At 44.5% G+C, this 72,089-nt stretch overlaps 1 long non-coding RNA gene across 1 annotated transcript; it reads left to right on the forward strand.

Annotated features, from left to right (window-relative positions):
* The first annotated feature begins 18,149 nt into the window (after positions 1-18,149).
* On the forward strand, positions 18,150-33,629 carry LOC131399380 (uncharacterized). The gene is made up of 4 exons (XR_009217122.1): positions 18,150-18,732; positions 28,535-28,606; positions 29,370-29,435; positions 33,408-33,629. It is a non-coding gene; the product is annotated as an uncharacterized LOC131399380 (long non-coding RNA).
* The last annotated feature ends 38,460 nt before the right edge of the window (positions 33,630-72,089 follow it).

The following is a 72,089-nucleotide window of genomic DNA, read 5'->3' on the forward strand; positions in this document are numbered from 1 at the left end:
CCAGTTAAATTAATCCACACAAAATAAAACTGATTATGGTTAAAATGGTACGTGGTAAAATTTATCATTAACTAAATATTGATGGAACAAGAAATACGTCTGAACACACTTTGATATGAACAATGAGAGTAGGGAAAGTTGACTTGGTAGAAATAACAACACCTAAACAAAACCTAAAATAGTGGAATCTGTAGCCAGTAACTTATGATGCGAATAAAACAATCCAGCCATTTGCATGAAAAATAATTGATTCTGATAAAAAATATTTTCAGTGAGGGGCCGGCCCGGTGGCACATGCAGTTAAGCGCAGGTGCTCCGCTTCAGCGGCCCCGGGGTTCACAGGTTCAGATCCCGGGTGCGCACTGACGCACTGCTTGTCAAGCCATGCTGTGGTGGCAGCCCATGTAAAGCAGAGGAAGATGGGCACAGATGTTAGCCCAGGGCCAATCTTCCTCAGCAAAAAAAAAAAAAAAGAGGAGGATTGGCATTGGATATTAGCTCAGGGTTGATCTTCCTCACACACACACAAAATATTTTAGTCAATTAAAAATAAAAGTGGCTACACTAGAATTGTTTTACTGGGCTATATTTTAAAGAAATCAATCAAGGAATTCATAATACTGTATTGCATACTTGAAAGTTGATAATAGAGGCAATCTTAAAAGTTCTCATCACAAGAAAAAAAAATGTGTACGTATGATGATAGAGGTTAACTAGACTTTTTGTGGTGATCATCTCACAACATATACAAATATCAAATCATTATGTCCCACACCTGAAAGTAATACAAAAAATAAATTAAAACTTAAAAGTCTTACTAAGTTTGCTCTGAAAAATGCATTTCAACACAAAATTTTTATGTGTTTTGTATAATTCTGATTTCAAGGTTTTATTAGGCACAGAATCAAAACATTTGCCCTGATCAAAGCTGTCTCAGGTAAACTGGCTGGGACAAAATATCAGGGTCAAAATGCAAGAGTACAAATGGCAAGACTGAAGTGTCCTCTGCTCATTTCTTTGTATTTGCCCTTTTTTGGTAAAATATATCTTTACTTAGATAAAATACACATAATATAAAATTTACCATCTTAACCATTTTTGCGTGTACATGTCATTAAGAACATTAAGTTCATTAAATACAATTTAAGTGTATAAAACACATTAATATTGCTGAGCAACCATCACCATAATCCATCTTCAGAACTCTTTTCGTCTTGCAAGACTGAAACTCTATACCCATTCATCAGTAACGTCCCATTCCTGCCTCCTCCCAACCCCCGGCAAACACCATTCTACTCTCTGTCTCTCTGAATCTGGCTATTTCAGGTACCTCACAGAAGGGAAATCACAAAAGGTTGTATTTTTGTGACATTTTATTTAGCATAACATTCTGAAGGTTCATCCATGGTGTACCATATCTCAGAATTTCCTTCCTTTTTAATGATGAATAATATGCCATTGTACGGATATACCACATTTGGCTTACCTATTCATCCCTGGACAGACACCAGGGTGGCTTCCATATTTTAGCTATTACAAATAATGATGTTATGAACATGAGTGTTCAAATATGTCTTTGAGAATGTGCTTTCAATTCTTTGACGATGTATAGCCAGAAGCGGAATTGCTGGGTCCTTGGTAACTACAATTTTTTTGAGGAACTGTTATACTGATTTCCATAGCAACTATACCATTTTACATTCCCACCACAGTGCACAAGGGTTCCAATTTCTCCACATCTTTGCCAACACTTGTTCTTTTCTTTTCTTCTTTTTTTTTGATAGATGCCATCCTAATGAATGTGAGGTGGTAACTCACTGTGTTTTTGATTTGCATTTCCCTAATGATTAGTGATGTTGAGCATCTCGCCATATGCTTATTGGTCATTTGCATATCTTCTTTGAGGAAGTATCTATTCAAATTCTTTGTTTAGTTTTGATTTGGGTTGTTTGTTTTATGCTGTTTGAGTTTAGGAATTCTATGTCTATTCTGGATATTAAGCCCTTGTCAGATACATGGTTTGCAAATATGGTCTCCCATCCTGTGGGTTGTGTTTTTTCTCTGTTGACAATGTCTTTTGAGGCACAAAAGTTTTTAATACTCATGAAGTCCAGTGTGTGTACTTTCTTATTTTATTGCTTGCGCCTTGGGTGTCATATCCATGAAATCATTGCCAAATCCTATTTTGTAAAGTTTTCTCTTATGTTTTCTTCTAAGGGTATCACAGTTTTAGCTCTTACAAAGAGCTTTAGCTTTAGGTCTTTGATCCATTGGGAATTAAGTTTTTTTTTTTTTTTTTTAATAATTTTATTTATTTTTTCCCTCAAAGCCCCAGTAGATAGTTGTATGTCATAGCTACACTTCCTTCTAGTTGCTGTATGTGGGACTCAGCCTCAGCATGGCCGGAGAAGCGGTGCATCGGTGCGCGCCCGGGATCCGAACCCGGGCCGCCAGCAGCAGAGCGTGCGCACTTAACCGCTAAGCCACGGGGCCGGCCCGGGAATTAAGTTTTGTATATGGTGTTAGATAAGGGTCCAAGTTCATTCCTCTGCATGTAGATAACCACTTTTTTCCAGCACAACTTGTTGAAAAGACTGTCTTTTCCCCATTGAATAATCCTGGCACCCTTGTCAACATCGTTTGGTCACACAGGTGAGGGTTTATTTCTGGGTTCTTGATTCTGTTCCATTGGTCTACATGTCTGTCTTTATGCCATGACAATGCTGTTTTGATGTTGTAGATTTGTAGTAAGTTTTAAATCAGGAAGAATGAGTCCTCCAACCTAGTAATTCCTTTCAAGATTGTTTTGGGTATCTGGGCTTACTTGAGATTCTGTAAGAATTTAAGATGGGTTGTTTTCTATTTCAGCACAAAACGTCCTTGGGATTTTGAGAAGGACTGCACTGAAACTGTGGCTCTCTTTGGATAATGCTGACATCTTCACAAGAAGGAGTCTTCCAATCCACGGTGATGGGATGTCTTGCATGTCTAGTAGTGCTGGGTGGCTGTTCAGGTTGAGGTGGCAGCACTCTCCCACGTAGTCGTGCAGAAACCACTATTCCTCCACACTGTGCCTTCACCATTTCCGCAGAACTCATCGACATCTGCATCCAGTCAACAGAGGGGAAAATGCAGGGGGGAAGTTTTCAAGGACTGGGTGTGGATGGAGCACACATTTCTTCCACTCCTCTCTACTGCAAGAACTACGGACTGAACCAGCAGACCCTAACACATGGGGACTGCAGCCTGAACCAGCAGACCCCAACAAATGGGAATTGTGGCGTAACCAAGGTCTAGGGACTCAGGTTCCTAGTGGAACCAGCAGCCAGCTCAAGCTGACCTGCTAGGCCTCTGACTGGCACTGTGGACTAACCAAGGGCTAAGACTGATGCTCTGTTAGAGCATCCTGTCAGTCTACACTGGCCCATTAACCCTGGACTGGAAAGCCAGTTAGATCGAGAGCTCAACACAAAGACAGGGGATCTCAGATCCAATAGGAACTTACCCACTGCCCTTGGAAACAGCAAAAAAGATGGAGAACTCAAGGGTTTCACGGGTACCAATGCCTGTGTCTCATCCCTGAAGCCATCAAAGTCTTCTTCGGGTCCCACTGCTGCCACCAAACTGGTACAAAACAAAATTCAACTGAGTAAATTTCAAACATCATATTGGCTTTATTCAACAGTTCATGAATCGGACAGCATCCAACCTAGCAGAGAGAAAGGAGCTCTGAGGAACGGCACAAAATGAAAGACTTTTATAGGCAGAAGGGAGCAGGAACAAGGAAGTTACACTAGACAAAAAGCGGGTTGGTTACTGCAAGGTTACCTTCCTTTAGGGGCTGGCAGGGGTCTGTCAGGCAGATGACCTACCTAGTGCTCATCAGGCGATTCCCAATTGACTGGTTTAAGGTTCTATTCCTGGGAGAGCCAAAAGTCTAATTATGTCTTGGCTTATTGACATGGGGCTTAGCCTAAGTGGCTCCATTTGGGCCTGGTGTCTTGTTTTAAATACATGACTTGTGCTGGTCCCTGATTTCCCCAGTTACACCCCGGCTATCCCTTCACTGACCATTGTTGGTCACACACCCACTGCACCTGCCTCCAGCCCTTCCCCTTCAACACCGTAATCTCACACACAGCTCCTCCCGACACTACCATGACGTCTCCCACCACACGTCGCCTATACCTTCCACACTGCCAGCAAGATACTTCACAAACACCACCACCGTTTATGTCCAATGGGCTGAGAGGGCTGCCCGTGCACTGGGAATCAGGAGTCACGGGGTCTGTCACTTGGCCTCCAATCACCTGTAGCCCAGATTAAGTGCTTACCCTGCTGAGAGACTCAATTGCAGCCAACTCCTTCAAACATCATCTTTGTCCCAAGATTCCCCTCAAAATGTTCCACCCATTTTTGGCCCCAACTGCTCCTTGAGGGATCATTTCGGGGTAATCTTTCAGGCCACCCTGGTGATTTTGTGCCCGGGCACAAACAGCTCTTGGTCTACAAACACTTTAACCATACCCCCTGGAATCATATAACACAGGGAGAAAGTCAACGGGCACAAATTACTGGTTTTACCACCAAGAGCCTAATGAATATTTGACACCAGGAGCATCCACTTTGGGTTTCACTGTGGGCTGATGTCACAAGGCTCTCAGCCAGTGAGCGCCTCTCCCCAGCCCTCTGAGCAGCTTGCTCCAGGCTGCACTCTGCAGTGCACCACTGTCTCTCTCGGCCTGCTTCTAGAGGCACACCCCTCAGGCCCCAGCTGCCCTGAGGTTCCTGCCCTGACTGGCTACCACCAACCCATGGAGACACTGTCGGTCCTATAGCACTGGGTGTTCAGTTCTACTAGGACTGACTGGACTGGGCACAGGTGTGGTGGCCCTACCCACACAAAACGGGTAACTGAGGCAAACCAAGAAGTATTGACAACCTTAACCCAACATGGACAACAACTCCACAAGACCCTAGTCTAGCCCTTGGACAACAATCTCATGAGTCTCTTGCCTAAATGGTTTTAGAAAACGGCCTGGCCCTTGACTATCTATACTGGCCAAGGAAGGAGGGGTCTGTGCCCTCCCAGGGACCACTTGCTGCATGTACATCAACAATGCACAACCAGCTCAAACCTACCTCCACCAGATGGCCCAAGAGGTTAAAATATTGCATAATATTACCTGAATCTTTGAATAGATTCCCAGGGCCCCTGAGATCACTGATCTATTTTCATGACTGGTCTTTTCAAGTTGGGGACAATGGCTACGGACTGGATTTCAGGCTGTTGGTATAATTATATGATTTGTTACTATAGCCCTCATCAGATGTTTACTCTCTTGGCTACAACGTGCTCTATTCCTAATAACTGCATCCATCACCCTAATTAATTTAAAATTAATTAAGATTAATGAATATCCTGATGGATTTAAAATTTTTTAATTTTTATGGAAGAAAACATGCTTAAGATAAAATATGCTGTTTTAAGCATAACTTATACAATTCAGCAGCTTTTAGTACAATGATAATGATGTGTGGCTATCAACATTATCTAATTCCAGAACATTTTCAACACTCCCAAAAGAAACCCACCCTCACTCACGCTCTATTTTCTCCTAACCCAAGCCCATGGAAACAACCCATCTGTTTTCTTTCCCTATGGATTTGCCTCTTCTGGACATTTCATTCTAACGGCATCATACCATCTGTGGCCTCTGCAGATGGCTTTAACGAGGACACAGTTTGTAAGGTTCATCCATGGCCTAGCATGTAGCAGTACTGTATTCCTTTTTATGGCTGTATAATATCCCCTGTTATGAACAGGCCACAGTTGGTTTATGTAGTCATCATTGGATAGGAATTTGGGTTTGTTCCACTTTGGGACCATTGTGAATAAAGCTGCTTTGAATGCCCATGGACAAGTTTTTCTTTGAACATGTTTCCAATGCTCTTTTGGACATACCTAACACGAGACTATCTAGCTCAATGGTACTTCTAGGTTTAAGATTTTAAGAAGTGCCAAGCTATTTTCTGCATGGGCTGCATCATTTTACACTCACACTAGTAATGTATGAGTGTTTCCCTTTCTCCACATCTTTATCAACACTTGTGATTTTCCATTATGTTGAATATAGCCTTCATATTGAGTGTGAAATAGTATTGTGCTGTGGTTTGAATTTGCATTTCCCTAATAATTAATGATATTGAGCATATATCTTGTGCTTATCGGCCATCTGTGTATCTCCTGGAGAAATGTTTGTTCCAATTGTTTGCCCATTTTCATTGACTTCTTTGTTTTTTTATTATTGAGTTCTAAGAGATCTTTATACATTCTCAATATTAGATTGTTAACAGTTATATAAGTTGCAAACAGTAGGAGACTTCAATAACCCACTTTCAAAAATGGATGGAATATCCACGCAGAAAATCAGGAAACAGTGGATGTGAATAACATTAAATACTAAACGGACCTATCAGACACACACAGAACATTTTATGGAACAGCAGCAGAATCCATATTCTTCCCACGGGCACACAGAATATTTTCCAGAATAGATCACATGTTAGGTCAGAAAATAAGACTTAAAACAATTAAGAGGACTTTGAAGAAGACGCAAAGAAGTGGAAAGATATTCCGTGCCCATGGATTGGAAAAATTAACATAGTTAAACTGTCCATACTTCAAAAAGCAATTTCCAGATTCAATGGAATCTCTATTAAAATCTCAATGATGTTTTTGCAGAAATAGAATAACCCATCCCAAAATTCATATGGAATCTCAAGAGACCCGAAATAGCCAAAACAATTCTGAAAAACAAGAACAAAACCAGAAGACTCATACTTCCTGATTTCAAAACTTACTACAAACCTAAAGTAATCAAAACACTGTGGTACTGGCATCAAGACAGACATAGAGACCAATGGCATAGAATAGAGAGCCCAGAAACAAACTGTCACATATATGGTCAAATGATTTTTCACAAAGGTGCCAAGACCACTCAATGGAGAAAGGACAGTCTTCAACAAAGAATGTTGGGAAAACTGGATATCTACATGCAAAAAAATGAAGTTGGACCCTCATCTAACACCATATACAGAAACTAACTCAAAATGGATCGAGGACCTACATGTAAGACCCAAAACAATAGAACTCTTAGAAGAAAACACAGGACAGAAGCTTCCCGACACTGGACTTGGCAATGATTTCTTGGACATGACACCAAAGAAACAGGTAACAAAAGAGAAACACATAGACAAACTGGACTTCATGAAAATTTAAAAAACTGGTACACCAAAAGGCACTATCCACAGAGTAAAAAGGCAACCCACAGAATGGGAGAAAATATTTGCAAATCATATTTCTGACAAGAGATCGACATCCAGAATATATAGAGAACTCCTAAAACTAAACAACAAAGAAACGAGCCGATTCAAAAGTGGGCAGAGGATTTGAATAGACATTTCTCCCAAGAAGACTTACCAATGGCCTATAAGCATATGAAAAGGTGCTCAAAACCACCAACCAATATGGAAAGGCAACTTAAAACTACAATGAGATACCACCTCATACCCATTAAGATGGCTGCTATCAAAAAACAAGAAAACAGTGAGTGTTGGCGAGGATGTGGAATCCTTGTACACTGGATAGGAATGTAAAATGGTGCAGTCACTATGGAAAACAGTATGGAAGTTCCTCAAAAAATTGACATAGAATTACCATATGACCCAGCAATTCCACTTCTGGGTATATAGCCAAAAGAAGTGAAAGCAAGGACTCAAAGAGATATCTGTACACCCATGTTCATAGCAGCATTGTTCACAATAGCTAAAACATGGAAGCAACCCAAGTGTCCATTGACCCATGAATGGGGAAACAAAATGTAGTATATCCATACAACGGAATATTATTCAGCCTTAAAACAGAAGCAAATTCTGCAATACAATACAACACAACATGAATGAACCCTGAGGACATTATGCTAAGTGAAATAAGCCAGCTACAACAAGACAAATACTGTATGATTCCACTTATATGAGGAACTTAGAGTAGTCAAAATCATAGAGACGGAGAGTGGCAGGGTGGCTGCCAAGGGCTGGGGGTACGGGAGAAGGGAGAATTATTTTTTCATAGGTATAGAGATTCAGATTTACAAGAGTTATCGGAATAAACGGTGGTGATGGCTGCACAACAGTGTAAATGTATTTAACACCACTGAAGTGTACACTTGGAACTGGTTAAGATGGGGGCCAGCCCAGCAGTGTAGTGGTTAAATTTCCGTGCTCCGCTTTGGCAGCCCAGGGTTCGCAGGTTCGGGTCCTGGGCGCAGACCTATGCACTGCTCATCAAGCCATGCTGTGGCAGGCGTCCCACACAAAATGGAGGAAGATGGGCACAGATGTTAGCTCAGGGCCAATCTTCCCGAGCAAAAAGAGGAGGATTGGCAACAGATGTTAGCTCAGGGCTGATCTTCCTCACCAAAAGGACCCTTAAGTACTTACTGCTGAGTGAAAAAAGCCAACGGTGACAGACTCTCTTCCACAGGATCCATATATTTGAAGCATATGATATCCTAGAAGGCAAAACTATGGAAACAGTGTAAAGCTCAAGGGCTGCCAGGGATTGGAAGGCAAAGGATGAAGAGGCAGAGCACAGGGATTGTTAGGGCAATCCAACTCTTCCGTAGGATACTGTCATGGTAGATAAACGAGATTATGCATTTGTCAAAATCCAAGTACAAGACAGTAAACCTTAATGCAATCTATGGACTTAGTTACTAATACTGTATCAATATCGGTTCCTCACTTGTAAGGAATGAACTGCACTAACACAGGTGGTCATGCAAGATGTTAACAAAAGGGAAACTGTAGGAGAGGAGGGAGAAATGCTCTGTACTATCTGCTGAATTTCTCTATCCATCTAAAACTTTCCTAAGAATACAATCTATTGATTAAAAAATAATCAGTGGAAGGTAGAGAGTGGGTAGAAACGAGGAAACAAGAATATCAGAATATTGGTAAATGTTGAAGCTGGGGCACAGGGAAATGGGGGGCTATTACTCTTTTCTGTTTAATTTGTATGCGTTCAAGATTTTCCACAATAAAATGTTTTTAAACTCCAGATTAATTCTAGATTATACGTACAATGAATCAAGGAACAAGAGGAAAACAGATATCTTTGAAGCAAGTACTCAAGGGGCACACTGAGGGAAGGTACAATCACACTGGATAGAGAGTGAACGTCCTGCTTCCACCAGGAAGGTTCGGAGCTCAGTGAGCAAGGCAGGCGACAGCAGTCAGGGAAGTGACAGATAATGAACATGGAAAAATGTTCGCCCTCACTGGTCACAGAAATGCCAACGATGGGCCCTGATAGGACTGCCCCAGGATTTACAATGTCGAGACACCCACAGTTAGAGCGGGCTCAGGGACAGAGCACCACGTCCTGTGAGAATGCCAATCAGCACCGGCTTTCTGGAGGGCAAACCTCCCGAACCCCGGAACCTGCAGGCCACTGGCCCAGCTGCTCTGTTGTACAGAATCTGTCCAAAAACAAAGGGATTGGGTCGAGATAATGGAATGAATAAATATGTGTAGAGCCCCTTCGACATAAAATCCCTAAAAAATGACCCAAAGATTCCTTCATTGATGAACAAATTCATAATAGCCCTGGGAACCACCAAGAGAGCTGACATTTTGAGGAAGACATCAAAGAGAGACAGCAGCTGGTGACTGGGGATCCCAGTGGGGGTCTCTGGGTGGGCCACGGAGACCAAGCCAGGGCACCCTCTCTCCCTCCCCCTCCTCCCCCTGCCGCTCAGCTAACACCTCCTGCATCGCCCCTCCACTCCCAGCCACTGCCCACCTCACGCTCCAGGAACACAGGAGCAGAGGCACAGGGCGCCCTTTCCACCACCACTCTGTCCCTTTGCTCTCCGCCCCTCCCTCGGTGGAGCTCAGCCCTGCACCTCCTCAGGGCCGAGCATGCTCCTCCTGTCCCTCAGGCTCCTCCTCTCCATCTGGTCCTCCCTGCAGCACAGAAACCTGCTAGCCCATCTCCACCTTACAAACAAAACTCTCCCTGGGACCCATGCTCCCTTTTGGCTACTGTCCACTTTCCCGACTCCCCTTCATGGCTAAACCTCGAGGCCAAGTGCCTCATCCCTACTGCCCTCCCATGGCCCCCCTTCCCCCACTCTACACCCAGCTCCATTCCCACCCTCTCAAGGAGACTGTGGTCACCAGCGATCCCATGTGGCCGAGTCCAGCCATCTTCTCTCCATTCTGATCAGAGCTGTACCCGACCCAGCTGAGCACCCCTCCTTTCTGCAATGCCCTTTCCCCTCGTGGCTCCTGCGACTCCATGCTCCACCGTTTCAGTCCCCTTTCCTGGACCCTCTTCAGCTGCCCCTCTGCAAACACCGCCCTCTCCTAGGCTGGGCCCTGCTCCCTTCTCCATCTACACAGTTTCTCCAGGAAACCTCATTCAATTCCATGGTTTTAAACATCTCTGACTTGACCCCGATACTGCAGACACACAGATGCACCTTTAAGAGGGTGGCTGCTGGCTCCATTTTGAGAGGTTCGGTGGATTCGATGGGAGACATAAAGAAACTTTCTAACCCAGACGAGTGGACTGAATGTATACTTTATTATATAAGGAAGGGTAAGGGCAAAGGCAGCAAACAGATCCGAATAGGTCAAATAACAAGAGGGAAAAACATCAGATCGATCAAAAAGGGAAACATCACACCGACTGAAGGGAAATAACATCAGATCAATGGAAAAGAAAAACAGCAGATTGACTGAAAAGAGAAAACATCAGATCGGGTACTCACAACCTCCACGCCCTTACACTGGGGAGAGTCCCTTGAATTGACACGGCCAGGCGGGAGTTCCGATTGACAGTGGTCCTGGGCAAGGCGCTCCCCTCACAGGCGAGACTCTCGCCCAAGCAGAATTGTGAGTTGCTTTTATGCATGTTTCTACTTAGAGACCATCTCTATGGGAACTTTTGGTATTTTTCCTTCTCGCTGTTATCACATGTGTATGTGCACTGTAACTCCTGGTACTTATCTTGGACCAGCACAGACGGCTGGTCTGTACCTGTCCTTGACATCCCAGCAGTTTTATAACCTAAATAATTGCAGCTAGTATTGTGAGAGAAGGGCCGGTTCCCAGCACAAGCAGCTGCTCTGCATTCTTTTAGTGTGGCTGGTTTCCCAGGGTCACCAAGCGGACAAACATGGCCATACTTATGTTAAGTCACTCCCCAGCATCAGCACCTAAGGAGTATCTCAAACGTGATTCCTCTCAAAATTTTACTGTCATATGAGTTCCAAAAAAGCATTAAATATTTCCAAAAATGAGGAAAAATTTGGATACAATAAATAGTCGTGACCAAAGTGACCAGTAAAATGTATACTTACCTCCAATCATGGTTGCTTGATGGGGAAAATAAGAACACAGAACTGAGATCAGACAGTCTCGAGCTCGGGAGTGGAAGGTGAGGAGCTGGGAGTGTAGGAAACAGGAACTGATCACCTCTAAGCATTTACAGAAAGAAAGGCAGAAATAGTTGTTCTTAAAAGCTGAAAGACACCCACTAGAAGAACAGAAAAATAATGAGAAAAACTAACAAATTGAAAATTAAATTAAATGGTAAACTCAAACTCTGACTTATCAATAATCACAATTATAAACTGCTCTATAAAAAGACGAAGGCTCTCAAGTTGAGTTAAAATATAGAGATATAATAAGGTTGAAAATAAGGAAATAAAGAAATAAGACTTTAAATGGGACAAAAAAGGGTTTTCTGTGTTGATAACAGTCAGGAACACTAATGTACCTAACAACACAGTCTTGAGACATAAAGCAAAACTGGACAAACAAGACACAGGCACCTCCAGAACCACAGGGAGATGGACCTTCGCTCTCTTAGAAATCCACAGGTCAGGTGATACAGAAAGTTAGGAGACAGATCTGCTGATGAACACAAATAAGCTAGATCCAGCCCCACCTGAAGGAAAACAATGTAAGCAACTAGCAGAGAGGATGCATCTCCTCAAATCACAACGAAACAGTCACCACAATGGACTGTGTGTTAAGCCACAATGAAATTTCTAGAGTCCAAAAAGCAGAAATCTAAAAGTGACCATATTACTGGACCTTAAAGCAATAAAAGTAAAAAATAATTACAAACAAATTGGCTCCCCTCCCCAATCTATCCACTTGAAAATCTGTCCACACCCTTCTAAATCTCTCAGGTTAAAGAGGGAATCCAGACAGACAGGACAAACTCTTTAGAAATGAATGGCAATGAGAGCAGCATGAAGCAAATCCATGGCCTTGGGACAAAGGGACAGAAGAAGGGACACAGCCTCCACTGCAGGTATCAGGGAATATCACCTGTACACGAAGAAGCTGAGCACTTCCCTCCAGGAGCCAGAACACCACCACAATAAAACCAACAACAGCAGAATGAAGTGAGGATTCACGAGGCAGGAACAACAACATAGACATGAGCAATGGAGTCAAGGGCTGGCTGTCTGGAAAGACCTGTAACAGTGAGAAACCTTGCGCAGTCTGACCAAAAGGAACAGACAAGGCACCAAACTGTACCATCAGGTACGAGAAACTACAGAAACAGCCTTAACGTGATAGGAGAACATAGTGGATAACTCTGACCAGGACATCAGTGGTCCTCAACTGGAGCTGTCCTTCCCCCAGGATGCATCTGGAAACACACGGGATGGGTTTTGTTTCTTACTTTGTGTTGTCCTAATGGTTGTCGCCCCAGGGGGTCCAGGAGGTCCTGAACAGCCTGTCACATAGAGCCATTTCCCACCTGAAGTGTTACTGACATCTGGGAAGACAAGCCCTGATCCAGATTAAATGAACAATGTGGTAGGGAAAGGTTTTCCATGCATGTATAACAGGCAAAAGATGGTACCCTCAATATGTAAGGAATATCGAGAAACCAATGTTTACAAGTACTAAACTGTAAAAGAGCGGGAAAACCAAAAACATAGCCAATAAACGCACCAAAAATATCCCACCTATTTATACAGGTGGAGAAATATGTATGTGAAGCACAGAAAATAGTCTGGGAGATTACATACCAAATTTTACTAGCAACAAGGAATAAAAGTTAGGAGGTGGGTGACAAATAGGAATTTTTACCACTTCTTACCTTATATATTTCTGTAGTGTTTTAATTTTTACAAAAGAGAATGTATTCTACTCAAACAGACATTTAAAATTTTAAAGAAATTATTAAAATGTTCAAAATGACTTCACTTCAAGGATATTCACTAAAACATGAATGGAAAGAACCTCCCCGTGACTTTCAGAGTCTCCTATAACTTTTCTAATAGTTTACTATGTTGATTTTTTTTTTTTAAAGATTTTATTTATTTATTTTTCCCCCCAAAGCCCCAGTAGATAGTTGTATGTCATAGCTGCACATCCTTCCAGTTGCCGTATGTGGGACGTGGCCCCAGCATGGCCAGAGAAGCGGTGCGCACCCGGGATCCGAACCCGGGCTGCCAGCAGCGGAGCGCGTGCACTTAACCACTAAGCCACAGGGGCGACCCTACTATGTTGATTTTATTTCACATTTAGATGTGACCTAACTCATTTGAATTTACGTTTGTTTGAGATATGCAATAGAGCTGACTTCCCCCGTTCAAGCGGAAAAGCAACGGTCCAGCACCCTTCATTGGGTAGTTCTGGCTTTCCCAGCTGACCTGAAATGTCCTGTTTCCCACCGGCCAAATCCCCACACCTACAGCTGCCTCTCGAGTGCCCTGGAGCGAGTCGGGTGAGCTCTTTAACCTGGGCTCCCTGTCTACGAGGGACGGCTACTAGCAGAGCCCTCTCCCGAGACAGCAGCAGGCATGCTACACACAGAAGGGCTCAGGGGCCGTCTGCTGTGGAGCAGGAAACCCCTCATGATGAGCAGGCAGTTGGGGAGCACCGGGCCGCGGTACTGACCTCGGCCGGGGGGCAGCAGGCTGCTCAGGGAGGGGAGCCCCCTCTCTTCAGCTCGCCCAGCTCCTCCTGCAGCGTGTGCACCTGGCTGTCAGGCGGCGGCCCCTCTGTGGCAGGGTCTTCAGTTTGCCGTTCTTCTCCGCCTGCTCCCACAGGCAGCACCCCTGCTCTTGTTCTGCCAGGAGAAGCAGCAGGAGTGCAGCGAGTCCATGAGTTTGCAGCCCCTGACGCTGACAGGATGACCTCGCTGAGGGACGTGGGGCTGGCGTTGCTGTCGCTGTGTTCACTCCGCACAGCTTCCACGGCTGGCTTCAGGGAGACATCTGAAGGAGGGGCGGAGGGGCTCTGGGAGGGCCTCTGAGGCGTCGCTGTGAGTCATGAACTCAGGAGGCTCTGGGCGAAGCCCTCATCGGGCCCCAGGCTGGTCACGCTGCAGCCGGCCTCCACATCTCTCTTCAGCCTCCATCACTCCACTGGCTCTCGGGGGATAGATGGCCTCTCTCGAGTGCACTTGGAGGAGAAACTGTAAGAAGGAAGCCAGCCAATAAATCTGCACACCCCACATCCTGGGGGTAAAGTCACCCACGGAAATGCCACTCTTACCTAGCAGGCCCCTGGCAGGGGAGGGGGGACTCATCGCCAGCATCTACAGCAGACGTGTTTGCGTCTCCCTGGCTGCCTGACGCTGTGGAGGCCACTGTCTCCTGCAGTTCCTTCCAGAGACTGCACTCGCTCCTGACTGGTGGCTTCCTGGGCGGCCCTGGGTGCGGGTTCACACCCTGCAGAGCGGCTCGCTTCAGCTTGCGGGACTCTGGCTGGGCCCTCAGGTTTTCCCTTGAGGACGACGATGAACCTGCAGCTCCTTTCCCGTCTGCTTCACTCGAATGTTCCTCAGGCCCCCGTGGCCTTCCTGGTGTTCTTTCTCCTAGGGCCGCCATGGCTTCCAGCTCCCCCTTCTCAGTCAGGTGGAAGATGGAGGGTAGGGCCGTGGGCTTCAGCATGCAGTACAGACCCTCCAGCCTTTTGGAGAAGCTGTTTCTGGTGAAATGTTCACTACAGAGGAAAGAATGCTTAGGGGAGTCCAGTTATCTCTGTGAACAGTTTTTAACCACCAGATCAGACATTTTGAGTCCTTTATGGGGAACCTTTAGGATAAATGACAAGGTAATTAGAAAGAAATAATTAAATGTCTCCCCTTAAAATGATCAACTGTAAAATCAAAACAAGTGCTTTTGTAAACACCCACACCTGTATTGACTTCACCCATTGAAATGTTTAGTAAAGATTTAAGGAACACCTTCTGCTTGCAAGTTATTACTGGAATAGAAAGATGAAAGACCCAGTGCCTACCTTAAGGAGCTGACTGTCTGTAGGGCAGAGAAGGAAGGAAGGTGAGGACTTCCTCCCAGGCTGTGGTAAGTGCCCTGCAGGGACACAGATGCTGGGGCAGATAGCACAGGATGGCATCAAGACAACAGGAAAGGCTTCAGGAAGCCTCAGAAATAGTTCCTAGAAGCTCATGGCTGCCCAACTCTCCTGCTGTCCCTGGGATGCAAGACTTTGGGTGCTAAAATGGGGAGGGTTGGTCCCCCTATTTCAAAGCCAGGCCAGGTGTCGGCCAGCAGAGCCTCCCAGGCACTCAGCAGGGCGCCTGGCCCCAGCTCTGCTCAAGCAGCTGAGGATGCAGGACCGCCACCAAGAGGAGGTCAGCCCCAAGAGCTGTGGATCTGTGTTCCTCCTGTCCTTCCACTACCAGGAGGAAAGCTGCTCCCTGTACAAAGCAACCAGCCCCTGCAAGGTACTGAAAAGACACTTCATAATCTCTTCTCCTTATTAAGGTAAAATCTCTATTTAGACCAACCTGTGCACGTGGGGGGTTGGGGTCGTCTCTCCCGAGGGCTTTCTGCTCCACCTGGGTCATCTAACCCCCCTGAGGCCGCTGTGGACCCGACCAGGTGGATACTAGGTCCTCAGGGAGTTCTAAGCAACATGACGTCCTCAATTTCCAATGCTTTGTGAGCCTGTTTCCCAAAGACCCCCACCTCCTTTGCCCCCAGACCACGTTAGACCACGACACATGCCAACAGCAGCCTTCTCTGCAGTGCTTTGCCTCATTTTCAGAAACAGTAACAAAACTTTTGGGACACAGGCTCTGGAGGAAACCGTCAAGAAAGCATGGTGGCTGACCTCTGAAATAAGCTCCTATTATTAGTTCTTTGGATAAATTGTAACAACTTAAAACTTAGAACAAACCACCGTAAACTTTCAATAAGACTATAGACATCGAGTGTCATTCAGGTCTTTCAAATTTCACTAACACCCTGCAACACGAAACAGAGGGATCTGCTGGACGTTTTTAAAGTAGAGGCTCTTCAGTTCACAGTTTTGGGACCTCCGGTGCCAAGTCCACAGGAAAGGACTCGCTGAAACAGGTGACTTCCAAAAGCCCCCACGAAGGGAGCCAGGCCAGGGGAAAGGCAAACCCCTCACCCGGCTGTGGGAGCCGACGGAAGAAGTGGCCAGAGGAGCCCCTTCCCCAAGTCTGCAGGGTCAGCCTCCCCGTGAGGAGTGGGCCGATGCCTCTCCAGGACTCACCTCCAGCGCAGAGCCACCTTTCCCTGGACTGCGGGACCCTTCTAGTAACAGAGCGTCCGGGAGGCGCGTCCATCCAGGAGGTACAAGCTGCATTTGCTCAGCCGCATGCCTGATCGCAGAGATCAAGGCAGGCTCCCTGCCATCAAAAGAGCAGAAGTCACAGCAAATGCAAGAGAACGCTGACCCAAGGAAGAGTGCTTCCAGAATACACCGTTTCCGGACGTTGTCTAGGCCAACCAGAATCATTAGGAGGCAGGGTGGCCCCGGGGTGCGGGCGAGAGTGGTGGGTGGGCGCGGGTGGCCGTGGTGGCCCGAGGCGCCCGGCTCAGAGACGGCGGCGCGGGCCAAGGTCACACAGCGCCGGGCGCTGACTCACTCCCTGGACCGGCCCCGAGGCCCCGCGCACAAAGTGCCGCCCGCCTCGGGCTGGACCGCGCGGGGGGCTGACCGGGCGGCGGCGGGCGGGGCCGCATCCCTGTGGAAGGAGATGGCGGCTTCTCCCCCTTGCCCGGCCGCTTGGAGCAGTTCGCGGCCGCGCGCAGACCACCCTCCCGGGCCTCGGGTCGTTGCGCCGCTGCCAGGCTCCGGCCGTCGCCCCGCCGCGCCGAGGCCCGAGCACGACCGCCCCGAGAGCAGGACGCGCGGCGACAGGGCAGCGGGACCCGGGAGCCGGTCCCATCGGTTCCGCCGGACGGCAAGACGGCGGCGCCCGCCCGCCCGGTCAGCCCTCGGACTTCGGCGCACCAGGCGCCCCCGGCACCCGACCGGGCGTAGCCCGAGGCTCGCGACGTCGTAGACGGGCCGGGGTCCGCGTCCCGGGGCTCTGTGCACCGACATGGGGTGCAGAGCCCGTCCGTAAAACAAGATGGCCGCGCCCGCAGGCATGGGCGCAAGGCGGGCCGACGGGCCGGCCCTGGGATCCGCTGCCCCGAATGGTCACTGGCGCCGTCCTCGGCGCGAACGACGCAGGACGCAAGGGAGCCGAGGGCGCTGGTCCTGGTCTCCGCAGAGATCCCTGCCGTACGCCAAGATGGCGGCCTGCGCACTTCCGGCCCCGCCCGCGCTGCTCGGTCGGATTGGCCCTGGCGGCGGCCCGTCGCGTCGCGCTGCAGAAGCGTCAGAGCGACGCCGCGCTCGGTCGCCGCCGGAGCGGTGAAGTGGACGCCGTTGCGGGCGTTCACCTGTGGGGGGCGACCCGGGAGGCTCCGTTCATCTGATCCCTCGGCCACCGGCGACTGGCTTGGCGTGACCTGGGCGCGGGGCCGCGCGGCGGAGCGGGCGGGGGCGGCGCGGATCTGACAGTCCCGTATTGGCGGGTCTCGGCGCCTCTCAGTCCGCCTAGGCGACCGTCCTCACAGGCCCGGGGCCGCTGGGACAAGAAGGGTCAGCGGGCGTCCGGGACGGGAGGGAGGGGTGCCAGGCGCTGCTGGGGGGGCTCGGGCGGAGCTGGTTCTAGAAACGGCTTTTGCCCCTACCCCTGCTAGGAGTTAAGAAGTGGAAACTCTTTAACTCTTATAAAAGCATATTCTAGGCTGCAGGGGAGAAACATACTCTGACACCCACAGCACACGCTTGTTTTTAAATTATTATTTCAGTGACCGATAGGTCGTTAGAGCTTCTTTTTCTGTGATTGGAAATAGACAGTGAATGCATCTCGTCACGTCTTAACTTCCTGGGGTCCTAATAGAAAGTGTGTGTGTTGAAAATAAAGGGACTGATGGTTTGGGGCGTAGGAAGGAGAATCAGATTTAGGCCAAAGCTCCCTGATTACAGATGGGCTGCCTGCAGCCCAGAGAGCGGAAGGACCTGGCCCAAGGTCACTTGGAGTCGGAGGCCAGCTGCCCGGAACCCGGGTGGACGGGTTCCCAGGCCAGTGCCCACTCACAGCTGTCTGGCTCAGCGACCCCGCGTAGAGCAAGCGACGTGAGCTGTAGTTCCACTGGCCCTCAGGAAGGAAGTGGCATAGTGCTCGTTCACCGCGCCGTGGCTGCTGTCGGGCCAGAGGGCCGGGGTCTCTGCCAGCCAGGGACCCTCCCAGCAGCTGACCTGTGTTTCTGTTGCAGATCCCATCCCTGCTCCAGGACAATGAGCTCATCCGGTCCGCACAGACCGTCACCCCCCAATTCTCAGGCTGTTGAGAGTTCTGTTCTGTACTGCACTGTCCGTGTACCTTATTAGAGCAGTTTTCCAAATGGTGGCTGGGGTTTGCAGTACTTCAGAGGGCTGAGCTGATGGCTGCTGTTCTGCCTTCAATGTCTTCTCCGTTTTTAATTAGTATTTATTTATTTATTATGTTTTATTGAAGTAACATTGATTTATAACATTATGTAAATTTCAGATGTACATCATTATATTTCACTTCTGTATAGATACTTCGTGTTCAACACCAAAAGTCTAGTTGCCATCCGTCACCATGCACATATACCCCTTTACCCCTTTTGCCCTCCGCTCACCCCCTTCCCCTCTGGTAACCACTAATCTGTTCTCCTTATCTATGTGTTTATCTTCTACATATGAGTGAAATCATACAGTATTTGTCTTTCTCCTTCTGACTTATTTTCTTTGGTATCATACCCTCAAGGTCCATCCATGTTGTTGCAAATGGCAAGATATCACCATTTTCTATGGCCGAGTAGTAGTCTGCTGTATACATATCCCACATCTTCTTTATCTAGTCATCCGTCCATGGGCACTCAGGTTGTTTCCAAGTCTTGGCTATTGTGAATAATGCTGTGTGAACACAGCGGTGCATGTATCTTTTCAAATTAGGGTTTTCAAGTTCTTTGGATGAATACCCAGAAGTCGAATAGCTGGATCGTATGGTAGTTCTATTTTTAATTTTTTGAGGAATCTCCATACTGTTTTCCATAGTGGCTGCAGCAGTATACATTCCCACCAGCAGTGCACAAGGGTTGCCTTTTTTCCACATCTTCCCCAACGCTTGTTATGTCTTGTGTTTTTTTTGTTTGTTTGTTTGTTTATAACTTGTCTCATTTTATTTATTTATTTATTTTATTTTATTTATTTATTTTTTCTCCTAAAGCCCCAGTAGATAGTTGTATGTCATAGCTGCACATCCCTCCAGTTGCTGTATGTGGGACGTGGCCTCAGCATGGCCAGAGAAGTGGTGTATCGGTGCGTGCCCGGGATCCAAACCCCGGGCCACCAGCAGCAGAGCGCGCGCACTTAACCGCTAAGCCACGGGACGGGCCCTTGTGTTTTTAATTATAGCCATTTTGACAGATGTGAGGTGATATCTCATTGGGGTTTTGATTTGCATTTCCCTAATAATTAGTGGTGTTGACCATCTTTTCATGTGCCTATAGGCCATCTGTATATCTTTGGAAAAATGTTCGGCTCCTCTGCTCATTTTTTTTTTTCTTTTTTTGTGAGGAAGATCAGCCCTGAGCTAACATCCATGCCAGTCCTCCTCTTTTTGCTGAGGAAGACGGGCTCTGAGCTAACATCTATTGCTAATCCTCCTCCTTTTTCTTCCCCAAATCCCCAGTAGATAGTTGTATGTCATAGCTGCACATCCTTCTAGTTGCTGTATGTGGGACGCGGCCTCAGCATGGCCAGAGCATCAGTCTGTCAGTGCGCGCCCGGGATCCGAACCCGGGCCGCCAGCAGCGGAGCGTGCGCACTTAACCACTAAGCCATGGGGCCGGCCCTGCCCATTTTTTAACGGGGTTGTTTTTTTGTTGTTGTTAAGTTATATGTGTTCTTTTTATATTTTGGAAATTAATCCCTTATCAGATATATGATTTGCAAATATCTTCTCCCAATTAGTCAGTTGTCTTTTCATTCTGTTGATGATTTCCTTTGCTGTGCAGAAGCTTTTTAGTTTACTGTAGTCCCATTTGTTTATTTTTCTTTTGTTTCCCTTGACTGAGGAGACATATTCAAAAAGATACTGCTGAGACCAATGTCAAAGAGCGTACTGCATGGTGTGTTTTCTTCTAGGAGTTTTATGGTTTCAAGTTTTGTATTCAAGTCTTTAATCCATTTTGAGTTAATTCTTGTGTATGGTGTAATGTAGTGGTCTGCTTTCATTCTTTTGCGTGGCTTTCCAGTTTTCCCATTTTTGAAGAGACTTTGCTTTCCCCATTGTATGTTCTTGGCTCTTTTGTCATAGATTAGCTGTACAGTCCATCACCTTAGTATAATCATCATTAGGATTGTAGTGCACTTCCTTCCATGTTATTTCCCTGCATAGGTTTTAACATAACTGTAATCTTATAGGACAATTCAGTATGTACAGTTCTGAACCTTGCTTTCTTCACCTAATTATTTTACAACCACTTTCCATATTAGGAAGTTTTCATTATTAAAAAAAGACATGCGGGTTAAATAAATTGCACAAGAAAAAGTAGGGGAATGATCTCTCTTGTATCCATCACTCAAACACAGCCAGAATATTTTACCTTTTTTACTAAATATTACATCAAACAATTGTTCCATACTGTTATCTAATCTTTAAAAACTAACAGTTTAAGAAGGAAATCCTGCCCGGTGGCAGCGGTTAAGTGTGCACCCTCCACTGGGCGGCCCAGGGTTCACAGGTTCGGATCCTGTGCACTGACGCACCACTTGTCAAGCCATGCTGTGGCGGCGTCCCATATAAAGTGGAGGAAGATGGGCATGGATGTTAGCCCAGGGCCAGTCTTCCTCAGCAAAAAAGAGGAGGATTGGCATCAGATGTTAGCTCAGGGCTGATCTTCATCACCAAAAAAAAAAAAAAAAAGGAGGAAATCCTGTCATATACTACAGTGTGAATGGACCTTGAAGATGGTATACTGCGTGAAATATACTAGACACAAAAAAGACAAAAACTTTAGGATTCCACTCACGTGAGGGATCTAAAGTAGTCAAACTCTTAGTAACAGAAAGTTCTGTTGAAGATGCATTGAGAGTTTGAATAAAATTGCTTTTAAAATAATAATAGTGATATTTTAAAGTTAACATGTTGTATTATATATCTGTGGACCTAATAAAGTTTACATATTCAACTTGACCAAAATTGTTTTAGGGGATTTTCTGCTTAGGGAGAAAGAGGATCATTTTTATTCATCACTAAATTCAGATATTTATTGTGTTAACCACTGCCCTTTGCTTAAACCAAATGTTAACCCAGGGTAGAGCTTTTCCTCCAATCTTAGTGCAACACAATTTCCAACAATTGCTTTTAGTGGAAATGAGTAGAAGAGCACCTTAGTGGGGACAGTTGCTCCAACACCTCTGCCCTTGTCAGTAGGAGAGGACTCTGCTGGGGGGGGTGGGGGCAGCGTTCGGGCCCAGGTGGGGAGAAATGGAAACTGAGGGCAGGAAACAGTTCGTGTAGCTGGAGCCCTGTGAGGCCCCCCGCCATTCAGAGGATGAAATGGACGTATTAATGTCTTGACAGCCACTGATTCACCATCGCTTCCAATTGTAAAAAGTCACAGTGGGAAGGGACCCTATCAGTCACCTGGTTTAGCCACCTGTTGATTCTTACAATCTGATGGTCTGGCCAAGAGACAATTCATTCTTTTTTTGATACATCCGGTAATAAGAAAGAGACTTTGACCCAAAACAATCACAGATCCAGTTTTTGCACAACAGCCTCTGGAATGTTTGGAATAAATAATTTTTCTAAAGTAGATGACTTTAAGATTTTTCGTTTGTAAAGATACTATTTTTGGCAAATGCCAGGGAGTTTTATTATTTTATTCTATCTAAGGTAGAGAAATATTTTCTAAATTGTATTTATGTTTTGGTTTGAAACATGATTTATGTCAAAACTTGTGTATGTGGTATTTAGAGTGTAACTTGAAATGTTTCATGGTTTTTATATTTTTTACAACAAATAGTTAAAAAAATTCGTACGTGTATCTTATTTAGTGACCTGGAACTAGTTGAAATGTAGGTGCTATAAACCATCTTAACTACTGATATTATCTTGCGTTTGTGAAGCATGAAATAGTTCACTTTATTGACTATGTCACTGGGGAGAAATGAATTTTCACTGTGTTTTATTGCACCTAGTCAGTGAGTTCCACATTAAAATAAATAGTTATGCTGTAATGAGACAAGAGATGGCCTGATGATTTCCCTATGGGAATGGGAGTAAAGAATTCTGGGCTGTGATTCCATCAAAACACCAGACTGACTTGGAGGACAAGATAGGCACTTCACCTCCCTGTGCCTGCATTTTCTCAGATGCAAAATAGATTAAGAAAATTGACTTTTACCAAAGTAGAGTGAGAAACAGTATTTGCCTCATGCTTTGAGACTTAGATAAATGCTGTTATATTTAAAAATCCCACGATATTTACTTATTTATTGAGACTTCTCCATATGGGGGAAGAGGATGCAAAGAGACTATGGGATGTCTGAAGGCACGTGGTAGCCTTGCAGAGGTGGGCCCCTTGTGTGGCAATGAAAGCAGTATGTTTTCTACAGGTCGCTTGCTCCACCATAATTCTCAGGAGGAGGAAGAGTCAAGCATCTCAGGGCCTTGGTCTTCCGGGTGCACATCTGCTGGCACGCTATGAAGATGAATTTACTATAAATGGCCCTTGAAGGCTAAGCTGGGGGATCTTCCTGCAGAGAGGTTTTATTCCCTTTGTGTTCAGAAATGCTGCCTAGGTTACTTTCCTATTATGACCTCCTTTTCAGCACATTAGCCCTCCTCTTAGATGAAGAAAAAAGATGATAACTTACTTTGCCTCATTCATGTTTACAGGAACAGCGTAGGTTTGTTTTGTTTGTTTCTGTCTTTTGAGGAAGAGGGATGCATTTGGTGGCTGTCTGTCACTCTCCCTCTCCTGTCAGTCCAGAGAGGCACGTAGGGAGATAGCAGAGGTGGAGGTGTCACTGCTAATCCACACCGCCTGTCCTCTACGCAGGGTCCAGCGTGCGGGACAAGGAATTAGATATGCCTAGCAGTTTAATACAGTCTCACCTCATTCCACATGGCATTTACAGAGAGGAGGCAGGACCAAACTTCTGTACAAACAGTTAGGTCCATCTGGTGGGTCAAGGAGGACATGTCTGAAATTTCAGCACCAGAGAGTGATTCTTTCAAGAGGAGGTGTCCTTACACAATATAGAACCAGAAGTGTTTACACTATTGGTGGAAAGAATAATAATCATAATAACAGACTCTCAAGGTTCACAAAGCACCTTCATGTCATGTTTCATGTAAGCTTCACAACCACCATGTGAAGAAGATATTACTGTTCTCCCTGTATGACAAATGAGGACTCTAGGGGGTGCATTTTATCCAGAATGTTTTAAACTATCCTTGGTTTAACATGGAGAATATATTGTGTTATTTTTCTAGGAGAAAGGCGATAGCTATTTTTTTTAAAAACTCGATCACTACAGAGGTCAAGTGGATTTTCCCAGTATGACTTTGGTGTAAGTGAAGAAATGGCAATGAATTCTTGGTCTTTTCAAACATGTCTGCTGTAATTCAGGGAATCTCTCTTGAATTCATTTTATTCTAGGTTGGTGACTTGAGTTTTCTCCTGAAGAAAGTAGGTCTGAGCTGCACTGTGTTCTCTGTATCAACTCTAAAATCTGTTCTGAACTGTGACTATTTGCTTTGCTAATCTGCAACTGAGAAGTGTGGGGACTTATGCTTGATGACAGTGATTCAGAGTCTTTGGATTCAAATGTGGCGTATATGTGTGTGGAAGTTTGCTAGACCTGCTGTAACAAAATACCGCAAACAGTGGCTTAAACAACAGAAGTTTATCATCTCACGGTTCTGGAGGTTAGAAGTACAAAATCAAGGTGATGGCAGTGCTGGTGCCTTCTGGTGGCTATGAGGGAAGGATCTGTTCCAGGCCTTTCTCCTTGGTTTGTAGATGGCTGTCTTCATGCTCACGTGGCGTTCTCCCTGTGTGCATGTCTCTGTGTCCAAATTTCCGCTTTTTATCGGACACCAGTCATATTGGGTTAGGGGCCACCCTAATGACTTCACTTTAACTTGATTGCTCGGTAAGTGTCGTCTTTCCAAATAAGTCACATTTGGAGGTACTGGGGTTAGGACTCCCCAACATAGCAATTTTGGGAGAATACAACTCAACCCGTAACTCTCTCTGTATATCCACACTATGTGTGTGTATATATATTGCACATACACACACACACACACACTATAGAGTATGGTTCAGTATTTGATATATTTCTGTTATATTTTAATATGTGGATTTAAATAATCATTGAGCCATCATTGCAAACATTTCCAGAAAGTAGTTTTTTCATCCTTACTTATGGCCTCATAAAGGTAACTAGTTTGTCCAGCACCAGAAATAACAGAACCACCTCTTATCCTCCGCTCTCCCCACCCCTCTTGCCAAATTACCAGAAGTGGAATTCTATCCTACTCTTCTTGTTTCTCTTTTTAATGGAGTCCAAATAAAGCATGGAGTTTAGTGAATAATAATGTATCAATATTGTTCATTAGTTGTGACAAGGAACCAACTCTAGTTGGACCATTGTCATGTAAGGATTAACAACGGGGAAAACTAGTGGGGTTATATGGGAACTCTGTGCTGTCTTTGCAACTTTTCTGTAAATCTCAAACTATTCTAAAATAAAAAGATTATTTAAATATTAAAAAACCTTTTGTAATATAAAATAGTCTCTGGTATATATTAACCAGTTCATCAGTGTTGTATTTAGAATCATCATATAATTGTACTGTTTTTGTGCCATTGCTTAGATATCTTTTTGTACAGAAGAACAGATTAGATGTGGCCTCTAGAGGACAGTGTTGGGTCATAGAAAGATTATCACAATCTGCCCAAGTTGAAGATGGACTTACTTATTTTTCTTCTTACTTTTTTTTTTTGTGAGGAAGATCAGCCCTGAGCTAACATCCGTGCTAATCCTCCTCTTTTTTGCTGAGAAAGACCAGCTCTGATCTAACATCTATTGCCAATCCTCCTCCTTTTTTTTCCCCCAAAGCCCCAGTAGATAGTTGTATGTCATAGCTGCACATCCTTCTAGTTGCTGTCTGTGGGACGCGGCCTCAGCATGGCTGGACAAGCGGTGAGTCGGGGCGCGCCTGGGATCCGAACCTGGGGCGCCAGTAGCGGAGCACGCGCACTTAACTGCTAAGCCACGGGGGCCGGCCCTCTCCTTACTTTTTAACCACAAGACCTCTGTTTATTCGTCATCCCTCTTAAAAAAAAAGTCAAAGAAAATTTATGCCTCTTCTGCTCCCCTGATTAGTCAGAGATCTGCTTTAATTTACTATTTTTGTACGGTTCTGGCTCTACACAGATCTGACAGGCCAGAACAATCTGCAGCTTTCACCCAAGTGTTCAGAGCACCGACGGCTGTGGAAGTTGTGCGGGAGCCGGGGGAGTGTCATGGGGCACATAATCTGTGTTTGTGATTCTCACGTGATGGAGAGAGTGCTGTAGAGTTGAACTCCCTGTGGAAAACTAAAAACAGTTTGTAGATTGATGAGGATGCTCATGAAATAAAGATTGCTTTTGATCTTTCAAGGTTGAGACTCTTTGCTCTATAGTGGTTTATTGGGGGTCAGGGGAAAGGGAAGCAAACCATTGTTCTAGCTTCTGGAGCAAATTTCTGGAGTAATCAGAATAGAAACTCAACACTTTAAAAATTATCCCTCCAGGGCCGGCCCGGTGGCGCAAGCGGTTAAGTGCGCGCGCTCCGCCGCTGCGGCGGCCCGGGGTTCGCTGGTTCGGATCCCGGGCGCGCACCGACGCACTGCTTGGTAAGCCATGCTGTGGCGGCGTCCCATATAAAGTGGAGGAAGATAGGCACAGATGTTAGCCCAGGGCCATCTTCCTCAGCAAAAACGAGGAGGATTGGCGGATGTTAGCTCAGGGCTGATCTCCTCACAAAAAAAAAAAAAAAAAAAAAAAAAAAAAAATTATCCCTCCAGGGCCGGCCCCGTGGCTTAGCGGTTGAGTGTGCGTGCTCCGCTGCTGGCGGCCTGGGTTCGGATCCCGGGCGCGCACTGACACGCTGCTTCTCCGGCCACACTGAGGCCGCATCCCACATACAGCAACTAGAAGGATGTGCAGCTGTGACATACAACTATCTACTGGGGCTTTGGGGGAAAATAAATAAATAAATAAAATTATTTAAAAAAAATATATCCCTCCAAAGGTAGTCTCCTGAGATTGACATTTTATTTTTAGGAGGCCCCTGGCATTGGGAGTTACAGAGTGCTACTCAAGCACATCAGAGCCATATGAACATTAATTTGCAAAATGCTCGCCTTGGACCTAGAGGCAGCTGAAGACAATTGTTCATGTATTGATGGCTCAAAAATTCTGAAACATGTCATTCTGTCATTAGATGGATGACATTTTCTGCTGATACTGGAGTCTGAGGTCTCTACTCATACTAGGTGAGAATCTCCCATAAATATTAAAAAATAGTTGTCATTGGGATGACAGTGTGTTCCACATAGCAGCAACCTGTAGATTTCTTATTTTTTGCTCAAAGAATAAATCTGTTAAAAGCTCGTCTGTTGAATTGGGATCTATGAGCCTTTTAATAGGATTTTTGAAAGGGAGTGGAAAATTTACAGCCTCTGGTAAATAGCCTGACATGAAGTTAAGATCAATGGTGTTGTGTTCAGCCACACCATCCAAGTTGAACCTCTGGGCAGGAGTCTTTCTCATTCTCATCTAATAAGAACCAAAATTCTTATTAAGAGCCAGGAACCAAAAATTCTCTTTCTCAGCTGTAGTGTTCTCTTAATTAGTGGTGGTATAACAAAGTTCCATTGGCCATCTAGGTATTTAATAAATATTACGATGATTTGATATGTACCTCGGTCCTTGGGAGAAAGATTGTTCCCCTAACCTGGTCCCTTATCCAGTGGTCCTTATCTCAGGGAGAAGCATCACTCCATCCCCTCTGTGCAAGTCAGAATCTTGGCAGTTGTCCTGGACTCCTCTCTCTTTTCTCATCTTTGCCCAGAATAGATGCAGCACCAGGTCCTATTGATTTTACTTCTTAAATATCTCTTGAAACCATCCCCCTTTCTCCCTGGCCACCACTCTAACGCAAGCCCTCATGATATCTGCTTAGACCGCTGCAGAAGCCACCTCACCACAGCCAGTGTGATCTTTCAGACACATCTGTAAGACCTCCAGTGATTTCCCACTGGTGTTAGGATAACGACCAAAGGCACTTTCATGGACGATAAGTCCCTGCGTTGTCTGTTCCCTGTCTCTCTCTCTCCAGCCTCATCTGGAAACATTCTCCTCTTTGCTCCCTGTGTTCCAGCCTCCTGGCCTCCGCTGTGTCACACGGAAATTAGTGCCTGTAATTTCCTCCACCTGGAGTCTCTTCCTTGCTGTCTCTGATTACCTTCTCCTCATCCTTTATCCATCAGCTCCGGTGTGATTACCTTATGACTGCCTTTCCTGATCTCCTGGCCTAGATAAGTCTCCTCTCCTCTCTGCTGTAATTGACCCCATGCTCCGCTCCTTCATTGTGCTTTCATAGACTTATTGTTAGACACTCAGCTTTGTTGTTTTTTTTTTTTTTTGTGAGGAATATCAGCCCTGAGCTAACATCCAATGCCAATCCTCCTCTTTTTTTGCTGAGGAAGATCGGCCCTGGGCTAACATCCATGCCCATCTTCCTCTACTTTATATGGGATGCCGCCACAGCATGGCCTGACAAGCAGTACGTAGGTCCACACCTGGGATCCGAACCTGCCAACCCCGGGCCACCACAGCGGAGCATGCGGACTTAACCGCCACGCCACCAGGCTGGCCTTGCTTTGCTGTTTTTTGATCAGTATATGTCTCCACTACAGAATATAAATGCTGTGAGCGGGGCCCTGCCCACATATGCTCATCATCAACTCCCCAACGCTCGGCACAGTGCTTGGAAAGAGTAGCTGCTCAATATATTTGTTGAGTGAATGGCGGCTCTTGTTTATTGAATGTTTAAGTAGCAGAAGAACCACCCACTGGATACATTCAATTCGAAAAATTTCTTCCAGTGATGGAGTACTGCTGGAAAGAAGGTAAGAAAGTCAATGTAATTCTTAAGGTAAAGTAATGGTTAGAATTACCTTAATTTCAAACACTTGGCTTTTTCACTTTGTATATTATCCTCAACCAACATTTATCCTAGGACAGCTTCCTTCTAGCTTCTCACTACACTTCTGAACTGCCACTTGCTATGCGCTTAGAAATAGCAACCACTTTAGTGTTAATCTAATAAGCAAAGGGTAATTAAGGGGCAAATAAGCTACAAAAAGCATAAATCGACAACATTCTTATTCTATTTGGAATTATCGATAATAAGTAAGAATTATCCCTAATTATTTTTCTAGAGAAAGTGTAGCATCAACTTAACATAGTTGGTTTATTGGAGGCATTTTGTTCCCAGATAAATTGATTTCCATAGTGATGAAAAAAAGTAATAGATAACATCAAACATGCCAGTGATTTTAAACTACGTATTTCCTGTGGGTATGGAGTGCTTTCAACTTTCATATCTAGAAATACAAAAAGATTTCAGTGGGGGAAGTATTATTATCGTAGTGTGTTAGTAGCTTTTGTTTCATTTTATGTGGTAATTTGTTATGTAAAGACTGAGCTGCATACTGTGGCATTTACTCCTTTTATTGCATAATTAGATAGAGACCAATTCCAGAAGATACCTTCGATCTTTTGAGGTGTGTAAGCTCCAGATTTTATATAAATTTATATTTATATGAAAAATTCATCATGTGGGATTTATTCACCAAACAAAAAATATATCTGTCTTTTCTTTTCCTGTAGGTCTTAGATCCAGCTAAACATGGGATCCTTTCACCAGAAGAACTGATCAAGATATGACTGAAGAGGGTAAGAGTGATTTATTACTTATCTTATGACAGTGACTTATTTAAGTGATTAATAATTTAACAACAATTATGCAAAAATTCTAAGGAATACTTTAAAGGCAATCATTCTGGTTAAAAAAACTTATTTACTGTTCCTGTTTTGGTTTTAGGGTGGTTTCTGTTTTGTGGGTGGTAAGAGGACAAAGGGTAGGTTAAGGGGAGATGGATGTTGCCTCATGGGATTTTGTAAAGTGTAGTGATACTTCTGTAAACTGAAGTCATCCCATTCACTTAGAGTATTTCCAGAATAAAGGTCTGCCACCTGGAAAATGTGAGCTGTCAATCACTATAAATCAATGCTTGTTACCAGACTGAAGATTTGAATTATATCTAAAAATTCCTTTTTAAAGAATTTTCAATGAGTGAAGTTACAGACAATATAGCCTCAACTGAAGATGAGTTCACACGAGAATTTTTAGTTCTTTTTGCTAATGGAACCATATGTATTTGATTTGAACTTGAACTACACACACACGCGCACACACACACACACACACACACACGCATAATACCTGCACCCTTACATGTGCAAATGTATTTCCTTTAGGAATTCTCTCTGTTTAGGCTGATGTGTACATTTGTTTTCCCTGAATGGCAGGAGCCTAATGGACGTTCTCTTGAAACCATTCTCTCACTGGTCACCTCTACTTCTCCAATGCAAAGTTAGAGTTCTGTCTCTTTTGTTCAGTTTGCTGGTTCACAGATTGAGTCCTGAATGATTCAGAGTTGCTCATCCCTTGGGAAAGAGTCAAAAGTGCAAGTAATTTTGAGTAGGGAAGAGTAAGACTGCGTCTCCATGCACAACTGGTTTGACCATTTAGACCGATCCACCATTGGGTGAGAATACAGGGGATGAGAGTAAGATGACATGCCAGTCACAGCTGCCACCCAAAAACTCTTACGATATTGTTCAGTTCTCTTAGGATTAACTTTGGTGGAAATGTTAGGACTTTCAAAGCATCAGCCTCTTAATCCTAAGGATTAATTTCAGAAAAGTAAATCCTAGATTCTATCAGGCAATATGAATTTAGTCAAAATTTCCAAAACAGTTCAATAACATTAATATGGTGTACCTACTGTGTGTAGGTGAGGGGTACTAAGTGCAGGGAGAGGTAATGGTAAGAAAAGTATAATATCCTTTTCTCAAGGATATTATAGTCTTATTGGGGGGAATAAAACTTATTAAACAATTCACAATATAAGACAATAGAACAAAGTGAGTATCGGAAGATCAGTGTGGGCCGGACCAGCCTGGAAAGATGGTCTGGGAAGACTTAAAGAGAAAGTCGATTTCTTAAGAAGGGAGAACTGCTATGAATGAGTTATTGAGAGCAGCGGTAAAATCTTATGCATTGTAGCACCTCCACACTGAGTGAGTCTCAACAAATGTTTGTTGAATTAATGAATGAATGAGTCGACGAAGGAAGAATGGGTGAAGATGCCGATGAGAGGGAGACATAGATTGATAAAACAGTATGAACAAAAACTGGGAGATGGGAATGAGCACGCCGTTTTGGGGGCCTGTGGGAAGACAGGGCCCAGAGGGTCTTGTTGGCAAACAGTAGGATATGACTCAAGATAGATGTACTGGGACAAGATGGTGGAGGCCTGGGCTCAGGAGTTCAGAATTCATCCTGCGGGCAGTGGAGAAGCATGGTAGGGTTTTGAGCAGATGAGTCACACTGTGCAAGAGGGATTGTGGGACGGTTAATGTGGTGCTGGTAGGTTTGCTAGATGAGTGAGAAAGAGGTTAGACTAGGGAGACCAGTTGGGAGGCTGTGTCAGCATTTTGAGGTACCCTAATAAGGGCCTGATCTGGCAGTGGCAATGGGAATGGAACGAGATTGATCCAACAGGACTGTGTACAGCAGGATCCGTGGGTCGTGATGAGTAACAGAGTGCAGGGGACAGAGATGGGAGCCGAGTCCAGGCAGCAGGCTTTGACCTGGGTGATGGGTGGGATGGTAATGCTACTGACTGAAATGGGGAGATTGGGGACAGGCTGCAGTGGAGGCAGGGACAGTGCAGCTTTTCACACCATCCCCAGAGTGTTCATCAGTCTGAGAATATGCATCCTGAATGCCCAGGATGTCGTATGATGAACATCATACATCGCACGGAATCACGTTCCTACACAATAGGAGTCCACATATGTCCAGGCATGTGTACTGTGTCAGACGGTATTTGGCAGCAGGGAAGACTTCAAAAAAAATTTTTTTAAACAAACACAAGTTGCTGCCAATGTGCCAGGCAATGTTCTAAGTGCTATTTAACTAATAACACTTTAATCCTCATGACAACCCTGTGAGATAGGAGTATTATTATCATCTCCATCTTACAAACAGGGAAACTGAGGCACACAGAGGTTAAGTGATTTGAGCAGGATCTTAAAGCTAATGAGATGGCTTAGCATTGGAACCCAGGCGTCTGACTCCCAAGCTTGTGCTTTTAATCATTAAGCTATTGTCCTCCCATCCTTAATCAAATACTACATACCTCTTCCTTGCCAAAGGAAGCAGTGAGACCAGCTTCTGTATTGTACTGTGAGCAAGGCCTTGTTCTGAGCAGTAGAGTGTGGTCATTGAGTTCATGGACCTTGAGCTGGATGCTGGCGTTCACATCCAGCAATTCCACCCCCTGGCTGGGGCAGGCTGCCTTGTTTCCTTGTGTGCTGGTGTCCTCAGCTGTAAGTGGGGATGACAGTGCTAACTCTCCTGAGGTGTTGGGAGATTAACTTAGTTAATATATGTGAAGCACTTAGATCAGTGCCTGGCACACGGACGTTCTCAATAAGTGTTTGTTTTGAGTATTCTTTTAAGGACTTCCATGGTGCCCATCAAAGTTCATTTGCAGTGGATTTAGTATTTAACAATCAGGTATAAGAAAGATTCAGAATTTGTCTTTCTGGGCATTTTTGGCATTCTTTGTTTTCTTAGGATATAAGCATGATTTCAGAAGAACGTGGCACATTCTCCTTTGACAATGCTATCATCATTGTCATCAACATCCCCACTTGAATGATTTCTGTATTATTAACTGAATTCCAACTTAGAATGCATTGTTTGTAGAGGCAGGAGACTTCAGCTCAGAAGGAAGGTATCCTCAGTCCTTGGTAACTTACTTGTTGGGCCAAGACTCTTTGGGGGAAAGGTGGTGATGTGGATGTTTCCATGTTTTTAATATCAGGACAGAGTTTTATTTCAATAGTCAACGTCTTTCCAACATTCTTCCTGAGTTGGCTTCTCATCTTGGTAAAACCAATATCCAAGATGGCCCTCAGCTGTTACCTGAATCAAACTGAAGCCCACAGATTTTCTATCCAACTTTTGGTTTCATTTGACAGCAACACTGAACCAAACTATAACAAAGAGGACTGTTTTGAAATGGATGATGAATGGCATCTGTCACTGGGTTCAGCTGGCATCACTAAGTTGGCCAGACCTGGTTAGGGAATATTCAGAGATGTAATCATTACAGTTTCAAGTCTCTGTTATCTGCTCTGCAGCAAGTTGGCATAGCAACCATTTAATCCTGTCTTCATATCCTTACAAAATATAATGATTAGACTCCCTATAAAACTGGGACTTTAGGTTAATCCTTTGACAATTTCAATGGTTTTAATGTAAATAAACAACCTTATTCATGATGTCCTTATGTCTTCTAGCTGTTTTGGCTGAAATGATCAATTTTATAGGTTGCTTGAGCTATGATTTTACTGCAAGGTAAAATAAGTCCCAAATCTGCCTGTGTACAACAGCATACTCTTTGACCCTCTGGACTGTCATGATGTACTGGCTCTACAGCCCCAGAGAGAGTAACTAGCGACACAGTGGGGGTTTGTGGAGCTTCATGGCAATTAAGCTAGCTAGTAGAAAGAGAAAGAAAAAAAATCAGAAAATTATAAATGGTGAATTTCCCTTCTTGTCCCTCCAAGGTGAGCCTTTTTCTCTGGAGAAAATGGAAGAAATGTTGTCTGCTGCAATTGATCTGGAATCGAATTCAGTTCATTTCAAGGATTATACAACAATGATAGTGATAGATGAAAATTAAACATTTTAATGACTTAATTTCTAATTGAAAGGATAATTTTAAAAATTGTTCACCGTTGTTAATTTCACATTTTATCTTATAATTCCTACATATGATAATGCCTTGTGACAGCTATTTTAATATATTGTTTTTTAAAGTTGATCATAACAATTTAAAACTATTTAAACGTTTAAAGTATTTAACATTTTAACTATTTAACATATCAACATTTAAGCTATTTAAGACAACTTAATAATTAAAATTTTGTTTAGTATGTCTAGCCTCATGGAATGACAAATTGCTGATTATTTTGAAACTATTCTTAAAACTTTTAACATTATTTATGGATCATTGTTAATTTTCTACAATAAAACTCAGGTTACCTTCAAATTAATTAAGCTGACAAAATGAAGAATAACCCAAGGTTTGACATATCAAGATCTTGGGAGGGGGCAGAATGACCACAAATTGAAAATGAGTAGCAATGTGATGGAAGCTTCTTCTTCTTTTTTTTTTTTTTGTGAGGAAGATTAACCCTGAGTTAACATCCGATGCCAATCCTCCTCTTTTTGCTGAGGAAGATTGGCCCTGAGCTAACATCCGTGCCCATCTTCCTCTACTTTATAAGGGACGCTGCCACAGCATGGCTTGACAAGCAGTGCGTCGGTGCACGCCCGGGATCCGAACCTGCGAACCATGGGCCGCTGAAGCAGATCGCGCACACTTAACTGCTACGCCACCGGGCTGGCCCTATGAAAGCTTCTTTTTTAAACAACAACAGACACTTCAGCAATCTGAATGTGGAAGAAGAGTTATTGAAATGAATATTAATAATTCCTCATGAGTACCAGTTACAAATCTCATCTGAGGTTATAATAACGTAGTGTAAACATTTAAATGTGCTGATCCAGCACGTTACCACGATGGATTAGCTAAAGGAGTTAAGATGATTGAATCTACAGAAGACTGAATGGTAATGTGAGGAAGTGGCATTGTATTCTGGTCTTTAGAATTCTTATCTGTTCAGAATACCTATCATGGGAATATTGTCCTGAATACTGAGTCAGAATTTCAAGAAATGTTATGGTGTGCAGGAGGTACAGCTATTGAGAGAGCAGAGTATAGTTATCTGAGCACAAGGAATCCCAGTGGAAAAAGACACGAGGACTTCAAGCAAAGGGGAAAATAAGGTAAAGGAAACAAATACCTTTCCATCACCTGTGCGTTCTTTCATACACACGTGCACACATGTGCATGCACACACAGTGATCTCTATTTAAAGATGCTTCCCCACTACATGTGTGTATATACATACAAACATTTAATGTTGCTTGTGTGTCTTCCTCCTAGGTAAGCAGTCTTGCCCCCAGAGAGAAGGCTGTTCCCCAAAAGACTGTTAGTCACAGTTCATTCATCATGAAACATGTACTGAGTATCATTAGGTAATGCGCAAAGAACTGGAGTTGCAAGGTGAATCTGTCCTAATTGAGGTTACACTTCAGTGAGGGAGACCTGCAGATCAGTCAGCAGCCCCAGCTCAGACAGGGGCGTGTCTGGGTACTAGGGAAGTGCATAAGAGGGACAGCTAACTCAGCCTGGGAGGAGCTTGCTGAGAGATGAAAGATTCTAGTGAGTGGAGAAGACTTTCCAGAACAGATGACACCTGTCTTAAAGACGAGTAGTTTACTAAGTGGGCCGCAGGACGCAGGCGATTTCAGCAGGGGAGCAGCAAGGACAAAAAACCTAGAGGTGTAATGAAACATGGAACAATTTGGGAATTTAGAGCAGTTTAGTATGTTTGGTGTGTGGGAGATTTGGGGGACATGGTGAGAAGATGGAATTGGATTGGCAAACAGGAGCTGTGTCATTAAGGATATTGAGTTAGGTGTACAGTTTGGGTTTCAGTGTTAGGGTTTGGACTTCTGAAGATCATAGAGAAAGAAAGGTCATTTGTAAATAACATGGAAAATAGACTGGAAGAGTCAAGACTAGAAGGAGGGAGATGAGGTGTTAGGCTATTTGGTTGGTAGGAGGAAATAGACTGGGAAAAGTCGAGCGTGAGTGCCAGGTTTCTGGCTTGGACAATAGGTGAATTATAGCCATTCATTCAAATAAGAAATCCAAGAAGCAAGTCGGGGTTGGTAGGCAAAGTGATGAGCTTGGCTGTGGACATCTTGGAATTGAGGAGCTAATGGGACACCCAGGGGGAGACATCCAATAATCATTTGGGTCAATAGGAGGAAGATGTGGCTAGAGACATGGATTTTGGAGTCCTCAGCATGTAAGTAGTAGTTATGCCTTAGAAACAAAAGAGAAGAGCATCAACAGAACCATGGGGAACATCAGGATTTAAGGGAGAGAAGAGGAAGAGGAGCCCCCAAGAGACTGGGAAGGAGAAGCCTGAGAGGAGGGAAAGCAGGAGAGAAGTATCTTGGAAGCCACGGTAGGAGAGAATCTCAAGAAGGAGGCAGTAACCAAGCATATCAAATGTCAGAGGTGAGGTCAAGTCAAAGAAAATGTCCATTAGTTTTAGCAACAAAGAGTCCATTGATGACCTCTGCAGGAGCAGATTTGGTGAAGTGACAGGGTACAGAGTTCAGAGCGCTGAGGAATGGATGGATATGAGAAAGTAGAGCACGGAGGACAGGTTACGTGGCAGTGAAAAGAAGGAGAGACACAGGGCTGGAGAGAGACAGCAGGTTGAGGGAGTTGCTTGTGGAAGATGGGACCACGCAAGCATGTTTATATTCAAAGGGCTGAGGGCCAGCAGAGAAAAAGTTGAAGACCCTCAGGAGGTTGGAGAGGCCAGGTTCTAGAACAAAAAGGAGGTTGGCTTTGGGGTGGGGTAGAACAATGAATCAACTTATGTTGTCCCTACCTAGTGGCCCCTCTTTCACTTTTGAGTGAGGAGGAAGGTAGTAGGTGACACAGCTTGAGGAGCATGGTAAAATGTGGAAATACTTTTTGTGGGAAATGGGAGACAGAGTTCAGAAAGAGCCTATGTAAGAATTTTCAAGAAATCCTGGAGGATTTTGTTCAGTAACCCAGGCTCAAGAGCAAAAATGGTGGATTGTTGTATTGATTCAGAGTTAGGGTTTTGTCATCTGGGTGAGATGGAAGGATCAGAGGTCAAAGGAGTTGAGGAATCCCCGAGAAGGCAGTTGTAATGATGGTCTGTGAAGTCTAAGTCTAGTCTATAGGATAGGTACAGGTAGGAGGGGCTAACAGATGGAGAGAGAGGGGCCAGGGCCTCAGGACCTCTAAAAGGGCAAACAGCTTGTGTGCTGGGAGCAAGGCATGATCATCTTTCCTGCCGTCCCTGAGTAATAATATGGTCTGCTTGAAATTTGACTTCACTGTGTTCTTCGAGCATCCTTTTATTCACCTATGTTATTCTTATAATTAATAATAATAGCTAACATGTGGACTGTTCACTACGTGCCAGGCACTGTTCTAAGTGTTCTACACATATTAACTCATTTAATCCTCACAACCACCCAGTGATATGGGTACTGTTATGTTAGCCCCATTTCACAGAGGTGGTAACAAAGTTACTCAGCTACAAGGGGTTGTATTCGTCAGTTTTTGCCAGGTTATGTTGTGATAACAAATAACCCCAAACCGTAGTGGCTTACTACAATAAAAGTTATTTTCTGTGCATGTTTTATGTCACCTGGGGTCAGCTGGGCCTCTGCTTCACGTGTCTTCTTCATCAGTTCATCTATACTGTAAGTAGGGTGGACACGTGTCCTGGTTTACCCAGGGCAGTCCCAGCCCACACTTGTCCTAGCAGAATTATTAGTAGATCTCCCTTTCAGAAGTGTCCCAGTTTAGATGATTAATATGTGGTCATCCCGTTTAAAAAATAGTGAATAAAAATGATGGTGAGGAATCATCACTTAGGGAAGGTTTTATGAAAAATAACCACGGAAGTGTAGTAATGGAAGGTATTTCTCCCTTCACTAGGTTCCCAAGGTTATGCCAGGGTCAAATCCAAGTGGAGAACTGAAGTGCCGCTCCCTTAGCCTTGCATGTTAGAATCACCACCCAGAGATGGGTATGAGCCACATGCCCTTAGGCCAGGGCGGAGAAGTATGAGGAAGGGGGCGTGGTGACCCTCAGCATTCACAGACAGGCGGCACACTGCAGCTGGGAAGGAGGGTGGCAGAGACTGAAATACCCTTTAAGGTGGAAGCATACCCAGGGGCATATCATTCGGCAGCAGCGGCCGGCACCAACATGTAGCCTTAGAGTGTGTGCCGGCACCTAATGCATAAACCCAGGCACGGGCTTGTTGGGAGCACACAAGACCGCTCTGAGTGATCTTCTAGAAGCCTGTTACCCTGCATAACCCTGGTCATCCCAAAGAAATGCAGTCTGGTGAATTAGCCCCAGTCTCTTCAGAATCAAATGGTGACATATTCTCTTTCCGCGGAGAGGCTCCCATCACAGAAGGATGCCTCAGGATTGGGCACCCCCACGTCTCACCTTCTAGAATTCATTCAAAAGTTCCGACTGATGTCAGACTTCACACCCTGTCTCAAGGAAGTTCTATCTCTTTAGTAGACATAAGAGTTAACTTTATGGAATACAATTAATTTTTTATCTTTAGCACAAATTTGTCTGTTTTTTTAAGTCCACCAGAAAGCGCAACACAGGCTTCCCACAGAATTCTCATTTTATCTCCTAGTTGCAGAATAAATGTAGCATATTTGCAAAGGGAATGTTTTTCTTTATACTCAAACCATTTCAATTCATATTTTCACTCACCTACTTAGCCCTCAACATCCAGTTTAAATCACAGTGGCGTTTTCTTGGCAAGAAGCAGGCTTGGTCTCTTGTACAGAAAGTGTGCTTATCCTTAGGACTCCAGCTTCTGCAGGGCCTGCCCTACCCACCAGCTCTGCCGGGCCCTGTGAAAGGCAGCTCCTGCTCACCCTCTGGGCTGCCCAGAGTGCAGGCCTGGGAGTCTGGAGACCTTGTGGCTCTGAGCCCTGCTTTGCCTGTGACTCCCTCTGGGCCAGGCGCATCCCTCCTGTGCACCTCTGACTGAAAATAGAGAGCCCCACTCCAGTCCCTCTCCCACCTTCCAGAAGCAGTGCAAATTCAGTCCCCTTTGCATGCACCCAATGTCCACGTGCCAAATGCTAAGAGAAAAAAAACAATGTGCGAGCCAGCAGGCTAGTCGGGATGTTCGCTGGCAGGATTACTCTCCGGAATGGAATGTGTTTAGATCTCTCCTTCCTACCTGCTTTCCTTGCCCTTTTCTACCTGCTTCCAGGGAAGAAAGTCCCTGTGTATACAGCCAATTCCTTGTGGAAGATCAATGTCACTACATTGCTTGATAGAAATGCAGCCTCCTGGGTCCCATTCCAGACCCTCAACAGAATCTCCAGATGTGGGGCCCAGGAAGCCACCTTTTTAACAGACATCGTCAAGGGGGGTCTTATGCACACAGCCGTGTGAGAACCCCCATCTGGGGCAGTATCATATTGTGGAAGCAGGATTTGGAGCTGGGCTCTGCCGCTGGCTGATGAGGTGATTGGCGCAGACATTTCATATTGCTGAGTCTCTGCGTCTTGATTTAATCAAAGTGGAAAGAACACCTACCTTACAGGGCTGGTGTGAAAACTAAATGAGATATTAAAAGTGAAAATTCTTTAAAGGTTATGAGGTATGATATCAATTATTATTTATAGGAAATCAGCTAGGGAGGGAGGGAGAGGAAAAGGGGAAAGGGGCGAGAGAGAGAGAGAGAGAGAGAGAGAGAGAGAGAGAGAGAGAGAGACATGGGGGGGGGGAAGAGACGGGGGGGGGGGGGGGGGGGGGGAGAGAGAGAGAGACAGAGAGACCCGCTGTCTGGGTAGAGACAATCAGTGTGGGGAGGTAAGCAGGTAATAATTTAATTAATCTATGGGATGGGTGTGCTGAGCCATCTGAGGTGCTGGATACCAAGAGATTTGTTATCGTGGTGCAATTAATTATTAACTGTTAAGTTTATTTCTAGAATATGAAATTAGGAGGTGGTTTGTCTTTCTTTTTGAAAAAGTTGTGGTAAAAAAACAGCATAAAATTTACCATCTCAACCATTTTTAAGTGTACAGTTCAATAGTGTTAAGTATATTCACGTGGTTGTGAAATAGATCTGTAGAACTTTTTCGTCTTGCAATTCTGAAAAGCTGTACCCATTCAACAGCTCCCCTTTCCCCCAGCCCCTGGCAACGGCCATTCTACTTTGTTTCTATGAGTCTAACTACTTTAGATAACTCAAAAAAGTGGAATCATACAGCATTTGTCTTTTTGTGACTGGCTTATTTCACTTAGCATAATGTTCTCAAAGTTCATCCATACTGTAGCATGTGACAGGATTTCCTTCCTTCCAAAGGCTGAATATTATTCCATTGTACATACAACCTTATTTCATTTATCTGTTCATCCATCAGTGCACATTTGAGTTGCTTCCACCTCTTGGCTATTGTGAATAATGCTGCTGTGAACATGGGTGTGCAAATTTCTCTTTGAGACCCTGCTTCCAGTTATATACCCAGAAGTGGGATTGCTGGGTCTTTCTTCTGTTTTAAAAATTTCCTATCAGTCATGGTGCTTTTAAAGCAGCATGAATTATTCATCTTACCTACTGGAGAAAACTCTCTTATTCATTTCAGGAAATAGTGTTTTATTTTTCTAAAAAAAAATCACAGAGTTGAAAATTTGGGGCCAACTCTAGTTCTTTGGAGAAGGAGATAAGATACAATAGCACATCCTGAAATTCGGGACGTAGTTGTATATGGTGGCTGCACAAAGTACCACCCATCTCTTGTGCTTCCCTCTTACATCTTCAGCTACTCAGGAAGAAATCTTGAACAAGGCTTCTAACCGTTTATCACTAAGTTTATGACATTTATTAAAGTATGGATTGAGTATCACCTGACTTGAAGTATAGCTAAAAATAAGACAGGGTTTGTTTTTGCGTTCTGATGCTTAGTTTTTAAATGTCTTGCTAGCTGTGCTGCCTCCATTCTAAGCCTGGTTACCAGCTCAAGGCATGATATTCACTTAGGCAAAGGTCATTGTTAGTGACAACAAAGGTATGTCTATTTTCCAACTAGTCTTCTTGAGCATTTACAGTATTTTTTAGTTCCTTCTCATCAAATCGGATGAGACTATCATTGTTTTTACCTTGTAACATGGCCGACAAAGAGCTCACATAAGGAGTAGAATTGTTAGCTCCATCATATTCTTGATGCTCATTTCTGCTTACAGTATTAGTACTGTCTGCAATTCAAGGTGACTTTGTAGGAAACTTTTCAAGCCTCTTATCAGTTTACGCGGGCTAGTTTTGTTAAAACTAGGTAACATCTGTGAATCCTCCACTTAACTGGGCCCCACAGATTTAGTAATGACAGTGCACTAAGCGAAGGGAAAGTGTGCATGCAAGTGAAGGCCCCCACGCTGCCCTTAGCACACTGCCTGCCTTCCTGACACGGGACTGTCTGACACTGGAGCCAGCGAAGATGTTAGTGTCCATCCGTATTGCATATTGGTAAGATCTAATTCTAATTTTGAAGATAACATATAAGTTAAAATACAAATCCTAATTTTCTTCCTGCACCCTAATGAATGATCTTGTGCACACTGCAGGGCACATATCTCACTTTTAAGATGACTATTCTAGAGAATCTCCAGAGAAAGAGTCTTTTGGAAAAACAATGTAAAATGAAAAATATCTAAGAATCATTACAGTATTTCTAAAGCAATACACAGCCACTAAAGAGAAATTGGAAAATACCGGTAAGCAAAAAAGAAGAGAAAGTCCAAGAATATATATCTCTATGTAACTTCTTCAGAATATCACTATGGAATCCATTGGTTGGGGTTCTTGACTGTAAGGACAGACACAAGCCTGCTTAACTGAAGCAGAAGGGAATTCACTGGAAGTGACCTTGTCTGAGGACGGGATGCACACAGAGCCCACAGGAGCCGGGGGCCAGGCTTGGGGCAGACAGGAGCCACACGGGAGGGCTCCCCAGGGCACGGAAGCAGGGAGCAAGACAGAGCAACCATCTCATAACTGGCCCAGCCTGTCAAGGGCGCGGCTACAGAGGCTGCCTCACGCTGGCTCAGGTCAAAGTCCTGGGAGAGACAGCGGGAGCTGAGGAGGCCCAGCTCCTAGATGTCCATTGTGGAAGGCAGGAATCATCCAACCCACAGCTACACCCAACTGGGGGAGAAAACACTGCAGTAAGAATTCAGGGTGCTCTTAGGGAGAAGAAAGAGAGAAACACAACAAATATTTATTAGAGGCTCGTATTACACATGCTGTTATGTAATCTGCACTTTAATTCATCATGAACACTCTTTCCGCGTTAATGTATTTCACCTAAAATATAAATTTAAATCACTGAATAGTATCTACTTGTTGCGATGTACTTTAATTTGTTTAACTAATTCCTTATTCCTGGTCATTTAAATAATTTTTGATTTTTGTTTACTATAACATATTGTAGTGATCATTCAGGTAGTTAAATGTTACTTTAATTATTTGCTTAGAATACATTCCTAGATGCGGAACTGTTGGGTCAACTTTAAAGAGCTGGGGACCTATTTTTCGGCTCATTGTTAATGTGCTTTTAAGCTATCGCAGAGAAAGATTGTTCCCATATCCCAAACCCTCATCAGCATATATTTGTTTTTGATTTTGCCAGTTTGATAGGCAAAAAATAATATCTCATTGATTTTTTAAAATTTGCATTCCATTGATTGCTTGAGCTTTCTAAAGGCCCATGACAATGTGTACTGAAGGTTCAATTGGATGAGCTCCAGGAGGCACCGAATTTGAGCCTCAGAGATTATTTCCTGTCAGACAGAAATGAAAACCCTCTGGCTGCTGTGGAGTGGAGCCCACAAAGCACAACTGACAGGCAGAGTCTGAATTCAAGAAATGCACTTTCGTTCTGAACAGTTCTCACTTGGAGGAGGCGATGAGTGAGAATGAGCCACTGTCCCACAGAACAGTTAGCAGGAAATGCCACAAATATTCAAGCAAAGAAGTAGGAACTGGGGAAATAAACATGCAAATAAGTAGTGAAGAATGCTCACCAAAGCCAGAACGAGGGGCCAACTGGCCATCTGCTCCAGTACCAGCGTCTTGGGATGTGAACATGTCTCCTAATGCAGTTCACTTGCTCATTCAATCAACATTTACTGAATCACCACTGTGTGCCAGACACTGTTCTGGGCACCAGAGACGCCAAAACAAATATGAGACACAATCCTTGTCCTCGAGAGCTTTCAGTCTTACGGGAGAGACAAGGAGACAGTCACACCAAGGAATAGTTGTTCAGCAATGGAAGCAAAGTGCTCTGGGATCATTGCAGAGAGCAGCCAGCTCTGCCTGTGGGATTCACAGAGGACTTCATAGAAGAAGTGACAGGATGAACCACAAATGGATTTTGTGCCCACATTGGCAGTATGGCTGCCATTACTAGGTGGGAGGGAACATTCCAGAATGAGATGGCTTGAGGCTCATGCTACGATGGTTTTATGGGGTGGCTTAGGGGAAAGAATGGACCTGCTTTTGGATGCCAGCTGTTCCAGGTACAGGATGTGTGACCTAGGAAGAGTCATTTGATGTGTCAGTACCTCTGTTGTCCAGCTCTAAAATGGCAGGAATCGTATCTACCTTGTAGTGTTACTCTCAGCATTAAGGGCACCTGCCCAGGACTTGATAAGTGGTATCTATCATTACAAAGCACTCAGTAAATATCTGTTGAATGATGAATATAAATATTATCTCTCTATATAAATCTTTTAAAATTACATTGGGTCCAGATACTTGTAGGGTTTCTGGGAATAAGGAAGGCTGTTTTCCTACGTGAGTGACCTCAAGGACTTCATGGAAAGGGTGTACATGTCATTTTAACTTCATTCATTCAATAAACATTTACTTAGTGATACTGTGTGCTAGAAACTGCTCTAGTAAACAAAACAAAGCTCCTGCCATTAAGGAACTTGAATTCTATGTGGGGAGACAGGCAATAAATCAACAAACATATATGTCATGTAGGGAAAAGCATTGTGAAGACAAAACAAGATGAGGAGTGAGAGGGTAATGGGTGCTGTGCTAGTGAGAGTGAAATGGGAAGTCCTCTCTTGGGGGTGACCTTTGAACAGTGACCTGAAAGAAGTGAGGGAGCATGGGGAAGAGCATGCTCTGCAGAGAGGACATCAAGTACCAAGCATTGGCACCTGAAGGGACAGCAAGGAGGCCACCAAGGCTGTGGTGGCCTGAGTGAAGAGAGAGAAGCAGGAGTTGGGGATGGAGAGCCAGGCAGGGCCCAGAACATGAAGGGCCAGGTGGGCTGGGAAAAGGACTTGGGATACCTGCTAAATGTGCAGAGAAGCCGTTGAATGGGATGGAACCAGTTAGTGGGCTGTCACATGGGAGATGGCATCTCAGTCCAGGGTGATCATGGGGGATGAGGTGAGAAGTGGTTGGATTTGGGATCCATTTGGAAGGTAGAACCAAAAGGATTTCGTGATGGCTTAGATGTGAGTGGAGAAAGAGAAGCATCAAGGAAAACCACAAGGTTTTGGCCGGAGCGAGTAGGTGCCGTTAGTTAAGAGGTTTATGGGAGAGATGGAGAGTATGGTGGAGGACATAAATGTTTGAGAATTTTCTTTATTTATCAATTTTCAAAATAATGATTTGGTTTCTTAGCATTCTTTAACAGTGACTAGTTTTTGTTCGTGTTTTAGTATCATTATAAACATAAATATTTGGTATGTTTCAATCCATTGTAGTTACTATTCTTATGCTCACAGCCTCCCATCTTTGGTTGGTGGAGGCCTCTTCCGGTTGGCTTCTGAGAGCTTCCTGGGTATATGGTATAAGATATTTTAGGTTCATCTTGTACAATATTTAGTTTCTAATGACATGTTGTCAATCTTTGGTGACCTGAAATCAGGGCCAGCTGTGGGTCTTTTCTAATGTTGGGTTATTAGGCAACAAGCAGAGGAAGAAATGTTTGGTTTGTGTTAGAGATTTGCAGGTCCTGTTACCCGCTTTTCCACCACAGTTCTAGGCAGTAGTGCACAGACACAAAACTCACTGGTTAAATGGGGATCAAAGAAATCTCTAGAACAGTGTATGAGCAGCCTAACATCTCCTGATTCTAGAAGTTAGATTGGAGAATGCAGCTGGAACCTGAGGCTAAAGGGTGGGCCTTCTGTTTCTCAAATCCAGACAGGCTTCATCTGTGGAGAAAGCAGTGTATGTGGAACCTCTGAATCCATTGTTATAATCAGTGTAATAAGTGACTTTTACATCCCAGTGGCAGGAGGATCTCTTGGTTGACATAATTTCCCATTTTTTGGTAGAACAAAAAAATGCAGTAGAGGCAGGTCCAGTATGGATTTTTCAGAAAAGTGGTCAAGAGTGGTGAAGGGAAAGCTCAACACACATCCTTCTCTCTGACCAATCTGCTTCGTCTTCCTCGTAAGGGAAGGACCAGGTAAGCAGTTGGAGAGAGCTCGGATTGTTTATTCTAGTCCCCCATGGTGTAAGGGAGAGGAGGATCGCAGTTGGTCCTCTCTGTAGTTAAGAGGGGAGACCAGAGTGAGGATCGCTGTGAACCACTGCTTGGCTCAGAACTCCCTGGTCCCAGGAGCTGGACCCACCCAGGAAAAGGTGGGGACAGGAGGAGTGGCTGTGTGTGGAGTGGGCTGCCACTGGAGGCTGGCAAGATGGTGATTGACGAAGAAGTCACATTCTTGGTCTAAAATCTGTGAATATGGACCTAAGGAGGGAGGGTGGGTTCAGGGCGAGGACAGAGTGAAAAGAGACAGGAGAGGCAGTAGACTGAATACACAGAGCCAGAGACAGTGACCGATTGGCTCAAGGTGTCTTTTGGGGACACTGGAAATAAGAGGGGTGCTTGCTTTGATGGAGAAGGTGGGGACACAAGAGAGAGCCTGTGGGTGGAGCACGACCAAGCTGAAGTTACTTTGGAACTAACTTTGCAAGGCACTGATCACCAGGTTAGGTGATTTTAAAAAAGGACTTTCTACTAAGAAATTTCAGCAAAAAAAGAATTGAATAAATGGACTCCCGTGTATCCATTACTCATTAACATATGGCCAACCTTGCTTTATCTCTTCCGCCTCCACAAACGTTTCCCCTCATCTCCACCCTGACCCCTGCTGGATTATTTCACAACAAATTCCAGACATCCCATCATTTCATCTGTAAGGGCTTTAAGATTATCTTTAACAGATAAGGACCCCCTTCCCTTTTTTCCACACAAACATGAAAGCATTATCCCAACTAAAAAAAATTAACAATGATTCTTTCATATCATCTAATACACAATCATTGTTCAAATTTCCATGATTGTCTCCCAAATGTCTTTTTACTATTGGTTTATTCCAATCAGCATCCCAATAAGGTCCATACATTGCATTTGGTTGATGTGTCTTGTAATCTCTAACACCCTGCCCCCCCTTTTGTTCTTGCCATTTATTTGTTGAAAAGCCTGGTCATTGGTTCTGTAGAATTTTCCACATTTTGGATTTGTCTGATTGCATTCCAGTGATGACATGTCCACTGGAATTTTTTGTCCACTGCATTCCAGTGTTTGACATGTCCCTCTATTCCCTGTATTTCCTGTAGACCAATGGTCCTATCTAGAGGCTGGATCAAATTCAAGATGTTTTATGTTTGTTGTTGCTTTCCTGAAAATCACCTCCATTGGAGGTAGTGTATTCTTATTGCCTTCCCTCGGGACGCAAATAATGTCTGAGTTGTCTCCCTGTTACTCACTTGCTCGGGTTCAGTTGCTCTCAGCCAATATAAAGTTCCCCATCCACCTCTCTCTAATACTTTCCTATAAACATTATTTTACTAGGAGTTGCAAAAAGGTGATTTGAAAAAATTCTATCATTCCTTCTGTGTTTATGTGCTGGAATTCCTCTATTAAGGATAATTTTCCTTCGTGGACTATTTGGGGTTTTTGAAATATAGTTTGTACAGCAGAGGTACAGCAGTTTTCTTGGTTCTTCTTAATTTTTCAAAAGAAATGTTTCTCGATTTCTTTTAAAAACATGCATTTTATTTTTATGGTTGTGTATGTCACAGGTGGGGCTTTCAATTGCCTGTGCCCTCTCAGAAGTGTAAGCTCCCAGGTGGCCTGTGTGGTACCAAAGCTGCACTGGGCACCATTCTTCTTACCTTGTTATTTCCTGGTGATTCACAGTGTTTGCATCAGCAGTGACACTATTTCTGCTATTTCTGTCACAGTGAATCGATGTTTTTTCATGTGGGTGGAAGTGAAGTGTTCGAACTTGACTTGATTTAATAAAGCTGTCGCAAACTGATAACACAGGTTCCAAACATCACAAGGTTATAAGGAAAAAGATGATTTAGAATAACCATTTATGTCAATGATAACAGTACAGCAAGAATTCATAATAATTCTGAACGTAATTCTTCCCCAACTAAACCCATTACATAATCAACTAATATACATGTATATTTTAGTATATTTTGATTTTTAATATACTTAAATTATATATTTAAAATAATGTACATTTTAAAATAAGAAAACTACTCACACAACTTGGATTTGCAACGTGTTATTTCTATATTTCTTCCCTTTTAAATTTGGTCATCAACAACATATTCATTGTCACTGAATTTGGAGTTGTAAGCCAGGTAGAAATTTAGTTAATTTCTGCAGTAATCAGAGTTAACCAGATAATTTCAAAATTCTCTTGATCTAGGGATTGGGAATTCATATGGTATAGGAAATAGAACTATTTTCAAAGAGTTGTAATCTAACTCCAAAGACAGGTTGCATTTCTAAATCCCTGATGGACATTATCTAACATGGCTGATATCATGGGCTGGGTCCTGAGAGCAAGGAAGCAATTGTGAGGTTGAGTGAGCTGGCATCAGCGCTGACTGCAGAAGGAAGTGGAAACCATGGGCCCAAAAGGCAGACACTAGGTGCAATCAATAATGGCTGAAAACCGTGCTGGGAGGAAGGTGACCGGGGAGTTATTCCACCACCTGGGTATGGACACTGTGAAACCTACAGGGCGCCATGCTGAGGAAGGTCAGCGTAGGGAGTTTCACTGGCTTTGTGTGCTTGCATGTTGCAGAAGTGGAGGTGGAGCCAAAGGTCAAGATGTGGAAAAAGGGAAGTGTGCGCAATCAGGTAACATACGTTATGGGGCCAAGTGGGGGCCTGGCTGTTCCCTGGCCCGGGCTCTCTGACACCGCACACCGCCGCCCATCAGGGACTTCCTTTAATACAGGCTGCTCCAGATCTTCACAGTTCTTCCTCAAGTTCCCACCCCACCCTGGGCCTTCTGTCCTGACGGGAGGACATGGCCTCTCATTTGACAGAGAACACAGACAACTCTAGGCTTGCACACTCTCCAGTCTCCCTTGTCAAAGACCAAATGGCACCTTTAAGATCGGGGCCAGGAGTGCAGCTGCAGGGCCCTGACAGAGCCAAGATTGTCCCACAGAGTGTCAGCTCCTCGGATCTGGCACTGGCTCCTGCCTCCACACTGCCCTCTCCTGGTGCTCAGTCCCCCTGAGTTCCCAGGCCTCCGGAGTCTGTCTGCACCCCTTCAGGCCGTGCTCCTGATGCAGCCATTGTCAGAGCTACACTCGAATTCATGGCGCTCTCCATCACCAACCCCACCCCAGCCCAGACTCCCTCTATGTGCAGTTGTGCAGTGTGCAGTCCTCTTCATCTCCAAACTCACCTAGGTTTTCACCCGTCCTTCCCTCCTACCCTCCACCCTCGGAAGTCCCTACACCCTCTTCAAAGCCACCCACCTCCCCGTTGCCTCACGACTGACCTTCCTCTATCAAATGTTCCCTTTGTCCCTTTATCTTGATCTTTACCCTTGTGTTTCTCTCTCTCAGGCCATAATCTTATTCAGGTCTACCCTCTTTTAAAAAACACCTCTCTTCCCTTAGATGCATCCCCCTTTATCTGTGGGCTCTCTCTCCACCCCTTCATCCCCTGCATTTGGAGAGAGTTCTGCACTCTCTGAGCTCCTGTCTGCACCTCCCCTCCCTCTCTCAGGCTGCCCTCTGCCTTCTTCATTCCACTGGAACTGCTGATGTCCACTCACCACCGACATCCCAGTTGCCAATTCCGGTAGCCTCGGTCCAGTCCTTAACCTACTTGAGTTCACTGCAGCATCTGACCTTGTTGGTTACCCTACCGCGCTGAAATTCTTCCTGGGATTCTTTCCAGATTCTCCCCTTTCTTTCTGATGACAACTTCTTACCTCTGACAGGCGCCACTCTCTATTCCCACCTTCAATATGAGTGTCCGCAGGATTCTAGCCTTGGCTCTTCTTCCTTGAATCCTCTCTCCACACGGCCTCATTCATCCCCATGATCCCATCTACCCCTTACAAGCCGAGGATGCCCAGATCTAAACCTCAGGATCCAACATTTCTCTGAGACATCCATCAGCTGAATGTCCTACAAGGCCCTATTACTTGTCCTGCAAAACCTACTCCTCCTCTCCCTCAAATCTCTCGTTTGCCCAACCTAGACCACATGCTTCAGTCACTGAGGACCTGCCTCCGTGTCTCAGGGGTCCGTCTCTTCCATTCTACTCCTATAAACAACATGGTTCCAGCCCTCATCATCTCCTTCCTTGATAATTGCAGTAGTCTCCCAACTCTCTGCCTCTAGCTCTACCCTGTCCAATCCATTCTTTACCTGCTTCTAGAAGTATCTTTCTAGATAGATCTGGTCATGGCTTGTATCTCAGTGTGGGTTTTGCCAGAAGTGGACCCCGAGACAAGGATTCTGGTGTAGTTGATTTATTTGGGAGGTGATCCCAGGAAACAATACTATGGGAGTAGGGAAGTGAGATGAGGAAGGGAAGCCAGCCAGTGAGGGGCCTGTTGTCAAGCCAGTTACCAATGTGAGTAACTGAAGCTGGATCCTCTTGGGGAACCAGTGGAATATACCTCACATTTATCCCACCTGAGGGGTGAGGGAGCTGGGGCATTTATACTGGGGCATTGGTTGGGATGGGGAGAAGCGTCACTTCTGCAGCAGTTCACGCCCTGCCTGCAGTGCTTGGAGGCAGGGCACCTGTGAAGCCATCAGACGTGGAAGTCAGGCTGCAGTTAAAATGAGAATGCCCAGGGGCTGTGGGAGGGGCAGGGTTAGTGTCTGCCTTCTCACCCTTCTGCTTAAAAGCCTTCACAGATCCCCACTGCCCACAGCCTGCCTTTCCAGCCTCCTCCCCTGCACCCCTCCCTGCAAACCTTTCCCTCCACGCACACAGGGCTCTCACCCTTTTCCTGAAGAAGATAAGCGCTCTCGTGCCTCTGTGCCTTTGTATGGGTTGTTCTTGCCTCCTCATCACCTTTCTCTTTTAGGTTAACTGATAACACTGCTTGTGTGTATTGGGCACCTGCTCCAAGCAGGGTCATATTTATATACTGGTTTATTTAATGTAATCCTTACAATAACCCGATAAATTCACCTAAAAAAATTATCATCTGCATTCTACAGGTAAAAAAATGGAGGCTGAGAGATGTTAGGTGATATACCTCTGGCACAAAGCTAGCAAGTGGCAGGGCCATGTTTTGACATCCAGGTCCCTCTGCTCCAAAGCCTGTGTCGCGGGTTAACCACTAAGATGAGGTACCTCATGCTTCTGGACTCAGCTCAGCGGTGAGCTGTCCTCACTCCTTCCAATCCAACTAGTTGCTCTCTCCTCGACCTCCCACAGCATGCTGTACCTTTTCATATGGATGCCTTTTTCCAGCATGTGTCATTCTGTAGCACAATTATTCGTTTATTCATCTGACTCCCTGTTAAACTATGAGCCCCTCCTGTTTCATCTTGAGTGCCTGGCCCATTGCCTCACTTGGACTAAGGCCTTCATTACCTTTTGAAATTAAAACAAAGTTGAATTAATATTAAAATTGGACTTTTGTTTTAATATGCACACCAACGCTGAGGAATGAAACTTCCCAAATAAGACAGGAACCAGGTGTGACTTTTCCGGACATATTTTGCTGGGCAGGAAGGAAATAGGCACATTGACTCTAATGGTGCATGGTTTGGGTCTTCTTGAAAGGCCACCTGAAATATTAGGTAGCTTTCCATCTAGACAGTGTTTCCCTTACTGTCTAGAAGCAAGGGACAGAAGCAAGATCCTTACTCAAATCAAGGGATAGTCTATCTATTGTTTCTTCTCAGTTTATGCACAGAACAAAACATTAAAAAAAATTCCTCACAAGCTCTGAAGGTTCTGTGATTTGAGCATGTTCTTAAAAATTCTGGTGAAAAACAGATAACATGTTTACCATCTTAATCATTTTTAAGTGTACAGCTCAGTAGCGTTAAGTATATTCACATTGTTGTGAAACAGATCTCCAGAACTTTTTTATCTTGCAAAACCGACACTCTATACCCTTTAAACAACAATTCCCCTCCCCCTTGCCCCCAGCCCCTGGTAACCACCATTCTACTTTCTGTTTCTATAAATCTGGTTACTCTAGATACCTCAAATAAGTGGAATCCTGTTTGTCTTTGTCTTTTTGTGACTGGCTCATTTCACTTAGCATAACGTCCTTGAGGTTCATCCATGTTGTAGCATGTGACAGGATTTGCTTCCTTTTTAAGGTTGAATAATATTCCATTGTATGCACATACCACATTTGGTTTCTCCGTTCGTCTGTCAATGGACACTTGGTTGCTTCCACCATTTGTCCATTGTGAATAATGCTGCTATGAACATGGGTGTGTAAATGTTTCTTTGAGATCCTGCTTTCTTTTGGACATATACCCAGAAGTGGGACTATTGGATCACATGGTAGTTCTATTTGTAATTCTTTTGAGGAACTGCTATACTCTTTCCCATAGTGGTTGCATCATTTTACAGTCCCACCAACAGTGCACAAGGGTCCCAATTTTTCCACATCCTTGCCAACACTTGTTATTTTCTGTTTTTTTTGATAGTAGCCATCCTAATCGGTGTATTGATTTGCATTTCTCTGATGATTAGTGACGTTGACCATCTTTTTATACGCTTGTTGGGCACTTGTATACCATCTTTGAGAGAAACATCTATTCAAGTCCTTTGCCCATTTTTAAATTATTTGATTTTTTGTTGCAGAGTTGTAGTTCTTTATATAGTCTTGATATTAACCCCTGGATATCTAATAATAAACCTTATTAGATATAAGACTTGCAAATATTTTCTCCCGTTTCCTAGGTTGTCTTTTCACTCTGCTGATTTTGATGCACAAAAGTTTTTAAGTTCGATGTAGTCCCAGTTGTCTATTTTTGCTTTGTTGCCTGTGCTGGGCATGTTTATAGGACAAGTTTATAGGACTCAAACTTGTCACACAGTCAGTGGCTCGTGGCCACAGAAGGGCAAGAAGAGGAAATATCAGTGGACAACTCGTGCTCTGGAGCCCTGCCATCTTTGTTCCTTAAAAGGCTATTGAATTGACACACAAAAAAGCCAAAGGGGTTTTCTAGTTTTTAGTGTGGACTTATCCACCCTAAAATGGGAGGGAAAATGTTACCGGGAAGAAACTTCCGCCCAGGTCCTCTGTAATAGACCAGCTTACAGAGTGTTGAGAAAAGGATACTTTTCCTCCTTAATAGAAACAACAGAAAATAATTGCATGTTCAAACTTGTAAACACCTGGCTACACAATCAAGGTACTGAACCTGCCAATAAATATATCCCGGAAAGCACAGACCGAAAAATGCATACTTTGCTGCTAAAAATTCATTTTATAATTTACTTTTGGCAGTAGGGGATAAGGAGAAAGAGCAGCAAAGACACAAAAAAGGCGACGGGGAGACAGCCCTCCCTTCTCTCTTCACCCCGGTCCTGGGTGTCTGTCTAGCGCCCCTGTGCACTGAGTTGAGACTGCCAAGTGCATGTGGGCCGGTTGGTGCCAGGAACCAGGGGCCGCCTGCAGAGGACAGCAGCGCCTGGCCTCTGCCTGTCTGCTGACCGCAGGGCGGCGTCTTTATTGCAGAAGAGAAGTGTGGCTGCCTCACCTCTCAATCTCCCACAAGTCATTCGCAGAAAGGATGGAGCCGAGAACAATTTCTTTACAGTGCACTTGGACTTTTCTAGGCTTGTGAAATTAATAGACTAATGAAGGCTACATGAATATCTTTTAGTTTCCTGGTATCTATGGATTTTGGCTCTTTCTTACCTCTTGAAAATATGTCCATTGCCTACTTTCTTTGTCTCTCTTCTCTTTACTTTGATGAAAGACAGCTTTTTCCTTCTGAGTTTGAAATTTCCTCTGTAAACAACATAACACCTTTTGTACCTGAGCCCATCTAAGGGAACACAGCATGAGGGCTGGGGGCTTCTTGAAAACCCTCTGGTCAACGTCAGCTAATCTGAAAGATATCACTACTATTGTTTTATATGAATGATCCTTATTTCTTTAGTTATTTCATTGAAGCTCATCTTTAAGATTATTGGAGTTTAAAAGAAATTTCTATAGCTGAGTGAGAGAAGGGTACTGAAAATTTTACTATAAATGTGTGTTCATACGTTTAGAGAGATGTGTGAAAGCATGTGATTTTTAAACTTCCTTATACTTTTTTTTTATTGTGGTAAAATATACAGAACACAAAATTGACCATTTTAACCAGTTTATGCATACCGTTCAGTAGCATTAAGTACATTTTCATTGTTGTGCAACCATCACCACCATCCATCTGCAGAAGTTTATCGTTCCAAACAGAAGCTCTGTATCCATTAAAGAACAATTCCCTTCCCTCTTTATATTTTTCGAGTGTGATTTTTATAATAAAAGCTTATATTTTGAAAAACAGGATACAGTTTACCTTGATCCTGAATGTTTGCTCATTCTGCTGTGCTTCCAAGATTATTTTTTCTGTGAAGTTTTTTCCCCTGAAAAGCTCATCACAGTGTCTTAAAAGTGAGTCAACTAAATGAGACACAATAGAAATGCCAATTTTATGAGGTTTCCAGGTACTCCTCCGTAAAGATTCTGGAAAGCTATTAAGAATTGATCTAGGGCCGGCCCCGTGGCTTAGTGGTTAAGTGCGCGTGCTCCGCTGCTGAAGCCCGGGTTCGGATCCTGGGCGCGCACCGACGCACTGCTTCTCCGGCCATGCTGAGGCCGCGTCCCACATACAGCAACTAGAAGGATGTGCAGCTATGACATACAACTATCTACTGGGGCTTCGGGGGAAAAAAGGAGGAGGATTGGCAATAGATGTCAGATTGGAGCCGGTCTTCCTCAGCAGGAAAAAAGAGGAGGATTAGCACGGATGTTAGCTCAGGGCTGATCTTCCTCACAAGAAAACAAACAAACAAAAAAAAGAATTGATCTAGAGTTCCTTTCAGTGATCTTAATTAATGTGGAGGTTGTTGACCAGAGATTGTCACCACCATATGGACTATATCCTTGCATTACTCTGTTGTCTTTCCATCTTTTTATATTCCATTTGGTACCATTTTATAAGGCCCATTGTTTACTCAGCACTGTACCAAGCACCATGAGAAATACAAAAGTTGAAAATGTGATTATTGCTTGGAACAATAATGCAGTTTCTAGGGAAAAATGCATAGAAGGAAGACATTCCAGCCCTCCATTTTGAGCTGGCTACAGAAAACATGTTGATTTCCAGTCTAAAATTAATATGCCACTTATGAACATTAACATGTTCAAATATGAAAACAACTGAATTCTGGAACTATAGTAGAGTAATAATAACAATGATGGTGATATTAACACCTAACAGTCATTAAGCATTTACCATGTGCCAAACTACACACTACGCACCTTACTCACATTATCCCCTTTAATCCTCACAAAAACCTACAATTAGTTGCTATTATTATCCCCATTTTACAGTGGAAAAGCTGACACACAAAGAGATTAAGGGCCTATTACTAGGTGTTGACATGGAGATCCCAACTCCGATCTCCCTGACTCCAGGGTCCAGGCTTGACGCTTGCCATTGTTGTCAGGACAACCGCTGGCGCACCATTACATCATTCAGGGTGTCTGGTCTGGAAATGAGCGAGAGTTGATTTTGCACTCTTACATTTTATTTTTTTATTTTTTTTTATTTTTATTGTTTTTCTTTTTCTTTTGTGAGGAAGGTCAGCCCTGAGCTAACATCTGCCAATCCTCCTCTTTTTGCTGAGGAAGACTGGCCCTGGGCTAACATCCGTGCCCATCTTCCTCCACTTTATGCGGGACCCCGCCACAGCATGGCCTGACAAGCGGTGCGTGGGTGCGTGCCCGGGATCCACACCCGGGCCACCAGCAGTGGAGCGCGCGCACTTAACCGCTATGCCATAGGGCCGGCCCCTCCACCATCCTTCATGTCAGGCTGAGGACGTGTTCAAGAGGAAATTCAGTGATGCTTTAAGAGCCTGCCTGATTGTTTTGTAAAATATGGTCAAGTTTTTTATCTCTTAAAAATGTATTAAAGGGAGATGCTATCAATAAACTGGTTTAAATTATTTAAAAAATTTATTGCCCGCTCTTGAGCAATGAGGAAGAAGGAGAATTACATCATGGATCCTCAGTGTGGCTGTCACTCCTGGGAAGGGAGTTCTCACCAGCAATACCAGGGGTGTGCTCTGAAGTCGAGAAGTGCAGTTGGCAGGACCTAGTGACAACTAATTTGTCTTTCCCCAAGTCAGCTGTTTGCCAACTCTGACATGTATGTCTTATTCATTCTTTCACTCACTTACTCATTTATTTGTTCATCAGTGAGTTCCTTCCTTGAGTGAGGCACACCACACCACGTAGCAGGGCTCAAGGATTAATCCACAGACCTGCCCTCACAGGGCTTGCTGTCTAGTGAGGGAGAAAGACAACACAACACCAATGGGTAAATCACAACACCAATGGCCAACACACTGCTGGAGCACAGAAGACAGAGCAACAACCCTGGCCTGGGGAGTCTAGAAATCAGGTGGTGACATCTGAGCTGTGTCTTAAAGCATGAATAGGAAGCCTCCAGACAAATTGTGGAGAGGGAGATCGTTTCAGATATAGGTAGCATCTGCAAGGTCACAAACACTCCAGAGCCAGCTCAGGCCTCATCCAACAGATGCAGGCATCAAAAAAAGAAATCCTCGGGGGGCAAGAAGAAAGTGGCTGCGTTTCTTGTTTCTATTTTGTACCATAAATATAAAATCTTTATTTACATGTTTCTAAAGCTTTCAACCACCTTCGGTATCTAGCTAAAACCTTTCTTTGTCTTCAACGATAGACACAGATTAATGTTGTCAAAGTAGCATAAAAGCTGGTCTTGTCGAAATGTTTCATCAACTAAATACACAGAAGAACTGTAGAAGGAAAGCCTGACTCTTTAGCTCTGTATTGTGTGCCGTGTGGTACAAGGTATTTTGTTTTTGTCTCTCTTCTTGTGGCTAATACTTATAAAGCCAGCAATGATTTTATCTGACATTCAGAAATATCAATGTAAAAGCCTTTAAGCTCTGTAAAGAAAATTGTTATTTTTCTTCATTCTATTTCCCAATATTGTGAAGCTTCCAAAGATATCTGGTGGTCAGCAATTTGCCTTCAGCCTGTTGTTTTTGAATCTGGCTTCCTTCTACGGGTAAATGATAACAGCGAAATAAAGCACATCCACTTAGTTTTAAATATGCCTCAAATGGGAAATAATGACTGCCAGGCAGGGGAATGGTTACCCAAGCAAAAGCCACAGTTATGGTACATGAGAATTATCAAATTTGAATAATTTTGAAACTATGGGATGGGCCTGCCCTGCTCCATATTTATATTATATGGGCAACGGAAAGATCCTGGAGTCAAAAATGTCCACGATCTGCCAGGACGAATAGACGAGAAGGGAATTAAAATGAACTACGGCACCTACGTGCATTTTTTGAGATTGAAACTGCAGACCAGTCTCTTCCAGGCAGCCATTAGTACATCTTGAAGGAAAGAAAAGGGGCTGAGAACAATGTGTGGGCATGTGGGCTGGGCTGGACTGGTGAGGAAGCCAGGTAAGGTGTGAGGTTTCCTGAATGCCCTTGAAGTTCACCCTGCAGCTTCCTCTAGGGAACTGGGAGAACCCTACTTGTCACCTTCTTGGGCTTTTTAGGAACTAATGGAAGCCTTGGCTGGAAGATGCTACATGCTGTAACATAATGATAATAATAGTGGAGTCCTTTGATTTCTAGCAGATATTATATAATGAGAAAATTGTGCCTGCATGGGGAGAGCTGACAAGCTCCTCAGCTAGGGAGAGGGACATGATTCACTCATCGGTGAGGAGCTGGGCTGATATGGTAGAGAAGTGGGTGTTCTCCAGTGACTGATGGCTGAGAGAGGGTGGAAGAGCACAATGCGTGCCTCTGGCTGTTATGTGGGGTGAGAGAATTCTAGTTTGCTAGAACCATTAATATTCCAGTGACCTGCTGGTAACAAGAATAGAAACTATGGGTAGGTTTACAGTTTCTTACAGTAAGTACTTCTAACTAACAAATAGGAAAAATGAATGAATGAATGAGTAAATACATCATGTGAATTCTTGACCAAGGCACAGTCATGATTTTCAGGTAAAATAATTTCTCACTTCTGATGACTTTAGTAAAATAACCAACCACAAATTTAAATGTACTATTATGGGCTTATTAACCCAAATTTCCTTCATTAGATAGCAACATACAAGAAATTGAAGAGTTTATTTCTTGTTCATAAAAGTCACCATTATGAGTAAGGAATTGATTCCACTGTTTATGCTGGGGACTCAGAGAGAGGCTGATGGCCATTTAGTTAAAGAAATATGGATGATCATAACCTGATGAATGTAAAAATCATAAATTATCTAATTTATTTTTTGAATGAATAAAAATGCACTTGGTACAGAACTCAAAATGTGTAAAGGCCCATAGAATACAAATAAAGTCTTCCTTGTAAATTTGTCCCTCAGTCACTCAGTGCCCTCTCCCCTGAGTTCACCAATTCTATGGAGTTCTGTGTAAGCCTGTGGGTGGGTAGCATACTTTATGCATCACACTTTTTTCACTAAGCAACAGATCTTGTATATTCAGTTCATAAATATAAATATCTACCTCATTCATTTCAATGTCTGCATAGTATTCTATTGCATGAAGGTAGCATATTTAATTTAACCAGTTCCCTTTTAAGGAATATTGAAGTTGTTTTCAATCTTTCAGTAATTCTGACTTATAGTGCAGTGAACATTCTGGTCCATATTTAACTTGACCCCAGCTTTTTCCTTATTTTCATTTTGCCTGGTAGGTTTTTGCTCATCCTTTTATTTTCAACATTTTTCAAGCATTTGGTTTTGGGTGCGTCTCTTGCATACTCAAGCAGCGATTGTAACATTTCCAGCAACTGCTATAATTTCCATTTTATCTACAAAGACGCCTGTCACTTAGTATATTACATGAAAAGCTTCTGAGCTAGTTTCTGAGATGGGAAGGCACCTAGCGGTTGATACATGAATAACGTGGACTAATGCAATTTGGGTGGATTACAAGTTAAGGGCAACGTTAGGCTTAGCCCACTTTGACTTGCAGTCCACAAAACTTGAAAACAATATGGCGGCAGGCCTTCTACAAAAACCAAATGGTGGATGTGTTGATAGGTATAGTGGTGTTAATCCAGCTCTAACCTGGGTTTGTCAAGCATAGACTTCTGTTTTTGAAATATTTAGGGCAAATACCAATCAAAATGAATTTTATCAACTACATTTTTCTTTCATTTTGAAACGTTTATAGATTTTTATTAATTATCATGAAACCCATACAAATATTTCATAAGTAGAATTTTCAGGAAGTTTTATGCCCCTTTTTATAAACCTGTAACAAAGAAACAAGTACCACACTAGGGGAATAGTGAGGTGTATTTGCACAGAGTATACGCTCTCAAACATCGCACCTGACTCCAGATGCGATCTGTGTTGGTCCAAGTAACAGAAAGCTCAACCCAGAAAAAGGAATTAATTGGCTCATAGAACAGAACCATCCAACAGCGGCCGTAGCTTTAGACGCAGCTCAATCTAGGGCTCGGATATCATAAGTAGCATCTAAGTCTTGGTTCTGTGTCTTTAGGTTGGCTCTATTTTCAGACAACACTTTCCGTCATATTCTCAAGATGGCTGAAGGCAGTTCCTGGACTTTCCCTTGCAGAGATAGATCACCAGGAAACAGTCTTCCTATCCCCAGTCATGGGACAATAGTCTTGGACTTTATTCTGACTTGACAAACAAAGTCCATCTTGGAACCACCACTGATTAGCTCAGGCCTGAGGCGATGCCCCACCTCTATCACCATAGATGGAGCCCACTTTCCATGAAGTATATGACCTGGGGTGGGGCTGGGGGAGAGGTACACGTCTGAACAAAACGAGAAACTGGAGGCAGGAAAGAAATTAGGAAATATCTCTATAGTCCCCATGCCATTAGCAGAACGAAGACCAGCAAGTCCTGCCTTCTGACGCACCTACCACGAATACCTCCAGGAGCCGCACAGGACGCAGGCTTCTCCTAGTGACTTGATCTAATTTTTTGCTTCCTTACTTCTTGATCTCCTCTCTGCACCTTACCTTGTGTGGTTCACACTCCTCTCCATATCCACCCTTTTCCCTCAATTTGCTTCAAAGTACTCTAGCGGAGGCAGTGTATGTGGCAGTCCTTAATGAAGGCTGGAGCAATGAGAGGGAGTTACTCAGTAGCATGTTACAGCACAGTTTAAATGTTCATATCAGCCCATTAAAAAAAACCCAGCTTTATAGATGTAGTCACATACCATAAAATTCGCCCTTATAAAAGCACACTCACAGAGTTGTTCAGCCATCACTACCATCCTCTTACATACCATTGTCATCATCCCAGAATGAAACTCTATACCCATTAGTGTTCCTCTCCACTTTTCCCTCCCCCATCCCCTGGAAACCGATTATCTGCTTTCTGCCTCTATGGATTTGCCTATTCTGGACATTTCATAGAAATGGAATCATACAATATGTGGCCTTTCGCGTCTGACTCCTTTCACTAAGCATAAGGTTTTCAAGGTTTGCTGTGTTGTAGCAGGTGTCAGCTTCATTCCTTTTATAGCTGAATAATATTCCATTGTGTGGATAGACCACATTTTGTTTCTTCTTCATCAGTTGATGGACATCTGTGTAGCACTCACCTTTTGGCTACTAGAAATAATGCTACTGTGAACACTGGTGATATTAGCCTGTTTTAAAAAGAATCTTCACCACACTCACTGTGGGGGATTTCTCACTGGCTCTGGCTTCTCTTTGTACCCCAGCCACCCCCTGCCCCCCACCCCCACCCCGGATTTCGTACCTATGCAACAGTAATGCTAGAACTGCCATCAGCAGAGATGACGAAGACTGCAGGGGGAGCAGCTGTTGGGATGATCAGCCAGAGTTTGGTATAGGATGTATAGTTTATTGTCTATTACACATCTAAGTGGAGATGTCAAGAAGAGAGTTGGACGTATGGGTCTGGGGTCAGGGAAGAGGTCAGGCTGGAGATATGAATCTGGGGGTCATCAGGAAATGGAGGCTATTCAGAGCCATGGGCCTGGATGAGGCCACCAAGGCAGGGAGAGTAGATGGAGAAGAGGAGAGGACTGGGGATTGAGCCCTGGGTGCCCCATCCATAAGAGGCAGAGAGGAGGGAAGGAGCCATTAAGAGAGAGTGACCGGTGAGGTGGGAGGAGCTGGTTGGAGGGTGGGGCCCTGGGAGGCAAGTGAAGACCTTGTGTCAGGGAGGAAAGGGTGACCAGCCGTGCGAAAACACAACAGCGCCTGGCACCGAGTGAGAGCCCCATAAATATTAGCCCATTCTTGTTTTTATTAATATCATTGTTGTGAGGAGGGAGAGAACAGAGAGTGTGGTGAATAAGAGCTAAAACTGCTTGCATCACAACACAGAGGAAAGAGCCGATGTCTGAAATAGATCAATCAAGAAATGGCAGAAATAGCAGTGTAAGCATATTTAGAAAACGAAGGTAAATGTCTTAAGAAGTTCAAAATGGTTGCCCCAGAGGAGAGGGGCATAGGTGGGGAGTGGAGGAGTGGGGCAGAGGGTTTTTAAAAATAAGCCCTTTGATATTATTCAATTCTTAAACTATTGCACATGTATTTCTTTGATAAAGAAAATTTAGAGGACAACAGAAGAGGACTTTTGTGCACACACACACACACAGTGTGATTTATGAATGGTGTTTGGTGGGAGTGATCGCAGAACCCTGTGGTGGCTGTGGGGCCAGCGGGGGCATAATCTGCCCGCTCCCCAAAGACCCCTCATTTAATGACATCCAACATGCACTGCTAGGACATTTTCTTCTTCATTCGCTAAGCCGTTTTCTGGTTCAGTGAGAGAAAAGCCAGAAGGCAGCGAAGAGTAGGAATAATATGGGCTCTGGGGAAGAGAGTAGCCGGGAAGGAAGTGATTACAAATCTCTTTCTCCCAGGTTCCACCTCCTCTGCTTACTCCCTTCTGCTGAGGGTCAGTAGAAAACGGGGTGACACCTTCCCACCCCCATCCCTGCGCGCTGTCATCTCCCCAGCACATAAACCCCCTGCACCACCCAGGCTCGTGAAAGACCAGGTGGCCTTTCTACTTTGGAAAATGAGAATTCTCAGAAGACCAACAGAAACACACGTAGAAAATGGCTGAAATTACTGGGTATCAGAAGAGACGATGACCTGAAAGAGAAGAAGAGGTGGGGGGCGAGCAGATAGGGTGGAAGTGGGCTGAGATTCCGTAATGACATGATGTGTAGCTATTTGCTTATTTTCTGTGGCTTTTGCTCCAAATGAGATGTTTGGGCTCTCACACGGTGAAGTGTGAAGTATAAACCCAGCGTTCATCACAGGGACTTCCAGGGGGCGGTCCAGAGGTCCTGCTGGCATGATGAAGGGAGGTTGGGAATAGTGGCACCCAAACCAGAAAGAAATGGAAAGAAGTGGAAGAAAACAGAAAGGGGACAGTTACAGACAGAATGTTTGTGTCCTTTCATTCGTATGTTGAAATCTAACCCCCAACCTGATGGTGTTAGAAGGTGGGGCCTGTGGGAGGTCATTAGGTCATGAGCGTGGAGCCCTCATGAGTGGGATTAGTGCCGTTATAAGAAGAGGCGAGAGAGCTAGCTTACCCTCTTTTCACCATGTAGGGAGACAAGGAGAACTTGGCAGTCTGCAACCTGCAAGAGAGATCTCACCAGAACCCAACCATGCTGGCACCCTGATCTCGGACTTCCAGCTTCCAGAACTGTGAGAAATAAATGTCTGTTGTTTGATCCATTCAGTCTGTGGTAATTTGTTGTGGCAGCCTGAACTGAGACAGGCACTGAAAAGTAGGAGGTGGGAGAGAGGAAAGTAAGATGAGGGAAAAGGAAATGATTAAAAAAGAAAGGCAGGGCAGGCAGAGCACATAATAGAAAGAGAGGAGTCTGGCCTCAGAACTGGGTTCTGGTGTTATTTGTGGACGGATACAATGGGTTAATGTTTCCGTGGCTGCCATAACAAATTACCACAAACTTGATGGCTCAAAACCAGCAGAAATTTATCCTCTCACAGTTCTGCCATAGTCCAAAATCAAGGTGTCAGTAGGGCCATGCTCCCTCCAAAGGTTCTTCCTCGCCTCTTCCAGCTTCTGGAGGGTCCAGGAGTTCCTTGGCTTGTGGCAGCATCACTCCAGTCTCTGCCTCTGCCTTCACATGGCCTCTCCTCCGTGTCGGTGTGTCTCTGATCTCCCCCTTTCTCTTATAATGACACCAGTCATTGGATCTGGGGCTCACTCCACGTCCAGGATGATCTCATCTTGAGATCCTTAATCACATCTGCAAAAACCCTATTTCCAAATAAGGTCACATTCACAGGTGGGGGGCATTAGGACTTGGATGTGTCTCTCTGGGTGCCACGTTCAACCCACTACAGTTACTTACCCTGGTTTTGACTTAAATGGCATTCTCCAGAGGGAGAATTTCTTGGAAGTATTGGACAAAATTCAAAGTTGTTTTGTTTTGTTTTGTTAAAAAAAAGTAAAATGAATGAGTCAATAAGAAGACATTAAAAATGTGGAGTATGACTGAGGGAAAAAAAGGCAACTGAGAACTTGAAAGTCAATACAAACCCATGATAGAAGTAAAGATGTGCTTTCTGTTATCTCATTGAGTTTTGTATGTGATAATACAAATCATCCGCAGCAGGCATAAAGCAAGGAAACAAACATGATACCGACATTTTCAGGAATCCCTGTGCAGGGTGATTTTCTAGTTGTATATTTGAGTTACATAAATGATTGTCTCATCTGTTCATTGATTTAACAAAAGACAGTGTCAGGCCCTGTGAGGGGAACCAACAGGAATGTGACTGAATGGTGCCCTTGGAGAGTTCATGGTCTGATGGGAGAGAAGGGCCTTCTCACAGGAAACCTGCGATAAGGAAGGAGCCCCCTCGAAACAGCTGTGGGGGTTCAGGGAAGAAGATAGTGCATCCAGATGGAGGGATCAGAGAAGGGCTTCCTGGAGGAGGTGGCATTGAAGCTGGGCATTGTAGGAGGGAGGACTGAATATGTGGTAACAAGAGGAAAGCCATTCTCGGCAAAGGCAAAAACCGACGTGTGGGTGAGAGACCTCATAGTGTGAGGGGGGAATAATGAGTGCTTCCATTTGATTGGACATTACAGTCTGTAGAAGAAAGTAGTGGGGATTAAGTGTGGAGAGATTAGGTTGGGGCCGGCTCATGGAGGGCCTTGACGGCCATGCAAAGGAGTTTATTGCGCAGACCCATCATTCTCAGACTGGGAGGGAATGCATCATCCCAGGAGGGTGGTTCGAGAGTCTCCAGGGGAGGATCTAGTTGGGAAGAGCTCCTCCAAAGGGTCTAATGTGCCGCTTGGGGTAGGTATCCCTCCCACCCAGGGCCCGATGCCCTAGACAGAGGGAACCCTTAAAGCTCTGAGCAGGAGAATGATTCATCTGCAGCTACTTGTAGGACTCACTGGGGTGGGGTCAGACACGACAGCCATGGCCCCAGTTATGAGGAAATGAGTGTTGATCGCGGGGAATGGCTGCGGGAAGAGAAAAGAGGAAAGCAACTGGCTCTGCGGTCTTATGTGTGCAGCATGGACTGAATTGCCTGGATTCAGTGGGAAAGCTTTTCTTGCTGGACATTCACTCCTTATTTAGTTAAGATAACATGTACTTGATTCTCTCTGCCTCTTATCTCGTAGTGTTTCCGTGGATGAACTGCTGATTCTGAGGGCGAGTAGATGGGTGATTGAGACGCTCGTTGGCCTCTGATATTACTCTTCCCTCGAGTTGTTTTCTGTTTCATTGACACTGGAGGAGGGCAGGATGAATATCCAGATTCCCTTTGTTTCTTTCATTTGGATGATGAAAGATTTAAATGTTTCCCGCCCTTTATTGACACGCCAGCTGTAGTAAGGCCCAGACTTCTCTGTGCACCAAGTGCTGGGGCAGGGGAAGGCGGGGTGGAGGGGATGGGAGAACATGCTGGAAGCTAGACGCTCCTGTGGACTGATGTATTAGCTCAGCTTTCCACTAAACTTTCCATTCATCCAGCTCAGGCCAAAAATCTTGGAATCATCCTTGCCTCCTGTCTTTCTCTCTCTCACCCCTCAACCAATCTGCCAAATTCTACCTTCTACCAACATGGATGAGCCTCGAGGACATTATGCTAAGCGAAATAAGCCAGTCACAAAAGGACAAACACTACTTATAGGAAGAACCTAGAGTAGTCAGACTCATAGAGACAGAAAGTAGAAGGGTGGTTGCCAGGGCCTGGGGGGAGGGGCAATGGGGGATTAGTGTTTAATGGGTACAGAGTTTCAGTTTGGGAAGATGAAAAAGTTATAGAGATGGATGGTGGCAAGGATTGTACAACAATGTGAATGTGCTTAATGCCACTGAACTGTACACTTAAAAACGGTTAAGATAGTAAATTTTATGTTATGTACATTTTACCATGATTAAAGAAACATACACCTACATTTAGATTCCAAAAAAAACACAAAACATGGCTGGCACGGACCACCTCCGTGGCTCCCAGACTGGTCCAGGCTGCCTTTATCGCTCATCTGGATTATTGCAACAACATCCTACCTGGTCTCTGCTTCTGCCCTGGCCCTATCTCTCTATTCCCAACACGGTAGTCAGAGTGATCTGAACACAACATAAATCAGATTGTGTCAATCCTCTGCTCAGAAACCTTTAAACGGCTCCTCAGCTCACCTGGAGTAAAAACCAAAGCCTTTACACTGGCCCACATGGCCCTGCTGGGGCTGGCTCCCCGTATCCCTCTGTGCTCACCTCCTACTCTTCTATCTGATTCTGCAGCCACAGTGACCTCTTGACCCTGCTGTTTCCCAAGCAGGCCAAGTATACTCCTGCCTCAGGGCCTTTGTTCCTGCCATTTCCTCTGCCTGAAGTTCTCTTCCCCAGAGATCTGCACACTTTGCTCCCTCACTTCCTTCCAGTGTCACTCAAATTTCACTTGAGATGGGAGCCTTCCTGGCTACCCTAGAAGATAATGATGCCCCCTGCCCCGCCCCACACTATCCGCCCTTCTTGCCCCGTACTTATCTTGCCCTGTACTTATCAACCCCTGCCATATTTGTTTGTTTATTCATTATTTCCAGTGTGTTGCCCCCACTAAAATGTAAGTTCCACGAGGGCCGGTCTTTTCCTCTTTGCTTTACTGCTATATTCCTAACACCCAGAACAGTGCCTGGCTCGTCTCAGGCACTCAATAAATAATTGTCAAATGAATATGTTGAGACTTCTCACTCCTTAGGCAATGGATCAATCAGGAAACAGAAACCACTGTAAGTATTTCCAGCAAGAAGAGAGTTAATATGAGGAATTAGGGGCTTGCACAATCCCCAGAAGGGTGGAGGAGCAAAGGTAAGGGAAAGCCATCACCACTAGCTCTCAGGAAGTTTCAGAACCTGCAGGAAGGGTTGCCAATGTGACATCTGCCTGCAGCCCCAAAGCGGGGCATTCACTGGGGAAATGCTCTGTGGCCCCAGCAAAAGCCATGTCGGCCATGTTTGCCTGCTCCTAAAGGGGGAGCAACAAGGTGGCTTGTAGGTCTGCCATCTTCCAAATGTCACTTAGTGCCTCTCATTGGCACAATCTAACCTGGGATCCTCCCGGGTGGTGCACTGGGAAATGTAGTTCCCAGGCTTCCAGCCCCTGCGGTTAAGGGAGGATATACAAGAGGAGAGAATGGGGCTGAAATCCCATCAAAGAGAGAAAATGTCCACCCTCTTTTCTCTTCTTGCTTTATACTCTTGCGGTGGAAGAGAGAATTTCTCCAAGAAAGAGATCAGTGAGGCAAACTGGGTGATTTTGACGACTGGGGTCTGTCTGACTTTGTTGTCCCGTGTGATAGGAATGTTCTGCCTCAAATTATCAAACGGTAGTAATTAGAAGCTCAAATTGATGGAGGTGTGTCAAGCACTGTACTAAGTTACACGCAAATTACCTAATTTAGCACTGTACTGAACTACAAGTAAATTACCGAATTTAGCCCCAATTTCACCCTCATGAGGTAAGCATTATTAGTCATCCTCATGTTATAGATGAGGAAAGAGGACATGGGGGCTAAGTAACCTGTCCAAGGTTGCACAGCTAGAAAGCTGTGGGGGCAGAAGTTGAACCCATGTCATCTGACTTTGGAGCCCAGGTTCTTAATCATTAGATAACCCTGCCCTCCATGGAGTGTGAACACCAGTCCTGAGATCTCAGCTACGTGAAGGTGCACGAGGAGGGAAGGGTTTTGTAAGTCCAGGTACATTTGTCAATAACAAAAATAAAGACTGAGTGGAATGCTTGGAGTTTGAAACACAAGCCAAGAGCAGATCTCAGGAAGCATGTCCGTCTGGGTCAGTGAATCCTGAAGGAGCAGCCTCATTTGCTCCCTGTAGCAGAGAGAGAGGCAAGTCGAGAAGTATGGTTTGTGATTTGGGATTCTAATCCTTTCCTTGCCATTTGAACTTCTTTTGTGATGTTGGGCATATCATTTAGCCTTCTTGTATTTTGGGCACCTCATCAGTGTAAGAGAAATAACTATGCCAACCCCCAGAAGAATAAGGGGAGAGGATTCTAATCATTAGTATAAATTATTCTGAAAATCCAGCTGCTAAAGAGTAATGTTCTATGCTGGCGTGGAATTGAATATTGGACTAGAGGACCATCCAGGCGTCATTTAAATTCAGCCGTGATGGGCTTGAGCCTGTAGCTATGGAAGACGATTACAGTCTGCTAGATTTTGCAGCCATTATTTTTAACTTGAAACCTTGCCTCCACTTTCTTAACTTTAATTTAAATCCCTCACTCCTAATTATAATCTCCGAGAACTGGATGTGTCCCTGTCTTTGTTCTCACCCCTAGAAATGGACTTACTGAATACAATCTTGTACCACAGTTCTTTTTAGACTTTATACATAGTCTAGTTGCTTCAGTCTTCACTTGAAGCAATCTCTCCTAAGTTCTTTAATTATCTGTGATCATTCCCTACATGTGTCTTTTGGGCTCTAAGACATTCGGAACAGAATGCAGTTTCAAGTGAGCTATTTCACATGAGAAGCAAAGCACTGGAATAATGATGCACATCCATTTCCACGAGAAACACGTAGGAAGACCCCACAGCCCTGTGCAGAGTGTCAGGGACGTAGCCGACGGCTTGAAGGAGCTCACAGTCTAATGGCACCGTGCACATAACTTTGAACCATTAAATGGGTGTCCCGAATCTCGAGTTGGATAATCTTCACAATCATTTTGCACCTTAGCACAGCACAGTGGCTTTAGAACTCTTTAGGAGGAATCAATTTAACAGGGAGAAGAGGGCCAATGAAAACGGATACATGGACAGCTCACGCATAGCGATCTTGGGATACAGCTATGCTCACTGCTCAGTGACGAGGGATGTTGGGGGGTAAGGTTGCAGTCCCAGAGGGACTGTAGAGAATGCTGTGGGTAAGCTGGACTAATTGGGAAAAGCTTCCTGCAGGAAGTGGGCCTGCTTTAATGTAGCAAACGTTTATATTAATTTTGAGCCTATTCTTACTTGCTTGTCTTTTAGGGAAAACTGCTTTCTAAATGTCGGGGGTTCAAAATCCATCCCCTGGATGTAGGGTGTTTGATGTTTCCGGCTTGCCTTGTGCCTTTTATTTTCTCGCACTTCTGACACTCTGCCTTTTCACACGGTGTTTTCTCGTTCTTCAGGAGTGTTGGCAACACCTCTCAATTTAGCTCAGCTCTGCATTGCATTCGTTGCTGTTTACTCCTCCTTCACCATCATTCGTTAAGATGACAACTAAGGCCAGAGCCAACACTGTCCAGACCTCCCTGTCTTGGGACCGGGGACCACATGCCGCACTTTGTGGTTTAGGGCCTGGGGTTGTGCTTTCAATCCCTGCGCCTGTGTCCATCCGGGAGATGAGATCTGCTAAGACTCGCTGCAGTGAAAGCTTTACCAAAATACCTATCTATCACCTCCAATGGGGTCTCTTCATCCGTCAGCAGGTGAGACCCTCCAGAGGTGATCTTGCATTCTACGCACGGCTTCTGTTCTGTCAGCCCTGGCTGTTTATTGCTCATCATTCTTCTGAACCCCTGAAGGGGTTTTTTCTCTCAGTCTGTGTTCGTGGCTCTGGACAGGTAGTGAAGTTGGTCATGTGAGAGACCAGTGGAACGGAGGCTACACGGCGTTCCTCTGAATCCCCTCCTCACCGGTTCTCTTCCACACGGACGTTGTGGTTCTGGTTTTATTACTGCTCCTTCCGTTGCCTGGCACACAGTAGGCATTCTGTGATTAGCTTCCCTCGTGTACTCTGTGCATCCCTGCTATCGACATTCCACCTTGCTGCCTGCTGTACATGGAGTCAGATTAGCCAGTAGTCACAAGGCCGGGGTTTCTCTGGGCACCCCATTATTCTCCTGGGACTTGGTTCCTCATCCTTAATGTGGGAGTGAGAAGGCTGCCTGCTCACAGGTGGCTGCAAGGAATTATAAACCAATAAAGCGATTGCTTACCATATGGCTGAACGTCAAGGGCAATGCAAATGCTTAATTTCATTTATTTGATAGTAGTTGGGTGGCCACGTGAATGTTGCTGTGGAAACCATAACTCCTGAATTCCCTGACACTTATCTATGTTGTTGTTTTTCAATGAGGCTTTACATTTAAATCCTGTGATTTTTTTTTTATATTAGAAATGTAACAAGAAGGATCACAGCTTGATCTCAATCATAAGCTTTTTATAAGAAATAGTGTGAGCTGTTCCTCCACCCACGAGCCTCTGTTGTCCAGTTACTCTCACCCGATCCTTCCTTTTTTTTTTCAAGGTCATGTCTCCTATCCTTCCTTCCATCCATCCATCCACCCACCCACACATCCATCAATCCACCCATCCATCCACCCAGAAACACTGCATTTTCAACTCATGTGTTGAATGGTCCAAATGTGAGTAGATGAGAACTATTGATTTTCCGGTGAAGGTGGACATCCTTGGGTGATGAAGATATGTGATGGCAGATCTTGGGTAGCTGGTGAGATCAAGGGGAAGGCGACAGCCGCAGCGGTGCTGCAGCAACAGTGGAGGCTTCCGCAGTTCAGAGGAGGACCAGAGGCTCCTCACGCTGGTCCCCCTGGCTCAGGCAACACACAGCTGGGAAACGACCACCAAGGGTGTGGACCACAACAGCACTGGTTAGAAGAATTGGTCTTGATTCTCAGCTCTCATTGGAGGAACTCCTGGAATCCCACATCTCCTGCAAGTTCCTGTCTCAGTCCAGCAGGGTCCTCATGTGGCTACCATGGGCTTCAGAGCTCTTCCCTGGGCAACATATGCCTCTCTGTCCTCTCCCCAGGTGACTGACAGGTGGTTCTCCCAGCACCTGCTCCCAGCCACCCCTGCACCTGCTGACGCTCATATCTCTTAGTGGAGATGGCCCACTCCCTTTCCCAGCCATGGTGACCTTGCTCTGGCAGATTCTTACCAAGATCCTAATATCACAACTTTTTTTCTTAAGCACATGTTCTCAGTTTTTGTTTTGTTTTGTTTTGTTTTTTATGACTCTTCTATTCCCACCAGCAATCAGCCAGTGTCTCTTGATGCTCTTCCCAGTGTTGGTTCACTCTGTTCGATCTGAGGATAGACTGTATGGGATTCCAGCTGGACGCGCCAGAATTCTGGAAGTATGCACGCGGGTTAACCCTCTCTCTGGGAATTTTGCTTCAGAGGGAAAAGAAAATTGGATTGTTGTGGCTCTATCTTTTCTAAATCAAAACATCACCTTCCTCTCATTTTCCTTGTTGTTGAAAACACTATTTCCACTTTTTTTCTTGTCCAATTCACAAGCCTGAAAATCCTCTTCGCCTCCTCCAATTTCTTCCCCACCACGTTTGTTCAGGCTCCAAGCCCCGCTGACTGAGTGCTCATAGTTCTCAAATTGATCCCTCATTTCCATCGCCTCTTTTACCTCCCCCATCACTTTTTAAAAACAGCTTTATTGAGATATATTTTACATATAATAAAATTCACCCTACTCAACTGCACAGTTTTTGTTTTTTAGTAAATTTACTGAGTGGTGTAGCCATCACCACAAAACAATTTCAGAACATTTTCATTACTCCAGTGAGATCCCTCATGTCCACAGTTAATTCCTGTTCCTACCCCCAGCCCAGGCAACTACTAATCTGCTCTCTGTCTCTACAGATTTGCCTTTTCTGAACATTTCATATAAATGGAATCATACCACATGTGGTCTCTCATGTCTGGTTTCTTTCACTTAGCCTAAAGTTTTTAAGGTTCATCCATGTTGTAGCATGTATCAACACTTTTTTCCTTTTTATCACTAAGTAATATCCCATTGTATAGATATACCACATTTTGTCCATCCCTCACCAGCTGATGGACATTTAGGTTGTCAGCTATTATGAATAATGCTACTATGAACTTCTGTGTGCAAGTCTTTGTGTGGACATATGTTTTTATTTCTCTTGGGCAGATCCTTAGGAGTGGAACTGATGGGTAGTACAGTAATTTTATATTGAACTTTTTGAGAAATTGCCAAACTATTTTCCAAAGTGGCCACACCATTTTGCATTCCCATCAGCCATGTATGAGGGTTCCCATTTCTCCACACCCTCAACAACAGTTGTTATCGTCTGTCTTTTTGATCATCGTCATTTCAGTGGGTATGAAGTGGTATCTCATTGTGGTTTTTAATTTAATTTAATTTTTTTTGTGTGAGGAAGATCAGCCCTGAGCTAACATCCATGCCAATCCTCCTCTTTTTGCTGAGAAAGACCGGCTCTGAGCTAACATCTACTGCCAATCCTCCTCCTTTTTTTTTTTTCCCCAAAGCCCCAGTAGACAGTTGTGTGTCATAGTTGCACATCCTTCTAGTTGCTGTATGTGGGACGCGGCCTCAGCATGGCCGGAGAAGCGGTGCGTCGGTGCGCGCCCGGGATCCGAACCCGGGCCGCCAGCAGTGGAGCACGCGCACTTAACCGCTAAGCCACGGGGCCGGCCCCTTTAATTTTCATTTTAATAATGACTCGTGACGTTGAGCATTGTTTCCTGTGCTTGTTAGCCGTCTGTATAGTTTCTTTCATGAAACACTTGTTCACATCTTTTGCCTTTGGATCAGGTTGTTTGTTTTCTAATTATTGAATGGTGAGATCTGCCATCACTTTTTGCCTCCTAACTGCTGTGCCTGCTTCCACGTACTACTGCCTCAACCTTTTTCACAAAGCACTACCAGGTTAATGTTGTCGCGTGGCCTTGGCGCTGTCCCTTCCTTACTCAAAACCCCTCAGTGATCTCCATTGCCTACAGCTCCAACTCCTAAACTTGACATTCAAACTATTACACAATGTGGTTCCATCCCTCCATACTCTCACAGGCACTCTGAGTTCTGGAAAAATGGCTCACTTGTGACCCTGTCCTGTTCTTCTGGGTGTCTGTCTCTTGTCTGATGTCTTTCCTACCCTTTCCTAATCTCCCATCCATCCTGAAAGGCCCCGTCAGTCACTTTTCCCCAGAGGTCCCTCGCTGGCTCCTCCAGGGGGAATATCCCACCTTTCTCTGACCTCCTCTCTTTGTCTGTTTCCTGTGTCCTGATGACCTGTTTACTTGACCTGCCTGTAGGCTGAGTATTGTTTTAGAAATTTTAAATAAAAATGTTTCCCGCCCACCCCCCTGCCCCGGCACAATGGCATTCTGCTCTGGTCTTCCTATAAGTTCATCAGAGCAGTCATCAACTAGACATGTAGTGGTTTCGTTTTACTGTATGTCCTGGACTTCCACAGCCTTCTTAGGTCCCACCTGTCACCGACATGTGCTGCCCCTCTGCTCCTGAGACTGTATGTGGCTCCTGGTTGGGGACCAAAGAAGGGTCTGTGTTTTCTCCCTGACATTCTCCCTGGCTGGGTCTGTGTCTGTGGGCGAGTCGCCTCACCTCTAAAGAGCTCTGGGACCCCTCTCTGACATTTCTGACTCCAGGTTTAGGAGGTTG

Source organism: Diceros bicornis, chromosome 38 (assembly GCF_020826845.1).
Source record: "Diceros bicornis minor isolate mBicDic1 chromosome 38, mDicBic1.mat.cur, whole genome shotgun sequence".
Taxonomy (NCBI): domain Eukaryota; kingdom Metazoa; phylum Chordata; class Mammalia; order Perissodactyla; family Rhinocerotidae; genus Diceros; species Diceros bicornis.